We start from the raw sequence: 60,948 nt of genomic DNA, 5'->3' as shown, positions 1-60,948 counted from the left end.
TCTTGGTTTAATGCGAGTAACCGGTAGCTCCTGAGCTGTACGTAGCTAGCCTGGACTAATCTTTCTACTGAGAGAAGCATTTGGATGGCTGTACACTGTAGCTAACTTCCTGTCCTGGGGGTGTTTCTCTCCCACTAAATGTTGCCCTGAGTGCCACTGTCTGCTCCCAGATGTTTTGCCTTTCCACCTTTTGGCTGATAGTAACCCTGCCCATTCTGTCTCTTTCCCCAGTAACGTTTGCTCCATTTTCCGGACGCCAGCCTGCCCCCGGCACTGGGGTCGCCCCTCCACCCTTCTGCCCCTCCCCCAGCTGGCCGTGCGTGGCCCCGCCCATGGCACGTGGCGCTCGCCTGTGAAAAGCAGCCAAGCTGGACCCCGCGGCTTCCCTCCATAGCGCCTCGGCCTCCGTCCTGCCCCCTCCTGAGCCTCGCCGCCTGCAGCCAGATTCTGCCGTCGCCCCCGGCGTCTGCGAGGAGCAGTACGTGACCGAGGATGTCACCCCGGATGACGTGCCCCCTGTCATCATCTGCAGGGATGCTGGGACCATCACTGGTATGCAGAACTCCACCCCCCCCCCCCCCAGCTCTGTGCGTCTCCTGATTGGTGGCTGCAGGTGCCTTGTGACGCCTGATTGGCTGTCCTCAGGTCTTCCACCTAATCGCTGTGAGAAAAGCACAGCCTCCCTGGGGATTGCACAGAAAAGCACAGCCTCCCTGGGGATTGCACAGAAAAGCACAGCCTCCCTGGGGTAATTGTGGGGAAGGTGGGATCCTTAGACCAGGTTCTCAAGGTGCAAGGCTGTGCACGGCCCTTGGAAATGTTAAACTCCCCGATGAAACCTTGACATTTATTGAGCATAGTCCAAATGAAGAAGAATTGCATCAAAGTACACCAGCAAGTTTTCCGTTTTTCAAAACTGGACAGCTGTTTATCCTCAGTGGCTTGCCTGTTGGTGTGTAGGGGGGGGGGGGATCGGTATGTGAAATATTCACTTAGACTTTAATCAAACTGTTGCCTGTTTTAAAGACTGTCAGCTGACTTCCCAATATATACACAGATATAAAAATCACCGGCATGTAATAGTTCTGCAGTTATCCAGCAGTTAACTCCGTTGAGAAAAGCCCTTTTTATTTTGCCTGAAATGGACATTTATGTAGCAGAAAGCACCGTCTGGAGGTCGTTCAGAGGTTTCAGGGCGTGAATACGACCCCCCCCCCACACACACCCCGCGCCTGTTGCAGGGTGACTCAGAAAAGGCCGGCCAGTATTTTTACTCTCCATATCACAAGTTTTTCCGAGGAGTGGCTTAAAAATAGACCGCGGCTGTAATGCCGCTGAAATAAATCTGCGGATGTTGGGACTCAGCTGTGCGGCTATACAAGGTGAACGCTCTGATTTATATACGCTACTTATAAATAAATACTTTACCAAAGCGTCACGTGCAAAGATCTGAGACAGTTGGGACAATAATCAGTGACTGTCTCGATTAATTTGTCGACATGGTTTGATAACTGCCATCCCCTACATGCCTTTTAACTGTTTATGCAAAACCCCAAGCGAATGTTATAATGGCCATTGCTGAACCACTGCCGGGACGCTGCACAAACCGCGTCGGTATCTGATGAGGCGGGTCGCCAACTCTCACGCATCTGATGTAACACTCAGGCTTTCTTTCGGCAAATCTATATTATTCCATTATAAACCTAAAATTAGCTACATTAGGGCAATTTGTAAACACTACAGACTATTTACAAGGTAATAAAAACTGTTACATAGATGTAAATGCGTGTGCATATGTGTGCAGACTTGTCCCGAATTGAAAATCTCACTCCAGCCCGCTAACCGAAGTTGGCAGCCCCGGGATGTGAGTACCGGCTTGCGGGCAGGGCGGACCCCCCTCCCTGCTGTGTGAACGGAGCGGCGACAATAATGCATGATGAAATATGACTGGGGCGGGGGGTGTTTCCTTCGCGGAAGAAGAAGTACCGCTTACGGAAAAGCGAGGAGAGATAATCACCGTTTTACAGCCAGAAGGACAACGGCTTCCCATAAAATAGCGCAGTAAACGACACCGGCCACTTCCGTATACGGGTCTGTATGAATGGAGATTAATACAGCGGCGATTTGCAATTGGCGTGTGAAAATTACGTGAAATCGTATAGAGCGCAATGATGTGGGCGGGACCGAAAATAAATAAAATATAGGATGTCTAACTCACACAAAAGCGAGCTTAACACTAATTAGAAAATTTTAAATTTCAGCATCGATAATGGTGAAAGGATGGTATATTCTTACAGCCATTTAATTTCTGCAGGGGTTAGCCTATAGCTGTAAAAGGCAAAAAATAAATAAATGCGGCACTCGATCTTTTGGGTTGTAGTTACTTTCCTCTCCTCATCACCGATCCGTATTTTAAAAGTAAACTTCGCACAAGGATGTTTCGGCTGGATGTGGATGGCTGCTCTGTCTTTCGTTCGCGTGACGACTAAGGAAATGGAAACGTTCAAAGTGTCCGGTTTTCCTGATGTTCCCATGCAGGATGTTATCCAACTGCAAATACAACTGAGAAAGACTATGTTTGATTGAATAAGGGGGGTGGTGGAACAGTGGGTAGCGTTCTGGTTTTCCGCTTACAACGTCATGGGTCCAAAGCTGGATAGCACATTCACAATATTCAATGTAGCTCTATCATACAGTATTTTATTATAAACAGTGTTGGGGAAGTTACTCGCAAAGTAATCCATTAAAGACAAGTGGAAAGTTCAGGTCCTGAAAGTACAAATCCAGACCAAGGTTATGTTTCAACCATCTAGTGGAGTATAAAGAGTTACAGTCAAAGAGTACTTAACTGGATGACTGAAACAAAACCTTGGTCTGGATTTATACTTTCTGGACCCGAACTGCCCACCACAGTCTGTAATGGATTACTTTTGCGTGTAACTTCCCCAACACTGAATATAAAATTCTATATTTCAACATCAATAACGTTCTCTGCTGTCTTTGAGAAGACCTTTACATAAGTTGACTAAAGTTTTGCGGGATGCTGTCTATTAGCTGGCTTACCACTGTTGGTAACCAGAAACCCCAAACTTATGCCACCATATGAAAACGGATGGAAACAGAAAAGACTGTAATAACAAAATGATATACATTGTATATATAATGTTTGAATTCAGGAAGCCTCGCTTGAATTTGTTTGACTGTGTGTATAGGGCCGTTATCATGAGGGAACAGTATTTGCACAATAGGGTGCGTCTGGCCCCATAAAATGGCCTCATATTCTTTGGCCATTAAAAAGACGATGCAAAGCAGTCACCCGTGATAATGACTCCCCTGAGGCGTGGTTTACAGGGTGAAAGGTGCCTGTCGGTGCCTGAAAAGCAGCCCTGCCGTAAATGCCGGCTTTGCGAGACTCGCCGTGTGCTGGGTAGCAGTGGGTACCACTCTCTGCATTTTTGCGGCCTTTAGAGACTGTGCCCTGTAGTGTCTGTCTGGCTCTTTGGGCAGACTTCAGTTTGCCAGCACTGGTCCAAAGCCGATGCGGTGTGTGTATGTTTGGTGTACGCTATCATGATTTTTGTTCCCCCTGACAGATTGTCATTTTACCATTTATGTAACCTGTGCACCAACTATTTGGCCAAACCTACTCGGAAGATCACGCCTGTGTCCGTGTGTTTGTGTGCGAATCCTGCAATCCTGAAGTCCGTAGATGTGGTGGGAATCTGACCTGTGGCTGGCTGGATTTGCTGACATCTTGGGGGGGGGGGGGCGGGGTGTGGGGGTGCTCAAACAGCTGGAGGTTGCCTTGTGGCAGTAACACATGGCACCCCAGGGCTGAATAACAGAGGCTCTGGGTGTTCATGCAGTCAAGGCCACACAAGGATGCACTAAGATCTGATATAAGATCTGCTCATAACTGCCCCCTGGTGCCCACTACTGCCCACCGCTGCCTGCTGCTACCCCCCTACTGCCCCCTGCTGGTCGCTTCTTCATTTTGGTGATGTGCCTTATGTTCTAAATATAGCTTGAGGCAGCACATAAAAGCCAGGGACACTGTGCCTTTGTAAATCAGATCTGCTTTGCTCCAAACAAGCCGTGTATATATATATAAAAAAAAATCACACACACGAAGTACAAACAGGCTGATCACATGAGCCAGATTGTAAGCCTGGTATGCTGTTCCAGATTTACATTTTACTAGTTCCAGTTGAATTTTCCTTCTCAGGTTGCATAAATTATGTATAAATAGCTATTATATATTTCAAAGACGATGAGAGATGCAAAAATCTCACAGCAGCATATTCTGAAGCATGTTTCTATTGAGTTATTTGCTTGTGAATGTTCTGTAACAGGGCTGTGTCGTGCTCTCTGTGCTCGGTAGTGATTCTGCTGCTTTCTTTAAGTGACTGAAATGCCTTGTTGAAATCGGGGTCATTGTGAAATCAGCTGCTGAATCGTTCCGCTCTGCACGTATCAGAGGTGGAGTTTCTCCCTTCTTTGCCTTAATTGCTTGGCAATCGGTGCAGGTCGGCATGTTTACCCTTTTGACGTCATCAGATACCAGCCTTTAGTATCTGGAGCGAACAGAAGGGTCAGCATGTCCGTGGTATATCTGTCACGAGGTGCACTTTGCCGCGTCTTGTGTAATCGTCAGCAGAACTTTCATTAGTTAAAATAAACGCTTCTTTGCAATTCCTTGTGCCTTCCTGTGTAAGATGGGCTGCTTTATTAGTTGCTGTCTTGTTGTCTTTGCTCTCTTCCGGTCATTTGGACGGCTGCCTTGTACAGTTTAATCCTCTCACTAATCCATTAATCTGTCTGTGGCGTCCCTCCTTGCTCTGCGTATCAGGAAAGGCGTAACTGGCGCAGGGTTTAGTGTGATCGCTCTCCGCTGTGTAGCAGTGGGTAGTGTGCAGATGAGCTGGCAGTGACCTTTCGGGTGACAGCAGGCGCTGAATTTCACACTCTTGGCGGGACAGCATGTTCATGTCGGAGACACACATGTGCGTTAGTGTTAGTGTGGCAGTTTATATGTTCATAGTTATTTTTAGGGGTTTGCCTGAATTTGAACCAAATTAATTAAAAATATAATTCTGTACCAAATGTCCAATTTAATGACAGTGAACCCTGCTTTCTGTGAGGTGCTGTGGGAGCTGGAATGTACTGGAATGTACTTAACTTCACACATTTTGCAATGTAAGTAAAGTAACGTTCAGGGATCCAATGATTTTGGCCTAAATTTATATAGTAAATGTGTATTTTTTTTCTGTTTTGATCAAGATATATCTCAGATATATCTTAGTCACTCACAGACCCTGTGTTTGCGTAACTTTGACAGTTTGACAGCTCCCCCTGCCTGTGCCTGATTTTAGGTGTGTGTGTGTGTGTGTGTGTGTGTGTGTGTGTGTGCCCGCCCCGTGTATAATTCCCTCCGCGTTTCCCATGCCCGTCCTCAGTATTTGTTGCATAAGGCCGTCTCCTTGGATATATCACACTGCATGGCCCAGCAATGGCTGACCGTCACCATGGGAACAGTTTGCTTTAAGAAAACAGTGGCTGCGCTCAGTGCTCTCCTCGTGAGGTCCCATTTGCGGCGGTGCCGCGCTGGCCTGAATAGGCCTGACTCACATCCTGCCCCCCACCCCCAGGCAGGACAGGATGGGTGCTGAATCCTAGGGCTTTGTTGTGCTTGGTGCCACTTTATGCCTCTCAGGGTTTGCAGTTAGGCAGCTGCTCGCGTGATGGAAGATCATGAACCGGAACTTTGGTGAACTGGATTACATTGCATGAATTGTAATGCTTTATCTGGGTGGCTGGATTGATTGTCATAGTTATAAAATGCAAAACACATTTCATCTCTGCACCTCGAGTCTGTGTGCGCGCCGGTCTTTCAGTAACAGAGCAGATTGATGGCATGAGATGGGAAGTCTGCTGAAGAGCATCCTAAACTGGGGGGGCATACAAGGGCACAGGGCACAGGGACCCCGGTCAGCCCCGCACTTCCAGCTCATTTGGCATCAGCTGGAATTAGACACAGCCCCCCCCCGCCCACTGCAGCAGACCTACAGAAACCTGGCTGCCTTTGGCCATCCATCTCTGCACTACCACGGCCCCCCCACCCCAAGTCACTTTCCACTTGTTAAACAGGCCAGTTTGTCCCACTGTCACTGTGACACAGAGCCGTGCCATAAGGTGCATGTTGGACACCCCCGGCCGTTCCATGTTTGCTATGGAGGGTATCTGTCTCTCCCAAAAGGTCACAGATAACAAGGGAGGCTGAGTAATTTTTAACAGCCCCCAAAGTGAGCATTTCCACTCAGCTGAGCTGTGATTTACACTGATGGTGTGATCACCCACCTGCAAGCCTCTGTTTGCTGTATGTCTCTGTCTGACTGTGTCTGCGCAGTGCAGAGCATATAGTGCCGTGCATGGTTGCCGTGGCGATGTCCCTGCTGACGTAAAGCGATACCAGCACGTACGTCGCGCTGCTGTAATATACGTTTGCCATGGCAGACGTTGGAACTAAATCAGAGCACTGAGGCACCTGTTAACGCGCTGGACAGTGAAACTAAAGTTTATGATTTATGGTGTTTAGGGTTTATTTATTTATTTTTTGACCCACAGTTCAGCATATAAATCGAATTTCCCTCTTAGAACCGGACACCCTTGCAATGCAGGGACCTCAGGCATGCAGAAGAGGTCGTCTGGTTAAGAAAAATCCCAGCAGCCCCTGGGGTCTGTGCATGGCCACGTCACGGTGAGGGGGGTGAACTTGGCCTCGCAGTGACTGGTCTATGTTTGGCTGGGGGGGGGGGGGGGCTGTACCATGTGACCGGTGGCGTCACAACTGGACAGCGAGGCAGCGAGCGCCTTCCCTCACCCTTACCCCCATCTGCGGCCGGCAAAGCAGAAAATGTAACTCCGCGTGTGCCGAGGCAGTGTGAGGCTACCAGAAGCATGAGTGAGTACCGGGCTCCCTTCGGGTCCCGTCGCGGCAGAGTCGCGGGGTTAACACGTGTGATACTCCGTGACTTTGTGTGACCCATGCAAGCTCGTTTGCTTTTTAAAAAAGCCACTTGGAAACTTTTTAAGAACTTTCAGGCTGACCTTTTCTTAAGCTGTTGAAATGTTGGGTTTTGTTATGGAAACACTTTATGACAGCAATAAATAGCCTGTTTATTATTCAGAAATAATATTCATCAGAAGTGTAAACATTTTTTTGATTCGCTTTCAGTCTCGCAGACACACATTCGGTATATAATGAAATATGTCTGATTTCATGTGGCAAGCAGCTTGGGCATGAATGAGCCTTGTGTCTGGATTCCTTTGTGACTTATTCAGTTTAGATTTGGCTCTTTGTGATTGGGGATCTTGGCCGGCGTGGGGGCTGTCGAGGGGAGGGAAGGACAGTGGGGAAAAACCAGCTGCCCAAAACATGCCTATAAATACAGTGTGTGAATGACCAGCAGGTCACTTGCAACATCAAGAGCCCCTGTCAGCTCTCTTCATGAAGTACTTATATGAGTACGTTGCTAGGAGACAAAGAAGAGGCTGGACCGATTCCAGAGTTTGATTATAACGATATGCGGCGCGTCCGCCATGTTTTGGACATATGTGTGTGTGATCCTGTAATCCGTGTCTGCTCTGATGCCTGCTGCTCATTCATACTATTCTAACCTACATTCAGCATGATCCCGGAAAGTTCCAGCAATGATATTGGTATAAAAGAAGGCATTGTTACTTTGCTCATGCAGTTGTCTTGAATGATCCGAGGTTTTCACGCGCTCAGCCAGAAGGTGGCCAGCAGCACCTGCAATTCGGGCCTGAAAACCTCCCAACATCCTCGGAGTCCCTCTGAGTTACTGCTGAGCAGAGATTGTGCCTGAATGGGTAAAGGGTTAGTAGATAAATAGTATTGTCCCCCATGAGTAACTGGGCCAAAGAAGGACATCCAGCTGCAGGAAGAGCGAAATCATCTTGGGGAGGAGCTCATGGGAGATATATCTTACAAGAAAATGTTCTGAGAGCAGTAGGAAAAATTATTGGTTCAGAAAGTCAACCAATCAAATTGTAGAGGGGCCAATCATTCTTTTTCCTTCTGCCCTCAGAACATTTTTCTGTAAGTAAAACTTCCATGAGCTGAGGGGGGGAGGGATCACAGTGCAGCTCAGTCACACGGCGTTTGCTCTCCTCATGAGGTCACATGCAGGCCCCAGGGGATTCTGGAATTTTCTATGTATCCACATGTTCCAGTGACTGACCCTCCCTAATAAGAGGTTGCTCAGTACGGATAACTGATAACCAGGCAGCAGGCCTTGATCTTTGGCCGCAGACTTCTGGTCTCTACGTCTCCTCCTGTAATCTCATGTTTTCGCCAGTAAATCCAACCCTCGCCGCCTGCCGTGATTCTACCAGCAGGGTCCTGGGCTCCACCCCATTGGCCCCCGGCATCATGGCTGTCCTCGTTTGCTGATGGTCCCTCCTGGCCTGTTTCGCCCATGTCAGTGGCAGGGATGGGAAGAGTCATTCCTTGGCGAGTCCGAGTCAAGTTTCGAGTCAAAACATCATTTGCCTTCTAGTCTAAGTTGAGTACAAGTCTTTCCAAAATTTTTGCTGTCAGAAGTCATCAGATTTGTAACTCAAGTCCAAGTTCAGTTGTGAATCATGTAATTTGAGTTCCTACCTATGTCAGTTTTTACCTTTAGTGATTAAAACCCACCACAGTACATCATAGGATCTGTTTTTTATTGGCAGAGATACGTTGAAAAGAGAGTGTCCACTCACAGTTGTCTTCACATAGTTTTTATGTCTATGTATATGCAGCTAGTGATGCATCTTTTCAACAAACTATTCCAGGAGATCTGGCATTCAGCCAGTTGAAAATGACAACACAGAATTAATTTACACAGAAATGATAAAATTAATATTATGATATCCAGAGGGGGGAGTATAACCTCAAGACTTTTGGAGTCGTCGGGTCCAATCATTGCCCTCAAGTCCAAATCTTTCCATCAGTTTTGCCGAATCGAGTCACAAGTCATGAAATTTGTGATTTGAGTCCAAGTCGAGTTGCAAGTCAGTGACTGGAGTCTCCACCTCTGGTCAGCGGCTTGGTCTGTCTGGAACTGAGGAGGTGTTTTGTCTGCCCAGAGGCAGCCAGCTTCCATGCACGTTAATGTTATTTTTAACTGCTGCCCTTAACGGGGATGAAATGCAGTAAGAATAATAGCAGTAAGACTGCTCTGTGGCTTTGCGTTTCCTTGGCGATGGGGACCGGGGTGGGTTTATCAGGACACGGTCACAGTCTGTGAGGTATTGGTTAGACGACCCTAATTAAACCTCTGAGGCTGCGTGTGCACACAGACAGACAGGCACACAGACAAACACACACGCACTCACATGCACACACAGACAGACACAGACTAACAGACACACACACAGACTCTCACACATACGCATAAATATCTCACACAGACCCATACACGCACACGCTAACTCACACGGACACACACACACATTCACACACACAGCCATATACACACACAGACATGCTGTGACCTTTCAATGACCTGTAAAGCTAAACATGCTTGACCGGGAACAAGCCTCAAATGACTTTGGGTGACAGTTGATTTATGCTGTATTCATGCAGGTGGACTGATATGTTAATGGTGAGCAGTAGTGAGTAAGAAGGGATAAATGTAGCGCAGGCAGACTTGCTTGCTCCTTGTGTTGCGGCTCCTCCACTCTCTCTGAAGGGGGGCAGTAACCCTCAGACAGATCACAGCCGAGGCAGAATAAAGGCCAGTGGCCCCCCTTCAGGGAGCTGGTGTTGCCTTTCCTAGCACAGCGAGACTTTTTTTAACATGACCTTGATATCTGAACAATTGGAGACCTATGCTATGACATTTTCCCCATTAAGCCAAGATATGAATAGTTTCTCTTAATAATTGAACTGACTTTATTAGACTTCATGTGAGTTTGCATAATGTATCAAAAAGGTGCAATACCTCAGCTTTCCACTAGAGGTCAGGACATACCACCAGAATGAGTCCACAGTCTTTGCATATCTCATGTGATTAGATCCCATGGCCCAATGGGACTGTAGGTAATGGAAATTGGACGCGGTCAGACAAAACTTCTGTGCGCTAATGGAAAAAAAAATAGAAAAAGATAAGGGAAGTAGGTGAGTATCTAGGTACTTGTGCAAAGGTTGGCCACCATTAGTGACCCTATAACTCATTGGCTGTTACCGTGTTTAGAAGACTTTCTGAACCAATCATTTTTCCTACTGCTCTCAGAACATTTTCTTGTAAGACCTCTCCACTTTGTCAGTCCAATTCTCTGCCGTGGTCTTGTCTTAACGCCCCCCCCCCCGCCCTGTTTCCCTTCCTCCACAGACGTGTGTAACAGCACGGATCTCCCAGAGGTCGAGATCATCAGTCTGCTGGAGGAGCAGCTGCCTCACTACAGGCTGCGGGCGGACACCATCTACGGCTACGACCACGACGATTGGCTGCACACGCCGCTCGTCCCGCCGGACGCCGGCCTCAACCTCACCACCGAGCAGATCGAGGAGACCCTCAAGTACTTCCGTAAGAGCCTCCCCGCGTCCTGACCGGTCTGCTGACACACACCTCCGTACCACACGGGGAAACATCTGCCTTTTACACCATTGTTTCCTAATCTGGACCCCAGGGACTCCCACACAGTCCAAATTTTTGCTCCCTCCCAGCTTCCTACTGGGGGAGCAGAAATGTGGACTGTTTTTGGGTCCCCGAGGACCAGATTGGGAAACACTGATTCAGTGAAATGGAAATAACATTGAAAACAGTCTCCTGTTTGTTTATATAATGTAATCGTTATTTATATTGCAGGTATATATTCTGTTTTTACTATTAGAGCTAAAAGCATGCCTCATGTCTGTAATTAGTATAAAGACTTTGACTGTGACACAGGTAAATAGTCTCAGCATATACAGTTACTGTTTAAGCTCTTATCCAAAGTGATGTATGGGTGAGAAAGCAGGGCCAGTCAGTCTCGGGAGCAATTGGGGTTAAAGACCTTTCTCAGGGTCCCAACAGTGACATCACTCTGCCATGAGATGTGAACCCCCAACCTTCCGATTTCACGCAAAGAGCCATATAGAGCTTCAGCGTACAGTCTGGGTTGACTGTGCGGTGAATATCGTGTGCTGCCGGCTTTGCTCTCCTACCCGTTATACAGGCATCTGACTCGGACAGACTTTCCACGCGCCCCTCTCTGCCAGCCTGGGATTGCTGTGGTCAGACACACACCACGGTTGCTACAACAAAGCTGTGCCATGAGCTGGCACCCTTGGTGTGCTCAGATGGCCCCGGCCACCCTCCACCCTCCACCCTCCACCCTCCACCCTCCACCCTAATCCCCACTCTTCCTGCTTATGTCAGACTGCTGGAGGAGGAAACATCTCACTCGCCTGTGTGGCTGCAGATGCTTGCCCAGGTTGGCCTGGAGGCTCCAGCTCCATCCCGTTTCATACTTAAAGGGGAATTTCCCCCAAAATGCTGTATGCTCTCTTCTGTTTGCTGCTGCAGGAACTTATACTCAAGGCACTAGACTCAAGGACCTTTACTCACTGAGCTATGCTCAAGGCCCTATACTCAGTGACCTATATTTAAGGACCTATACTCGCTGATCTGTACTCAAGGGCCTATACTTACTAACCTATTCTCAAGGACCTTTACTCACTGGCCTATACTCAAGGCACTAAATACCCACTAACCTATACTCCAGACCCTGTACTCATTGACCTGTACTCAAGGCCCTATATACCCACTGACCTAAATTCCAAGCCCTATACTCACTGACCTGTACCTGACCTGTACCCAAGGCCCTATATACTCATTGGCCTATACATAAGGACCTATACTCACTGAACTACACTCAAGGGCCTATACTTACTGCTCTATGCTCACACTGACATTCTTAAAGCCCTATACTCACTGAACTACACTCAAGGACCTTTATTCACTGACCTGTACTCACTGACCAATACTCAAGGCCATATAAGGACCTATAATCAAGCACCTATGCACAATGGCCTATGTTTAAGGACCTATACTCACTGATCCATACTCAAGGACTTATACAAAAGTACTGTATACTTTGGTTTCAGTTAACCTGGCTTCCTGGCATGCGGAAACAGCACTCAGTCTCAAATTATTCCGTTTTTGGATAGTATTTGGATATAATCTGGACTACATTTGACTTTCTGATAGTATCATGGATTCTTGTGTAATCGAGAATTGACCAGGATTCGTAGTTAGAAGATGGATGGATGGATGGATGGATAGACAGACAGACGGATGGATGGACAGAGTACTGTCAGTGCTGATTCTGTTGTAGGAAAGACGTAAGCTGGGCGTTGTTAATGTGTTAATCATCTGTACATGTTTCTGCAGTTTGGCATTCAGTATTAACAATTGTCATCAAACACCAGGAATTTATACTGATCCTATGTGACCAAATCTGTTTCCTAGCTGTAAGATGCCAGGATCTATGGATTATTTTTAGCTTTAGGAACAGGTGCCGATGATTAGAGGGCGTTTGTGTCTGGATGGTCTGGGCAGCTTTGGCTGCAGTCGATGGTGAGTCAGTGTCCTGCGGCCATGACAGCGAGTGTCGTCAGGACTGGAGTCACTGATTCCTCATACGCTCACGTGGGGAAACACTGCATCAATCTCCTTTCAGTCTGAAGCGAATCCCTCGTGCCACATCCATCTAAACGACGTGGAACTAGAGCGCAGAGATTCGCCACGGGCAGACGATGGAGCCTGCCTGTGGTTCGTGTCGGACCTGATCTTTGTGACACACCACGTGTCGTGTTCTGTAGACCATCATGAATGTATGCAGATGAGAGCAGAAGCCCCAGCCCCACTCTGGGTGGAGCTCGACGTCAGCAAGGCGGGGGTGAGCATGCCAGGGACTGCGTCCGGAACTGTAGCATTTGTGGAATGAGTCTGTATGAGCTTTTATACACAACTGGCAGTCTGGGGTATTTTTGATATTTTGCCTATGGGGATACTCAAGCCTGAACACCCTAAGGCTGTCTGCTCAGTCCCCGCCCTGTCAGCCTTGTTGAGCCGCTTTCCTGGAGCCTGAACACCGGTGTGCCTGTATTGCTGTCTGCCCAGAGTCCCCACTCAGCCACTATTTCCCGGTGGCGATGGCTCCAGTCACGTGACCTCCGAGTCAGTGGGAGGGGCAGCTGGGCAATCTGTCACGTTGCCACCTAGCAGGGCGTCCCTCTGGGCAGACGGCCGACAGAGACGCATATAAGGGGAACTGTATCACCACACCGGACACGTCTTTAATGTAGACCCAGACGTGATACACAGTATGATTACATTTTCACAGTCCGTCCTGTTTGTGTGGCTTCACTGTGTTCACATTTTTAGAGATTCCTAATAAGATTGTCTCCTTTTAAAATTGAATTTGATCTTGCTGATTATTTCCAGTAAGCAACAGCATATGACGGCACATCCAGACCCCTGCCTGTACCCCCCCCCCCCATCCTTCTGTGGCCCTGGTTGGCAGAGAGGACTGAAATCCCAGCCTCTGTGTTAAATTAGCTGCCGTTCTGCATGTGCTGCTGTCAGGCCCTCGGCTTTGCATCATTTCAGGGTGCGGATGATGATGCGTTTATTTCTTAAAGGGACCTTAAAGGGAGGGAGGGCCAGGCATTCATGTGGAATCTTGCCCTGTGCCAGTCGCCATGGCAACCGCCCCTGGAAGACGATGTAGGCTGCATCTGCAGAGATGTGGGCGAGAGAGCCAGAGAGAGAGAGAGATGGGGGGGATGGGCGTGACGGACGGCCCCGTCGGGGGTGTGTCTCTGATGTAGCCTGCTGCTATTGGCTGCCTTCTTATCCGGCCTTCGCTCCTCCCCCGCCTGTCAGGATCCGGCACTGACTCGGCCGCTCAGAGCCTTGGAGCACGAAATTGGACACGCCCCTTTCCCAATAACGGGGCTTTCTGGCAGCCTGCCCCCTCCCCCACCCCCCCGTGCTCCCATTCGGGTAGCAGATCGCGTGTGTGGACGGGAGCTGGCCCCTGCTGGACCGCGGGCGGCGTGGAGGACGGCCTGCGATTCTCCTGACTGGGCAGCATGGAAGAAGGACGCTGATTATGCAGAGATTCGTCGAGGCGGATTACTTCGAGCTGGACTGGTACTATGAAGAGTGCACTGATGGTACGGCGACAGCCTCAGCGGCTGCTCCTCTCGCTCCTGCGATCGATGCGGCCGGCAGCTGTGGGGGGGGGGTTACGCCGAGTGTCTGTCCGACCTCCTGAGTGCGTGTCTACGTCTGTGTTTGCGGCTGCATCTGTCCTGCCTGCTCGCCCCCTGTGTCTCGCGTATGACCTCCACGGCGTTCGGTGTGGCATCAGCATCGCATCATTTGGGGGGGGGGCAGAGAGTCACATTCTCATCATGACGAACCCAGACGCGCCCCTCCCCATGTCATCACGCGCTAAAGCGGGTCCCAGCGCGCTGTCCGCATGTGTGTTTCTGATGCAGCACCACGTGTCTACACCCCCCGGCACAGCTGTTGGATAGGAGTGGGGGGGGGGCGCAGCAGCAGCAGGTCCCGGAGCAGGTTTGCACATGCAAATTGGCTGACAGGGATGTGGCTTGGCGGTCACATCACGGCGGGCGCTGGGGGTACAGCTCAGACGTGCTGCCACTGTTTGCTGAGACTCTATGGCAGAGACGCGGAACAGTCTGTTGCACTCGGGGCTCCATTTGATCTCTAGCTGCTGGATTTCAATATTCTCAAGCTGTTTATCCTGCCTCACATTTTAATGTGAATGTATACGAGGTGATTTCATGCTGTCACATAATACTGCAAACAGAACGGCAGGTGTAGTCTAGGTCCTATCTGCACCAGGGTGACATTAACTCCAGGCAGATTTTGTTGATGCTGGGGGGGGGGGGGGGATATGGGAGGGGATCCACCAGCATACCCATTCTCTGAGGAGGGTGGGTCATTTGTCTCCATCGTGGAAGTGGACCAGAAGGCTGATGTGGCTTTTGTTTGTTTTGTTTTTTTGGGAGCTTATAACCCAGTGATGGGCGGAGCTTTCCACCCTCTGGCACGTCCGTGGCGCATTCCAGCTTCGCGCTTGTGGTTACTGTGGTGTCTCCATAGCGATACTTCATTGTGTGCGCAAAAATACTCTGTAGTGTAACAGCACTAAACATCTCAGCAATCACTGGACTTTCGGTATCTTTCTGTTTCTGTTGATTTCAAAACGCAGAGTTGCTGGTGTTGCATAACCAGGCAGAGTAAGAATGAGCCATTATCTCCTGTTTGACCCTTACTTTGCATAAATATGTGTGATAAGAGCAAACTGAGTCACCTGTGGCTCCACCCCCAGGAACAGGTGTGCCTGTTTTGTAGTTTGAGCTACCTAGTTAAGTTTCCATGGCACTTCCTCAGAGCGTACCATTTTCCCTATATGGAGAGGGGAGGCCAGATAGATGTAAGTGTGAATGCATATATGTGTGAGTAAAAAACACAACTTAGCTCTCAACTTTCCTCTATATTTGCAAAACCATCTAGGTGTTTTTTGTAATTTTCAGTGAATCCGTCGTCATGCTTTGCCCGGGTTACGGACCGAGCCAATGAGGCACCCCTTCAGTTAGCCTGATCCCTCCCTGCTGTGGTGGTTGAACACAAACAAAGCGCATGGGACAGAGTAACCGTGAGGGTGTGCCCGTCCGGGCTGGGAGCTCAGCTTGTCCTGGGTGTCTTCTAACCAATAGAAGCAAAAGCCATAATGGCGGTTCTGAAGGATCCTTCCTCCGTCACGGACCGCTAACACGCTAATGTGTGCGGATCATGTCCTCCTCGCCCCTGAACTTTCCCGAGGAGGAGATCTTTGAGCGGAGCTGTTCTCCGGAACCCCCTGACACGTCTGGTTCCCAGTGCGAATACGATGCCGATGTGGAGGACCCGCTGTCCCTGCATGAAGGTAGCCTCTGTTTCCGGTTCCTCCATTTGTGGGTCTCGTTCCCCGGTGGGTGCTGTGACGCTGTAGGAGCCCCTGGCTGACGTGTTTTTCTCCTCTCTGCTGGTCTGTCTAACTTAATCAATCGCTTCAGTTATGGTTTTTCCAGCATGTCGACACAAAGTCTGAGCTTGGGGGTGATAATCTGCGTGGTGCAGGGAGAGATGTTGGGCACTTATCTGGTATCTGATGTCCTAACCTGAGGCCAGAAGCAGTGACTGGTTTGTGATTATTACTGCTCAGTGGCTGTATTGGCGTTTGGTTTTATCTGTGTGGTGTAATAATGGCCGTGTCATCAGCCGAGAATGCAGTCTCTCCCCGCTTCAGTGCTTTCGCTCTCTGTGGTGTCCCTGCACGACGACACGGCTGCCACTCTCCCGCTGTCATGACTCTGTGCCCTTCTCCTCCTCCTCCTCCTCGATCCCCCGTGCCGTTCTTCAAACAGACGCACTGCACAGCAGTGTCACAATTGCACACGGCCTGCTGTTGTGCTGACTTGTCTGAGAGTCACAGACACAAAGGGTTAATCTACACCACCTAGCCAAGAAGCGAGTGTTTCTGCGATGAATCGTCCAGTAAAGTTCAATATGTTAATGATCTACTTATTAATGGTGTGTTTGCTAGTCATGGTAAAAACGGCGTCCTCCCTCTGAACCTAAGCGGCTTCTCTCCTGATATCAGTGTGCTTATTTATATTTAATAAGGGCTCGCCTCGGCTTCTGGCAGCAGACTCCTTGCTGTGGCTGGCACGGGTTCGACTGTGCACTGTTTGCTGTGTAGTGCAATGTAGTTCTATTGTAAATGTTAATCCGTGCCTTTAAGATCCGTGTTGGGTGTCATTGAATTGAGCTTAATTACAGTGATGGCACATCCTCCAAATTTGTCCTTTCAGTGAGCCCTGTGTGTTTGTGTCGTTACTGAGTTACGGGGTGAGATACGGCCCCAGCAAACACACCCTGTGATTACAGCATTCCTTCTGACCCTGAGTATAGCGAAGTGGACTGTGACCCCCGCTCTTCTGCGGGGCGGTGACCTTCTGGCTGGTCCTGTGGGCACACGCCCTCCTCAGTGTTTATGGGAAAACTGGAATGACGAATTGATGCTCGGCGGGGTCTGTTTTGGACGTGTGATGTTCTCCTGGGGAGGCTGTAGGGTGTCTTGTGTTGGAGGGATGCAGCAGTGAAAGGGGGGGGGGGGGTGAGCAGGCTTAGGGGTGTTTGTGTTCAGTGTCGGAGCGGCTGTGCACCTGGGTGTGAGGACGCCCCCTTGTGGCCAGACACCGCAAGCACCGCTACAGTTTCACAGTGAGCCGATCTCATCACCGGCTTAGCTTATCGGTGGTAGGTGTCCAGTTAATGTCTGCTTAGCTGGTCATCTGTTATGATCACATGCTGCAGAAGGTTGACGTTTCATCTTCCTGGGAGGAGATGTTGGACCTGCGCCTCAACAGAGTTAAAGGGAGGTCTTGCAGTTAATGTTATTTGTATTTAATGGGTGAAATTCCCTAAGTAAGCTGACAGCATGAAGGTAATGGGGGCGGCGCGCTGATCAGCAGGTTAGGATACTGTAAGGGGAGAGACCCTGGTTCTAATCCCAGTGTCAGCAGAGTGATAACACCATTGGGCCCGTGAGCAAGACTCAAAATCCCAGCTGCCACAGAGACTGGCGGATCCTGCTTTCTTAGCTTTGGATGATGTGGACGATGCCGCAGAACTGGCAGCTGGCTGATTTTACTATGCGGCGGAGCAGCCGCGCAGCATGTCATGCGAAAGCCGCAGTCTGACCTTCCTCACATGAGTGATTTTTCCCACTGGCAATGTCACCCGGACGAGAGCATGTCACCTGCCGGTGTCCCTGTCTCATTCAGTGCCTTTACCTCTGAGGCACCTCTGTGGTTTAGTATTTTTTTTTAGTCATTTCTGAGATGCATTATGTAACACGTGAAGAAAACACTGTCGTCATGACTCCCGGAAACGGGGCATCTAGCCAGGTGGGGGCACTGACTGTACAGGGTGTGTGTGTGGTGGGGGGTCAAGCTGTCTGCCCTGTCACATGTATGGCTTCCATCTGCTTTCTGTGTTCCTAACCCCCCTCCCCCCCTCCCACAGTCCTCTGTGCTGAACGTGTGGGCCAGATGACCAAGACATACAATGACATCGACGCCGTGACCCGATTGCTTGAGGAGGTGAGGCACTTCACCGTCATGCACTTTAATTTGGGGCCAAGAAGGGGGCTAAGAAATCCCATTAACGGCTTCAGTAGCCGGGGTGAGGAACTTGTTGCACCTGAGGTTTGGGACAGGAGGCTGGTCGCCGAACGCGATGACGTGCCTAACAAGCCATGTTCTTACCCATCCAGCTGTCCATCTTTCAGGGCCCTGGACACACAGACGCACACATGTTGTGGGCAGCTTAGAAACACATCTCTGAAATGCAAGAGAGAACCAGTTCAATGCAAATCAGAACAGTAGAGCATTGTGGGTAATCTCATAACTGCTCATGCTGCTGTACCCCAGATAAAAGTACTTGGCGGCCTAAAGTCTACTGGTTACTGTAGATTACTGCCCTGTTGTAGGAAGGCAAGAGGCTGTGGGTTAAGCTTAAAAAGCTTAAATTTTCTACTTCTGAAGGCGTGACCGCGAATGACGTGGGGGAGCGGACACTGGGTCAGGTCCTCGGTGTACACGCTTTCGCAGACTCGAACTTTGACCCTCCCCCGCAGAAAGAACGTGATCTGGAGCTGGCGGCCCGCATCGGCCAGTCTCTGCTGAAGAAGAACAAGACCCTGAGTGAGCGAAATGAATCCTTGGAGGAGCAGGTGGAGATCATCCGTGAGGAGGTGAGGACGCCTGAGGTGTGCAGTTACCCAGAGTGTGTGGTTACCCAAGAGGGTGTCCCCCCCCCCCCCCAACTAACGCCCCCGTTCCTGTGACCTGCCCCGCAGGTATCGCAGCTGCGACACGAGCTCTCCATGAAGGACGAACTGCTACAGTTCTACACCAGCGCAGCAGAAGAGAGCGAGGGGGAATCCATCACCTCCACACCGTGAGTCTGACACCCTCCTGCTGGTACCTGCCACATTTGCCCCCGGGACACCTTCTCCCACTATCGGCCAGCAGGTGGCACTGTGGTTAAGGAACTGTCTGGTTCAAATAAACATAAAACATAAAATGGACTTGCTTCAGCACAGTCAGCCATGAAGAGCCTGTCAGTGTGAGCGGGGGAATTCCCCCGGGGCACAGCCTCCGTCATCTACCATCCTGTTTGTTCCTTCCAGTGATTGTCCTCCTGGGATCATCACTCGCTTCCTGCTTGACGGGGTTATTGTCTTTAATGGCGCTTTTCCATTGGCAGATAGGAACCAGTCGTACCCAAACCGTACCACAGAGAACCCAGTCACTGCGCAGTTCCAACTCACTTCAGTTTTCCAAAGCAGAAGGGTCGGCTCGATTTAAGGTGCTGGGTTTGGAGAGCGACAGCGACGAACAAACCGAAGAGATGCTTATTTACAGTTCTCACGGTGTATACATCATGATATACCGCAGTAGACCCCACCACCAGCGTGTGTTCGTGCAATTTAAATTTTTTTATTGTGTGCTAATTTCCGCTAGCATGTCTGTGAGAATCGCCGTGTTATGCAAGTATCAAACGCTAGAGGAATTGGCATTTGCTTGTGTAAATTTGCATTGTGAATCCATTCTGTTCAGCTATTCAATAGTACTTTTTTAAGCAGGAGGTTCAAATTTTAAGTTCCGATTTATCGGGAATGCATCAATACACCGCGATGTGCGATACTACTAATAATGAATAATATATAGAAAATCCCTTTTTTCCTTCAGATAATCCATGCATATTAACGCAGGACACCAGTATCTCCATCCATTTAGACCAGTCAGAGGTGGTGACGCAGATGACTCTGTTTGGTCACACTTTCTGTGTGCCGGACCACGCTAGTGCGGTTTCCAGCTAGCATACTTTACGATGGGAAACAGCCATTTTGTGGTTCTTGGTGGTTCTTGGTGGTTCTTGGTAATCCTGTACTGGATTAACTCCCTAGACTGAACACTCCAGTGTGTCGTGTGTGACGCCCCCCCACTTCCCGGCTCTGACTCTGTGCCGCAGTATATTAGGCTTCCATCCTCCGTAAACACTTGATCAAAGCTCTGTCATGTTGTTTGTTTTCTGCTGTCTGTGGTCTGCTCTGTGTAACTTAATACAGATACAAAGAGCCGGGCGGGTCCCGTCCCCCCCCCCGTCATGTGACAGACAGCAGGCGTGATTCTCGCTCGTTACTGTGAAGCTGCTTCCTTAAGCCAGTTATGTGTCCAGCTGTGACGCGTCCGTCACCTGACACCCTGGGGGTCGGTACTAATCGGCAGGCAGTCTGCGTCCATGTACGTGCACACGTGGTCACTGCTGCTCTCTCTCTCCCCCCCCCCCCCCCCCCCCCCACTGCTAGGCTACGCCGTAATGACTCGTCATCCTCTGTGCCAAGCTACTTTCCACTTGACTCGCTGCAAAAGAAGCTGAAGGAGCTCGAGGAGGAGAACATCGTGCTGCGGTCGGAGGTAAGGTGGCCGGGGAGCGAGGGAGGGGTCCGGCTGCCGTGGCGACTGGGATGTAACTCCGCCCACCGTCTCACTGCCAGGCGTGCCACCTGGAGACGGAGACCATCTCGTACGAGGAGAAGGAGCAGCAGCTCGTGAATGACTGTGTTAAAGAGCTGCGTAAGTACACAGGGTTTTGGGGCGCATTAGAGAGCCGTGTGAGTACGCCGGGTTTTGGGGCGCATTAGAGAGCCGTGTGAGTACGCAGGGTTTTGGGGCGCATTAGAGGGCCTTGTGAGTACGCAGGGTTTTGGGGCGCATTAGAGAGCCGTGTGAGTATGCAGGGTTTTGGGGTGCATTAGAGAGCCGTGTGAGTACGCAGAGTTCTGGGGTGCATTAGAGGGCCGTGTGAGTACGCAGGGTTCTGGGGCGCATTAGAGAGCCGTGTGAGTACGCAGGGTTTTGGAGCGCATTAGAGAGCCGTGTGAGTACGCAGGGTTTTGGGGCGCATTAGAGAGCCGTGTGAGTACGCAGGGTTTTGGGCCGCATTAGAGAGCCGTGTGAGTACGCAGGGTTTTGGGCTATAAGGACAAAGTGCATGAAGGTCCACTTTCCCTCTGTCTGTGCTGATTACATACCTTAATGTGCATTATGAGCCTGTCTGCATAATGAGACACCAGCTGCTACAACCCCCCCCCCCCCCCCCCCCCACTATGTGAGGGCTGGTATTTATATACGGTTACGGTAATATGGTTGCCACTTAACTAGTCATGTTGCTGTTGCCTCAGCCTGACAGACCATTTAAAGGGCAGTCGTGCTTTGGGAGTTACTCCTTAATCCCGGAGACTTGCGATGTTACTGTTGATCCCATCATGGCCTCCATGACCTCCTTCCCCCTCCCCGTAGGAGATGCCAACCTCCAGATCACATCCATCGCGGAGGAGCTGGCAAAAAAGACGGAGGATGCCTCCCGCCAGCAGGAGGAGATCACGCATCTCCTGTCCCAGATCGTGGACCTGCAGAAGAAGTCCAAATCCGTGAGTTCCAGCCGGCGTACATATCCCAGAGGTCCATTTAGGCATCCTGGGGCACGTCCATAACTCCATCGTCTGCTCCCGTTTCCCATAGTACGCCATCGAGAACGAGGAGCTCAACCAGCATTTGGCGGCAGCGAAGGACGCCCAGCGGCAGCTGACCGCGGAGGTAAGTGGAGCATGGAGCCCCGCCTCCAGCCACACCATCCAATGACAGAGCCTGCTGTCTGACCTTCGCTCCCTCACTGGCCAATGACACGGCCCGCCGTCTCTCTCTCCCTCCCAACCTCTGGGCAGCTGCGCGAACTGGAGGACAAGTATGCTGAGTGCATGGAGATGCTACGGGAGGCGCAGGAGGAGCTGAAGAACCTGAGGAATCGGGCGCTTCCCCTGAGCACGCCCCGGAGGTTCCACTCCCTGGGCCTCTTCCCCATGGTCAGTGGGCTGGGGGCCCTGATGAGCTCTATCTCGGGGTGTAGCGGAGGTGCCCGTGTTGGGGCTTTGCTGAGACGTGACCTCTGACCCCCGCAGGACTCTCTGGCAGCGGAGATAGAGGGGACCATGAGGAAAGAGCTGCAGATGGACGACCCGGAAACGGAGGAGCAGAAGTGGGTGTGTCGTACGCTTTGGAGGGCAGCTCAGTGGCCAGTGTGATTGTTCCGGCATCACTGCTAAGTCCATGTAGATTCCGGTGGATTCACCGCGACCCTCCTGTATGCGAACAGATCCCACCCTCGGCGCGTGTTCGAGACGGTGAAGAACGTCAACCAGACGGTCCGCCAGCGCTCCTGGGGCCCCTCCCCCATGAACATCCCGGGGTCCAACCAGTCGTCGGTGCTCAATTCGGCCCGGTCCAGCTGCAGGAGCACGCCGCGCTCCAGCCTGTACGCCGGTGATGTCAGCAACGTTGTCATAGACAACCGCACCAACAGCATCATCCTGGAGACGGGGTCGTCGTCGGGGGGCAGGTGGGTGGGATCACAGTATCAGCATCATGCTGTTACCCCTCCCCTTCCCCATTAATTACCCTTAGAGCACATTTTTGTCCTTCATTCGTGTTCCCACCCTTCTGTAAAATTACAAACCCCTCCCCCCCCGGCCAAAACTCTTATAGCTGGATCACAGGGTGGGTTCTTAGATTAAATCTCAGGAGTGTTAGAGTCTGCTGCTGTCCTGGGACTGGACCCAGCGACCTTCCTTCCGTTCTCCAGAACCAGCAGCCTATTGGAATCCTGCTATGCATTTCCACTGACGGTCCCGAGCTGCTTTGGGCCCATAAACATACAGGCTCATCCTTTGTCTCTCTCCATCATCTGTATGTTCTAGAAGCTTCCACTAGGTCCACATGCCAGCTGTCCAAATTTGACGTTCATTTTCGTCTTTCCCTCTTTCTTCCTCTCCAACCCCCCCTGGCTTCTGGGCCGCAGCCCCGTCGACTCCAACAAGAAGCTGGGCACCCCCGGCACACCGGGCTCGCGTGACCTGGAGGTGGCGCTACGGCGCCTGTCCCTGCGGCGAGAAAACTACCTAAGTGAGCGGCGCTTCTTCGAGGAGGAGCGGGAGCGGAAGCTGCAGGCGCTGGCGGAGCGGGGCGAGCTGGGCAGCGGCGGCCTGACGCCCACCGACAGCCTGGCCTCGCTGGGCACGCAGCACTCAGGCCTGTCGCTCTACTCCGTCTACAGCCGCTCCTACCTGCCCGAGAAGCTGCAGATCGTCAAGCCGCTGGAAGGTGACCGCGCCGGGCCCCCGCCCCTGCCGCTGCTCGTCCGCGACGCCCTCTGGGCCCTCCTCAACCACGAGGCTGCTGGCCTCTCCACACTGCAACACTCCTTCTACTTCCGGCACACGCAGCCACGCTGCTGGTTCGAGATCCCCTAGTGAGCGAGAGGGACTCGAACCCCCACAGTGGCTGGGCTCACACTCGCGTGGCATTTGCACTGCATATAAGTTGTTGTTTTTATTTTTGTTGTTCATGTTATTATTTATAGTGATTATTATTATTATTATTGTTGTTGTTGTTGTTGTTGTTGTTTATAGTATTGTATCATGTACATACAGTGAAACCAGAAGTATATCTACAGTATCAGGAAAGGCGACCCTGGCTAATAGGCCCCGGTTATAACGCCCAAATCATAGTGATGCAGAGAGCAGAGCCACCCGGCACCTTGGGAGACCAGCTTGACGTCACCCGAGGTCTCTAAGCTTGCAAATAATTGAAGTTCCTGCGTAAATGGAGGACTGAAGCCCTAGAGCCTTAAAGGGCCAGTATGCTCATCATATTGGCGCTGAGGCGTCTGCTCTGAAGGTTGGGTACAGGATGGACGGACGTTTTCCGTTCCTGATGTTGTCCTCCTCGTGTGCCGTTTCTATCCCCCTGCTTGTTTCCACTCCTTTTCTTTCTCATTCTGTGTTTCATTCAGTCTTTGTTTTTATGACCCTTCAATAAAATCCACTGCTCATTCTGGCCCTCCTCTCTTTCTTTGTGCCGTCGGTCGTGTACCTAACCTTTCGAGAGCAGGATGTCCCGCCGTGGGTCTGCCTCTGTGACTAACCCTGTAAGAGGTGCCGGTCTGAACCCTTTGCTCTGAACCGAGGAAAGGTGCAGTGGTAATACAGTCATGCTATTGGCTGTTGTCAGTGATAGGTTCACGCCGAATTCAAGGGCAGGTTTGCACCAGGATGGTGGTGATGTAATATGTTACGAGCCACAATACACGGTGCGTCTGTGGGCCAGTGTGGCTGTGAGCAAGTCTCCTAACTGCTGTTGTCTATACCAGTATAAATCCCGCCTTTTCTCCAACATGATTGGCTACGCTCCCAGGGTGGGCGGGACTCCGGCCTAAACCTGCACTCTGCTCTCCTATTCTGTCCCCTGCTGCCTCAGGCTCCGTGACCCTGCATCACTGGCAGCAGCTGGCACAGCCTCACCTGGGGGGCATCCTGGACTCGCGGCCGGGCGTGCTAACCAAGGGCTTCCGGCCGCTGGAGGTCGACGCAGAGGAGGAGGTCTACCAGTTCACGGACTTTGAGGAGGACGAGTCAGCTGACCGCCCTTTTGTGAGCCTCTCTACCTCAGCCCCCACGCGCCCGCCGTGTTCCTCGCGGCCTGGCTCCGCCTCCTCCCACGGGCACAACGCTGGCGACCCCCAGGCCTCAGGTGAGAGGCCCACCCCCGGGAGACCAGCTTCCCCCCCGCACAGCACCCAGGATCCTACGGAGCCACCAGCCACCAGTGCTAAGGCGTCTGGTGAGGGAGCCCCCTAGAGGACATCCAGCGGCACGCCGGGCACTGCCCCCCCCGCCCCCACGCGCACACACCTGCACCCCCCTCCATCCCAGACGCGTGCGCCTGTGCCATTGAGTATACCCCATTTTTAATTTCACTACAAAAATTCTTCGTCTTACGAGAATCTTCAGTTTCCCTCGGTACCATCCGTGTGCTGATGATGAGCATTTCTCTGCAGCCGTGTTGGGCGCCTGCAGCCGTGTTAAGTACTGTAATCGGTGCTGAACATACCTGCCCGATGAACCAGTCACGTTACTGTCCAGGAGAACCCCAGTGTAAACGTTTGTTTGGGGGTCTTGAGGCAGTTTAGATTAGACTGCCCCCTGCCTCCCATAACAACCATGTTTAACTAACTGCCTAACAGAAGCGAGATGTTTCATCACAGGGTGTAGAGAAGCAGGTTATGGTTGGGGTTCAGGTTCAGGGTTAGGGTTTGACATGACTAGTCCTGCTTAAACTTAACATTACTCCACTTTACTAAAGAGGGGGCCTGTCACTGTCTCCCCGGCCCATGGGGAGCGACGTCCCTGTATCGGTGCTGATGGGGCTGTTCTCGTTGTCAGCACATGGTGGTCCGGCTTCTTCTCCAATCCGTTTTGACCTGCAGATTTAGTTTCCCCATCCTGTCCTGCTCCCTCCTCCTGTCATTTTTTTTTACTATAATCAGTTTCTATAAACAGTCATGCCTCTTTCCCATATCGACATCCAATCAGGGGCTTTGATTACAGCTGCGTTTGGGGGGGAGGGGGTAATTCAGGGCCATGAAATTCCAGATCCGAAAGGCCCGGTGGGACGTGCGGCCTGGTCGGGCCGTTGCTTCTGCAGATGCACTGTGGAATTATTCATGTGACAGTGTGGTGATACTGTCCCGAAGGTCGTTTGCACGTCTGCGTGAGCGATGGTGTCCCATGCAGCTGCGGTTTCACATACGCAGCAGCGTGCAGCGGCGCCCCCCAGTGGATAGCATGAGTGTGTGTGACCCGCACGGCACCTGGCAGCAGGTCTCGCCAGGATCTAATGACCTAGTCTATTTTTAAAGCGGCCCCATTCAGAAAGGGGTGCTCTAACCGCACAGCCGGTGCCTTCCTCACGAGCCTCATACCTCCATTCTCTAATCTTTCATGCTTTTATCTGGCTGCCTGTCTCTTTAATGACAAATTCTTCTTGTAAATCTGCATCAAGTCAAAGGCCATAATTACCTGTATTCAGAGCAAGTTAAATCATGCCAAGGGCTCTGGGGAGCATGATCCACAGGAATAAATTATACAGGTGCTTATTTACTATGTTATACGGCTATGGTAATGTAATGAAATGGCTCTCTGTGCCCTGTGAATGGGATTCCATTGTTCATAACCGCATGCTGCTGTGAATACAGGCTTGATGCAGCTTTAAAATTTTCTCTTGGTTTCTTGGGCTTGTTCTGATCTATACCATGTCTTCTGTGCTAAATGCTGACTTGGCGCCCCCTCTCGCCCGTATTCTGCAGTACATTTCCCCGGCAAATGCATGTCCCACACGAGCTCCACCTACACCTTCACCACCTGCCGCATCCTGCACCCCTCTGATGAGCTGACGCAGGTCACGCCCAGGTGAGCATTCAACCTCGTGGGCCTAGGGGGCGGCCATACTCACTGCTTCCACCAGGTGGCGACAAACCAGCCTTCTTTCCGCTCCTATCCTTTAAATGGTGATGAGAATGGCGTATTTACATTTGATCTATGGATCTCAAGTACTTTTTCTCTTCGAAGCACCTGAAAACATGGCTTCGTTGGCAAAAGAAGGTCTGAAAGAGAGATGTGCTTTTAAAAGCGTGTACAATTGTACTGTAGTGCGTGTACAATTGTTCTCAAACCAGTGGCTCACGTCTACAAATCAGGACTTCATAATACAGTGGTACCTCAGTTCTCGAACTCATTAGAACTCGAATTTCGAAAGTTGAACCAACCAGTTCGAAAAAAAATTACCTGGAATTCTATCTGAATCTCAGAAGTCAAACCGTGAATGCTGACCTAAGATAACTTGTACGTGCGGGGAAATGAGTCACGCGGCACGTCTCTCAGCGGAAACAAAGCGTAAAGCTTCAGTCTCAGCCTCGCATTCGCTGTGATAGCATCGTGCATGTTTACAGTAGCTGAATACATATATTTAGACAGTAAAAATACATTTAGACAATGATACATTAACAGTAATTATTATTATATAATAAAATACATTTCTTATGAATTATTTTAATAATAATAATAAACCATTAATAAATTTAATTATAATGATATTGTTGTGCCCAGCGGGGACGGACCGGAGACAAAGGCACAGACGTCAGGGTATCGGGGAATACGGGGTTTAATTACAGGTAAGGCAGGCAAAACGCAGGCGGACAGTACAAAGACCGGACTGGGGAAACAAACTGAAACACGGACGAAATACAGAGGACTAATGACAACAACCAGAAACAGCTGATCACACGGAGATTCCACACGGGGTTAAGGACACATTGTTTTTTTTTTACTTAACAAATTGTTTGGATACTTTTATTTTCTTACTTTAATTATTACTGTTTTGATAAATGTGCTTAGATGTGTTTAGTACAGTATATGCTTTTCTTGTTTTGTCCGGTACATTTTGTGTTTAAATGCTAAAAAAAAAACACATTTCGGTGTAATTTTTTGGGGCCGGGAACCAATTAATTTCTAACCAAGAAATAAATTATTTCTTATGGAGAAAATTCGATCAGAACTGGACCTTTTCAGGATTTGATCCAGAGTTCTGAACGGATTAAGTTTGAGTTCTGAGGTACCACTGTATTAATGTTCACTGCCTGGCTACATTAGTCGCATTTTAATGTAATTCTTATTTTATAATTGTAAATACAGGGGGAAAATGATGGGCTGTCCTGCCTGACAGTTCCACCACAAGCTCTATGGCAGGATTATTCAAATCGCGGTCCTCGAGGTCCGAGCACTGCTAGTTTTCCAGTCTTCCTTTACCTGTCAGTCAGATGTGAAGCCTCTGACCAACCAGAATCAGTAATTATTAAACTAACTACCTGGGAGAACTGAAAACAAGGCCTGGATTTGGAATCGAGGTCCAGATTTGAAGAACCTTGCTCTATGGAGTGTTTCCGTCTTGCTGGGGCGTAGGGGGCACCGTAGGGACTGTCTGAATGCTCTGGGGATCTTTCCAGGTCATGTGACGAGGAGGAGGAGTCTACACAGTATCACGTTGTTCTGAGGGCGGGCTTAGAGCACGCCCACTGACCCTGCTGGGGGTGAGCCTCTGTGTCATGTGACCTCCGCCTCCCCTTTAATGCTATGCTGTGTGCTGAGATAACAGTCTGTCTGTGCCCTAACAGTGCACTGATGCTCAGTCTGACCCCGAGTCCAGACCCCCCTGACTCTGGGGAATAATGACTAAGGAGAAACCTGAGTTTGAGAGAGTTTGCCTGTGACGGCCCGTCAGTCAGCCGGGGGTGTGGAACATGGGGCCTGTATGCATTTTACATTTACCCCCCGTGCTTTTAAAATGGGATGCACTGAGTTTGCCGAAACAGGGGAGGTGCGCATTACTCTCTAAATGGACAGACGTTTGTTTGCTTAATATTGACACTACCTGCGTACGCGTAACCAATCTGTTGTTGTTCAGCTTTTTTCAAAGGCGTTTTCTTAGTGAGTGGGATTCGGTACTAACCTGTAAAACGGCATGTGATTGGTCTCAAAATTTGCGACTTGCAAGTCACATGATCAGCCTGACAGTAGGCGGTCGATGGCTGATCATATCTTAATTGTGCATTGCGACGTGTACGCTTATATTAATACATGGCAGCATTTGTGTGCACTTGGATTTTTTTTTTTATTATTTTGAACATGCAACAAGGTGTAAGATTTACAATAGGTATGAGATTTGGACATTTGATGTGATGGGTTGGTGCCTCAGTCTGGGTTGTTCCCTGTCTTGTGGCTGTAGCTTCTGGGATTTACAGAAAAAGGATGGATGGATGGATGGATGGATGGATGGATTGGGCATTTTCTTATCTAGATCAAATAAACAGGAGTGAGATGGTATTGCCTGAGAGAGAGAGAGAGAGAGAGAGAGTACTTGTACTCAAGGCTGTCACAGGTAGTTCCCTGTTCAGGTAGCTGGATATCTCACTGGAGAAGGTGAACTTTGGTAGAAGTGAAACTTCCTTCCTGGGTTTGCCTGCCTCCGGTTGTAATGCGCGTGTCACTTCCTGTCCCTGCAGCCTTAACACTGGCCCTGCGGCTGCGTGCATCATTACCAGCAGTATCAAATCCACGCCGGCCTCCACACCGTGTACCCCGCGTCGGCTCAGCCTGGCAGAGTCCTTCACCAACCTGCGGGACTCCACTAAGACCATGAGTACCTCGCTTGGGCTGGTGCGCCTCCTACAGGAGAGGGGCATCTCTGCGGCTGTCTACAACCCGCAGAGCTGGAACCGGGCAGACGCTGGTGCCGTGGCCGCCTCCGCCAGTACCCCCCGCGTTCTACCTTCCACACCCCCCAACTCGCCCACCAGCCAGACTCAGCCCACCCTCCCCTCGCCCCCCTCGCCCCCCTTCGAGTTCAGCGCCCCCCGCACCCCCTATGACAATTTCCTGGCCTCGCGTCCCGCCAGCTCCATCCTGAAGGAGGTGCAAGCGGACGCTCAGAGCCGCTCGGATGACGAGAGCCAGACGGACGTCAGCATCCACAACCTGAAGCTCGTGGACAAACTTCGACACTTTGGCGTGGCCCATCCGGACAGCCCCGGGGCCATGGCCCCCGCTCCGCTGCTGACGCCACTCGGGGGGCTGCACCAGCATGGGGCCCCCTTCGGGCCACCGGTGGTAACCAGCGCCATCGGCGGCCTTCCCGCCCTCAACGCCGGCATCCGGCGCAACCGCAGCTACCCGGCCATGGTTGGGGCCAGTATGGCGATGAAGGGCCCGGGGCCACAGAGCCCCGAGATGCTGCTGGACTCCCAGCTGCCCAAACAGACCAGCCTCAAGTGACGGACGGATGGATGGATGGATGGATGGATGGATGGAGAGATTGGTGGCTGCTTTTCCCTGGTGACCCTTTATCTCACCATGTGTACAGACTGCTCTAGTGACAGATCAACCATATGCCTGTAAGAACTTTGTACAGCCTTTTCATTTGTAATTGTAAATATGAAATAATCTTCCATGCTCGTACAGTGTATAGCAACATAATGTGTTCTTAGGTGTCGATGAACTCGCTGTGACTGTAAAGGGGCTCGCTGGCGCCCCCCCCCCAGGCTCATACTGTAAGTAGCACAGTTCCGTTAGGGACGTCCTCGCTGGCTGCTGAGTGTTGAGGAAAACGCCGGCCCAGCAGAAGCACTTTTTTGTTGAATCCCCGGGCTTGTTTGGGGGTTTTGCTGTCATTTCTCCTCCATCACTGTGCACTGCACCCCTTCCTCCGTTAATGCACCTTAAAGCCCCTCCCCCCCGTTCCGTAAGCAGTGATGGTCAGTGCAGTGTCCTGTTACTCAAGTGAATGTATGCTGCCCACTCTGTGTGTGAGTGCGATAGTCGTGGCCAACGACTTACGACTTGATAAACAGACTTGAATTTCTTGAGAAGTGGCAGCCAAAGAGCATTGATTTCATATCGTATTTTCCCTCCCTGTGTGACCTCCCAGAGATCGGAGACCAGGCAGGTTAGCGAGAATCCGACTGCATATGCATTGAAACCATTTATAAGTTGAATTATTATGAGAACGGTGCCTGACTTGGGTGCGACTCCCCTGGTTCAGGATGCAGTGCCAACCCCAGTGTAACATTAGTGTTGTTTTTACCTGAGTGTGACTGCAGGGGGCGCTCACCGATCACGCTGATGTCCATGCAGAGAAGCATATTTATTCACCGCCTTTGTGCGGCTTAAACTCATCATTTATGTGCGCACTTGTGTTTTTGTAACTTGAACTTCTCCTCTTGGATGTATTTAATGAGAGCAGCCGTGTGTCTAACCCTGCACCGTTGCTTTAAATGGCGCTTTTTACCATGGTTCTCCACAAAGGGAAGTACGATATCTGTACATTGTAAACAGTGACTATGCCATATGTTTAGCTGATTTAACTTTTTAGTAGAAAAAAAAAAAAAGGTCAAACACACTGGTACCAAACTTTGAGTTGTACTATCGGGAGTTTGAAATGCTTTCCTTTGCAAAAAAATAAAAAATAAAAAAAGGTTATTAATAAAGAGATTGATATGACCTGGTTCTGTTTTGATAAATTTTCCGGATTTTTATACTTGAGCAGCGTCTCTGTGTGTGAGCAGAGTGGTTTCCGACTGACAGAGGGATCCCGCAGCCTAGTGGACGGGCGGCACGGTGGTGCAGTGGTTAGTGCTGCTGCCTCGCAGTGCAAAGGTCCCGGGTCTAAATTGGCCCTGTAGTGGTGTGTGTGTGTGTGTGTGTGTGTGTGTGTGTGTGTGTGTGTGTGTGTGTGTGTGTGTGTGTGTGTGTGTGTGTGTGTGTGTGTGTGCGCCCGCCCTGTAGTGTGTTTGTGACTTCCCAGGGTTGGTTCCTGCCTGTGCCCCTTGTTCCCGGTCCCGTGACCCCAGTTGGGTTTAAGCGATAATGGTGATGGAATTTAGTGGATGAACTTGCAATGATGAGTGTTCACCACCAGGTGGCAGAAGATCATTTCTGAGCCCCGAGTTAGTGGTTTGGAGTAAGTGCCTTTTTAGGCATTTAAGGAAGATGATTCAATGCATTTTTTGTTTGCTTATTTTTTTTTTGTTACATCAAATTACAGCCTACTGGGATGTGCAATAGCATTCAAATAAAATGTCCTTTACATTTCTAATGCAATAAAAGGTTGTGTTGTCAAAAACTGCTTTGGGGGAATTTTGAAGTGCTTGTGGCTGTGAGAACGAACGACTTGATTTACAGCTGTCTCAGTCTTTAAGTAATTGGCTTTATTTAGCAGTAAGCTACCAAAAAGTAATTTTGAGTTAAAATGGTCTATAAAAATGTTGATACAACATAATTATTAAGAATTAACCATGACCCAGTCATCTATAGCTCATGCAGTTGTAGTGTAGCAAAGAATATGTCTGGCTCTGTTGCGTCTCTTGTATGCGTGTTAGCCTTTCTTGTACCTGTGTGTGTGCGCGTGTGAACTGCGGTTACGTCATTGGACCTTAACACTGTGGGTCACATGGCGACTGGAGGAATCCACACAGACTGAATTACCTTTCCTACCAGACGATCTCCTTTCCATCCTGCTTTTACTGCTGCTAAGTATCTCGCCAGGATCCCATTGGTCGGGTACCAGTCCATCTGGCTCGGAGATCAGACTCCAATGTTAGTTCTGCTGGTCTCCTGAGAAGCCACCGGCACTTTTTCCATCAACGTTCTTATTATATGACGGAGTCTTGTTGGTTTTTTCGAGCACAGGTGAGTGTCATTTTATCAGAATGAATGCTGCCCCCTAATGGTACTTGAGGGAACAGCGGCAAGCCGCACCACCGTCAGCCATGGATGTCTGAGTCGTGTCTCTAATCCCAGGCCCAATACGTTCTCCCTGAAGTCAATCACATCTCACCACATTTCCCACATTTGCCGATCTGTATGAGCACAGCTTTGTAATGTTTCTCGGAAGTTATGTTTAAATAATGAGCGTGTGTGGTCCCCATTGTGGCTCTTCAGCACAAATATTACTCACTAATATGTGTCTGCCAGACAGCGATGTGCCCAGGGCAGACGTGCGCTTCTCTGGGAGGGTGGCTTTCATCACTGGAAATGAAGTCTGCACATGTCCAAGGCCATCAGACAACACTGCGTGGACGCAAACATTAACACCAAACACTAGTGAATGCATAGTGCATTTGTGGTTAATGCCAGACTGACACGCTGGACTCATTTATTCTCATACACACAACACTCTCTGATCACAGCACAATATTTGATATCATATGTGTCCAATATCAGTAGAATGGTATCTCTATGTAGAATTAACAATGTGGAAAAACTCAAGGAAAACAAAAAAAGCCTTATTTTTTTCTGTTGTGTTTGTATATCTTAGTACTACAAACAGATCATCGGACGGGTTGATGATAGATGTGTCGTGGATTCCAACGTTGGGGACGTGGGATGAAAGTGATCTCCGTTTCTCCGAGTACTCTGAGTACTCTGAGTACCAATACACTCATGACGAGTACTCATACTCCTCAGCGCTCCGACGCCCAAAGTCCATCCAGCCCAGGTAGTCTCTGTCTTGTATTCTGTGGCCGACCCTTGGGCCGGTGGTTCTGCTGAATGCTTTGGAGCTTCTGCGGCTGGGGCCTGGAGGACAGAGACACAGTATCAGAAAAGCTGATGAAGCAGTTCTGAGGCTCCCTGCTGGTGGCCATTGCTGCCTACCGTCCCCAGGACATGACTCTGTAAGCCTGTGCTCCTCAGCCACCGGACCACCTACTGACAGAGGAAAGTTTAGATTTTTCGCTCTGTGACTCATCTCTGTTGACTACCTGGCTTTTGACCAATTCTAAAGATGTTCCTAGCAATAAAAGGCCCTTAACCTTCTCAACCTGCTCACACAAGAGTCAAAACGGCGAGAGTCACGCTGATCTGCTGCTTTAAAATAAAGGCGATGTGTCTATCCTTCTTTTTCCTTTTGTTTTTTAGTAGTTTTATCGATCCTGGGAAAGGACCACAGACGAAACAAAACAACTACTCATCGCTCTTATATACCGTTATAGGAAACCTCAAGCGTGTGAGTGCCATTTAATGATGCCTCAGAGTTAGGAAGAAGAGGACGATGGAGATGGTCTCGGTCTGAGACAAACCCACAAGCAGAGGAGTGCAGGTGGGCGTGGGAGGTTGCCAGCACCCATCTTTGAAATCAGAGGGATTGTGTTGTGCTAAAGTGGTGTTTTAACAACCTGGACTGCGGGGGCTGTGGTACCCGCCTCCGTGGAACACCTCCCACACGGGCCCTGGCAGGTAGAGCTGCCATAATATCCACAAGCTTTCTGCTATTAACGGAGAACGCTGCTCAGCCCAGTCTCAGGCCGGGAGTCTGAGGACAGGAGATGCTGTGAAATCCTCCTGTCCACAACCAGGCTGTCTCAAGGCTAATTGTCACCCCCTCCTGCTTCAGTAGCAGAGCACAGCAGTCCATCTGCGAGGAGGAGAAGTGGCTGGCAGACCCACCCCAGCTGCAATTTCTCGTGAATAATTCACAAAGTGCTCCAGAGTCTAGATCCTGTAAAGGCGAGTTGGCGTCTCCAGTGAGTGTATTATCTTCTGGCAAGCGGCCATGGTCTTCTCGCCACGCCTCCGGGCTCTGGATTTCTGAGCAGCCGTTACCACATGACGAGCTCCCTCGTCTCATTCTTCAGCCTTCTGATTTTCTCCTTAATTGACAGCCCTCACATCTCCCCCTGCCGACTCGGGTCAGATTCTGAATTTTAAAATCCCCTTGTTAGCGGTGAGTCCTTATCCGGCAGGGAGACTGGAGGCCTTATTAGAGTCTCGGCGTTTCACATCAATCGGGGCGTCGTAAGGGGACGCATCGCTGCGCGCGCACAGTCACGGTCCGAACAGCACATTAGGCCAAGAGTAAAGGAAAGGATTTTAATTTGCTAATTAGCCTGGGGGTTAATTATACGGTCAGAGGAAGACTGAGAATTTGTGCAAAGTAGCTGGCGTAATCTTTAGTGCTTCTTAGTACTGAAACTAAATCTCTGGGACACAAATAACTCCTGTAAGACATTGTGCTACACCATATACCATACATACTGTATCACTTCTGCACCATATCACTTATACACTGTATCACTTGTATATACTAGCCCTAATATACCATATTGATTATATACCATATCAATTACACCAATATAACATATAACATATTGCCTATATGTTGTATGGATTATATACTGTATCAATTATTATACACCATATCACTTATAAACTATTTCAATTATACACTGTATTGCTTATATACCATATCGGTTATACACTGTATCACTTATATACCATATACTATATGACCTCTGTACCCTAACCTTTCTATACCTTGTTGGTTATGCCCTAATCCTTATACATTGTATCGTTGAATACAGCCAATCCTTCAAACACTCCTCTACCAGCAACACTCGATCTAAGACACTTGTAAGATCAAATCAGGCAGAAGCTGGACACTGGGTCACATGATCATATTTTTTGCATATGTGCCTTCTGGCTCTGCTGTGGTTCCAGAATCCAGCTGACAAAGTAGATTTCAGAGATCTCATTTTCAGCTGTTAGAGAAGTAATTCATAAACATTTCTCAATAAGAAATGCATAAACATTTAGTTTAAGCTGATAATGTCTAGTAGGATTGCTGTGTGAATATAAGAGCATGCGAAAATGAACGCGTGTGAAACAGCCATGGAACATCAGCAGGTGCCACATCGCCATGCTGGAAAAAAGGCCCCCGCCAGCCCCGGTCTGTTCCTGCACATCAAGGAGTGATGTGGCTCATTCACACAGAGAGCCTCACGTTGTGGGATAGACGTGATCAGCAGAAGAATGGCCTCCTTTGGGCGTGAAAAGGCCATCGTGCGCGCGGCATGCTTGGAGAGGCTGCAGATGGTTCCCTGTGAGTGACGGCCGAGTGGCACCAAACACACGCATCCCACCACTTATAGCCCTGACATTCTCAGCATCACCGTCCATGCAATGTCTGAAGCTGTATTAACTGCTTAACAGATAGTAGACAATATATAGTAGTTTGATGCATGATTTTGATTAGTAAATATATTAATAAACTGCCACAACCCTGTCCTGGAGAAGTGGTTCCGGAAGAAGAACTGATGGATAAATTAAATTAATTAAGTTTCAAAACTTTCCTTTTCAGTATTTTAGCAGCAATAAGTCAGACACTCAGATGGAAAATCAGTGAGTTTTCAGTCTGGTGGGGTAAATATCAGCACTGCCGCTCTTTTACGTGGTTCCTGTGAGATTAAATCGGGCTCAGAGAAAGGCTCCATTTCACCAGCTCGCCTAGAATCCCCTACACTTGCTTATGCGATATTATTTTTGTCCATTTGCAAACTCGCTTTCAGCACCCAATCAGAGGATTGGTGGACAAGAAATGTAGGATAATATGTTTATCTGTACATCTTTGCTGCTTTAATCGTTTTTTTCTATATTCTAATACAAACCGGTGATCTGTCTTGAAAATTAACCTCAGTACCAATGTCCTTTTAGTCATATGGAAGTTTTCTTTTTTCTACTTAAGTACTTAATTGAATAACGTGCGGAGGTCGATGGCAGTTGAAACGGATCTGGGATTCGTGAACACCCTCTTCATCTATTATTAAAGATGCTCTCCACTTTGGCGGAGTTGTTAATAAAAACGGATAACGATGGGCTATAACTATGCCTATATATAACAATGTCCAAAAGACTTTACCACAAAGCGGAGGTTCCTCACCTTTCCTTGAGAGATACTGGGCTAGCAGCTGACCCAGGCTGGGCTCATCCAACGCCTTCAGCGAGTCGCCCAGCGGCGTCGAGCGCACCTGGCGGCCGCGCCCCGCCACAGAGGGCTCGCTTCGCGCAGCGGGTCCGAACACGGTCCCGGCCTGGGCGGGGAGTCCGGCGGGTAGTCCGACCCCGGCGCTGGACAAGGCGGCCAGCAGCATGCACACGCAGATGCCGCTGTTCATGGCTGCGGGGGCGCACAGGGGCTGTCACTGTCATCGTGTCACCGCGGGGTGACAAGAGGCGCAGAGCCGTTATAAAAGGCAGTATTATAGAAAATCGGTCCCTGTCTGCTCCTAATGGCTGATTACGTTGAAATGGGTGACAGATCAGTTACTCGGATGTCTGTTAATGAAAATCAGCAAACACAGAAGATTTAAACAATAGCACGAATTGCTTTGATATAATCTCTGTCTGTACAAAGAGATGAATGAGTACCAAAGTATAAAAATGATCAAATATTATTATATCACACTATATGATTACAACACTGTTAACAGCAGTCGAAGCACGAGGATCAACCACGGGCGTCGTTAGGTCTGATCATCTATAGCCCTGAGTAAACTTGACTTAACTCCTGATCTTTTCCATAGCAGAAACTCCCCTGTCATCAACTAAACATAACTAATATAGTAAAACGTAATTAACACTGAACGCGGTGTGTTATTAAATTCACTCATCGGACAAATCAGTAATCAGATATCAGTAACACGATAATACGATACAGAGCATCAGCATACGGAGAACAGAAACTAAATCTTTTTTATGATCTTGTTTGCATAGGGAAAAATATTCTATCCTACTTTAGTAGCCTACCTAATGAAACTATACTATTTGTTTCACATGCTATGTATAAGTCAGCTACAGGATTTGCTAATGCGAATTTATGATTATTGTTAATTATTAAAAAATGAAAACTTAACAGAGATTACCACCAACCCCAGACACACCAAATACCGTCTTAAGTTCCGTTAAATCATTTGCACGTGGTCGGTGAATACAGGCTAATACAGAAAAACAGTAAAACAACTCTCCGAAAGTTAATTTCTTAAAAATTCATAGTTTAAACTTTCATTTGCGGACACGGTAATTATATCATCAATACCGTATATTTACGTGTGCCGGTGCTTAATGCCATGCTTGATTAGATCTTAAATGTACAAAGTTGTCTGATTACAGTGGTCATTGTCCAGATAAAGGGTATTTGGAAAAAAGACATATGTAGCTACATTTAGGTCCTTACCTCCAGGACTGAACTTGATGCCCACAGTCAGGGAAGTTGCGTTTTTAAGAACTGAATGAGGACGACTTGTTGAAGCTGGCAGAAGCCCTTATATACCGGTGAATCCTACTCTTTGCACAGGGCTAACGCTGGAGAGGGAGGTGCCGATAAAAGAAGACCGTGCCGGCAGCCCCCTCCCTCATCATCCCAAAGCGACCCCCACCGCAGCATCCGAGAAGCGGGGCACGCAGCACCCTCCCTCATCATCCCAGAGCGAAACTGTCGTTTTAAGTGTTTTTCTGGATTTTCTGAGTAGTTCATAAAAGAGCATTTTTAATACGAATAATAATGAAAAATAGATTACACTCAGATACGTTATTTCTGAGGACAGCTTAGCACACTGGGCGCTTATGGGGTGTTAAGGCTCAGTGAAGGTTTTATACAGTACTGGGGACTTCGGACCTGGGCTTCCTCTTGACTAAGGAGCGGCAGCTTCGTAGCAGCTCAGTCTCTTTCCCAGTATCTTAGGTCAGACTGCTGTGTTGCCGGTTTAAATCCGAGGTGACGTTTGACTCCAAGATCTTTCTGGCTCCCTCTCTGCTCCACGAGACTCGCAGCGTGATACGTGGGCAAATTCCAGAAGCGCACCCTGCCTCATTGTCAGACATGCAAATGTCTGATACACAATTAAACTAGGAGCTGGATGGTTATCAGGGAACAGAACAAACAAAGCATGAGGTGCACCTGCGGTTTTGTATTCTGTTTTAGTATGTTCTGCATTTTTAATGACTTTTTTGTGCGCATTTTTTTAAACGTTGCATTACATTTAAATAAATTTCAAACCAAAGCCTTAACAAGCAGAGAATCAACATTCAGTTTTCAGTGACACGAAAAGGCGGTGAGGTAAAAAGGGGCAGCTGTGAGCGTGGTGGTGAGGGCAGGAGCTCTTAACCAGAGTGATTCTCCTGCATGAGGGGCCGTAATCCCCTTAGCTCAGGCTGGATCGATGAGCTGAACAGACCTATAATACTTTAGAACATTTAAATGCTTGTACTTGCGATTACAAACCTAGGACAGGTACTTAAAACAGTGTGGTGATGCTTTATCGGTGATAAATTATTAAAAGTGACATTTGGGGAACACTTTATTTCTAGTGCTATTTTTATGGTCCACTGGGGATCTGAGGAATTAAATATATCTGAAATCCTAATGTGCAGGAACAAAATAAGTCCAAAACAATGCATAGATTGCGTAGGACAGTAAAATGTTTTGCCGAATTAGGGAGACGAATTATTACTGATCTCTCAGAACTTGCTCTGGAGGTTGTTATTATTATTGTTAATTTTTTTAAGACGGCAAGGTCAGAAAGCCATGAAAAGCCATTCACTGTTTTCCTCGGCTCTCAATAATTGCTTGTTAATGAGAACGACCTTCTGTGAGAACGAATAAAGAGCTGTTCAGTGAATCATTACAACACCTCATCAAACTATCTCAACAACGATCATTTGCATGGTGATGATGTCAGCGTGTGACGGCACGATAAAAAGGCTAGAGATTTGATGCAATCACTTGATTGCTGATTTTTTGAAAAGTGATCAAGCAGTTCAGCACTGCTTGACAAAAACACAACGTCAATAGTGTATCTGAAGTACATAAGAGGGACATTTGTACGCTGTATTTTGCACTTTAGAGCTTTTGTCTGCAGACATGATTAGCACTGCTAGATTCATATATGATATGGAGCTTATGAAGCTGCCATGAAGGTTTTGTAATGTTTGTTTTTTTTTGTGTTATGTAAATGGCTGGTATTTATAGGTACATACTGAGAAATGGACAGCCCTACAATTCTGCATACGTATTAATTAAGCAAACAGGGGTACAACTTCACAAAAGTCTCAGTCATTGATGTGAAAAAATACAAGTCGACGTGACGGTCCCCAAGGCGTCCTGAACCGGCAGACAGAGCCAGCGAGCCACCTGCAATGAAGATGCACACGATAATCGATGCAAGACATATAATTGATGTCCTTCTTCTCTTGCTAGGAACTGTCTTTTGGTCCATAGCGGTGGCAGAAATCATTCTGCTAATTTAGTATAAAAATGAAAGTAAATATAAAGCTTCGGAGCCCCCCCACCCAGGAGGAAACAGGATGGATTACTATAGACATAAAACATAATGAAAGCCCTGGAGCATGTTCCGGATCGCCCCTTAGCTGAGCAGCGCGTTTTCCTTCCCAACGTATTTAGGCTTTATACAGGGAGCTGAGGCCAGAGATCACAGCCGACATAATTCATTACCTCACTTATCTGTCCGGTTATGTTACCATGTAATACATCTTAAGATATGTACACATGCATCTTTACTTCACCACTATTACTCTTATAAGTAGTTAGAGTAAATTAGGTGCTGTGCAGGGTACAAAAACTCAGAGCATTATTTAATTAATATGTTTGTTTGTATATTTATTTATGTTACCAAAGAATGGCCAGCTTTCTTATATGTTTCATGTGTATTCATACATATTTACCCTTTGAGTTCCACTGCAGCGTTAATAGGAAAATGTCTCAAATAGGCCTATCTGTTCCCCATCTCTAGTATACTCATTTTCTTCTGTACATTAGTGCAAAAATTGGGAGAAAGTAATCCCCCCCCCCTTAAATTGGTTTCAAATGTCAAACAGGATCAGCTTGAACTCTGATCCATTAAACCGTCATGCTTGTTATGTTCAGAGAAAAAGAAGTTTAATCAGGCAACTTGTCTGACAGAAGAAAGAGATGCAGATTTATTTTCCCAGCTATTTGTGAGTGTGCTTAAGGCTAATGAATATTTCATATTTGGCTCTCCTGTAAGTGAGGAGCAGATGCCCCCTCGTCTGGCTACGCTTCTCCTGGACCACAGCTCCATCACCCGTTTGTCCGCGGTTTTCTGAGCTTCGTTTTCCTTCTTGTCATGAAATCGCATTCTTTCTCCTGTCTGCTGTGTTTAATACTGACTTTGTGTGGGCTGTAGTCCCCTTTCCTCCAAGAATATACCATTTTAGGTATTTAGAACATACCAGGTGATGTGGGGTATGTACACCACGTTCAGTAGGTGACGTGGGGTATGTACACCATGTTCAGTAAGAGATTTGGGGAACGTAGACCACGATCAGGTACTGATGAGGCGGTGTGTATACCATGTTCAGTAGGTGCTGTGGGGTATGTACACCATGTGCAGTAGGTGATGTGGAGAATGTACACCATGCTCAGTAGGTTATGTGGGGTGTATACACCATGTTCTGTAGGGAATTTGGGGTATGTAGACCGTGTTCAATAGGTGATGGGGCAGTATGTACACTGCGTTTAGTAGGTGATGTGGGGCATGTACACTGTGTTCAGTAGGTGACATTGGGCATGGACACTATGTTCAGTTGGGGTTTGGGGAATGTAGGCCATGTTCAGTTGGTGATGAGGCAGTATGTACACCACGTTCAGTAGGTGAGGTGGAGTATGTACACCACGTTCAGTAGGTTAGGTGGGGTATGTACACCACGTTCAGTAGGTGAGGTAGAGTATGTACACCACGTTCAGTAGGTTAGGTGGGGTATGTACACCACATTGAGTAGGTGAGGTGGGGTATGTACACCACGTTCAGTAGGTGAGGTGGGGTATGTACACCACGTTCAGTAGGTGAGGTGGGGTATGTACACCACGTTCAGTAGGTGAGGTGGGGTATGTACACCACGTTCAGTAGGTGAGGTGGGGTATGTACACCACATTGAGTAGGTGAGATGGGGTATGTACACCACGTTCAGTAGGTGAGGTGGAGTATGTACACCACGTTCAGTAGGTGAGGTGGGGTATGTATACCACGTTGAGTAGGTGAGGTGGGGTATGTACACCACGTTGATTGGTGAGGTGGGGTATGTACACCACGTTCAGTAGGTGACGTTGGGCAAGTACATCATGTTCAGTAAGTGACGTTGATCATGTACACCATGTTCAGTAAGAGATTTGGGGCATGTAGGCCACGTTCAGTTATTGATGAGGCGACGTGTACACCATGTTCAGGAGGTGATGTTGGGTATGTATACCACATTCTGTAGGTGATGTTAGGCATGTACACTTTGTTCAGTAGGGGATTGGGTAAATTTAGGCCATGTTCATTTGGTAAATTGGGGTATGTACATTGCACTTAGTAAGTCATATGTGGTATGCACATCACATTTATTAGGTGATGTGGGGTATGTGTACCATTCTCTGTCACTTTGTTACATCACTCTTCTTTTATTGTTCTCCTAGCAGAAAGTGCGTCACCCTTTTGTTTACTGTTGTGTTTGACTCAAGTCATCGTTTCTGATGGATTTTCTCAAAGCTGTTAAGCTACAGAGCAGATTCCCTGCTCTTGTCTCTCTGGTTTAAAATAACCTTGCTATGATGCTGTCATGGTAAATCCTTAAAGAAAGTCCCCAGAGACATATTTTTTTATCCAAGCATGTTTTATTCAATATGTATAAGACACACCCTTATTTCACTAAGGACATATTGCCTGCTGAACGCACACGGTGAGCCATCGCTGTGGTGCCCTGCGGCTGTGTTTATATTGCATGTCATTTGAAACCTGGAGGATAATCCTAGCAGTGACATGAAAGCGTATGCGGTTTCCGGATGCGTAAGGAGATTAATGGAGTTTGTGAAACAAGGGCGTGCATCAGCGCCTCTCTAAAAGCCGGCTCAGGAATCCAGAAGCACAAATTATGCAAGTTTCTGTGAAACGTGGGGTTTTCTGAGGTTGGCTGGAATCACATTGCTTCGTATATTGCATGCCCTTCAAACAGAAAAAACGCACTTGTTCTCCAGCACACTCTGCATGGTCTCTCTGCTTTTTCTTTTAGTAATAGTGACTGTGTGTATAAGGGTGTTGGCATCCTCGGATGGACGGGGGTACCATTCAGGGCATCTGCTGTTCTCTGTCTGTACTGGAGCAAATCTGAGATTCATCACAGCCCTGCATTACATCCCTGTCCACAGTCATGACGAAGTTCTTCTCCAGTTATATGGTATAATTCAGGGGAGACTCGGTAAGACAGGGGTAAACTTCAGGACAGGCACAGGTCAAAACAACAAAGAACACAGATGAGGTAAGTGAGTGAGAGTGTATCACGACGATACCTACCCTAAGCCAAAAGAAAACGGAAACAAAAAAGCTAAATGCTACCCCACCTCCCTAAATAAAAAACAGAGACAAAACAACATACATGCAAATTAAGTGGCATCACGGATGGAATATTTTTATAATATATATTGATTAAGCACCCTATCCAAATCAGAATCCAAAAGAGGTGGTCAATAGCCAAATTGGGGTCACAATACAAATACATATTAAACACATGGAACAACTAAGCCAAACGGAAATACAAAAGAAGTAGTCAATAGCCAAATATTGAGGTCACAATACACAGAATAACCAATCCAATCGCAATCAAACACTAACAGAGACTAGAGCACAAAAAGTTCTCTAAAGGGGCTTTATGGTTCCCTTTTATTCTGTAGGAGAACAAAGAGTGGGAATCAGCAACAAGATGGTAAATTAAAAAAAAAAAAACAATTTTGGTACAGTGTACACATGGAAAACGTGGAACTGGAACCGCTGGAACACGGATCCTCAAATGCCAGACGGACACAGACACATAGAGCGTGAATGGTACTGGATAATTGCCTATGTAAGATAGATAGATGATGTGTACATAAATATTTGCACTAAATGGCTTTTGGTGAAATCTTACAATTTAATAAATGAAGTCAACTGCAGTGTTGAAAGGCAAAGGAAATAAATAGAAAGTTTAGCTGCCTCTAATATATGTATGTAATATAATACAGTGAATTTCACACTATATATCACACCGTTAAGATCTACAAGTATCATATATGAATATTTACATTACATAAATAAAATTAAAGCTTATATAATCGCACAAGTTTCTCTTCCCTCATGTGCACATACTGAGCTGCATGTATGGTTTATTTGTTTAGTCAGACAGCAGTTCCCAAAATGGATGGAAAATTTCACTTTAAACAGAATTTCGAACGATCTTTGGATGAAACCAAATTACATGTACTGCAGTGATGAGCTATTCCCTCCACAGAATACTTAGTGTTCGGCATTCTGATTGTGTACACTTTGAAATAGTGAATTACTTACACCCTCAGGAGTCTCACCTTGGTGTGAACTCCCCTCCCCGTTTATCAGGTGATGGTCTGAGCGGTTGGTTTGATTTTGGATTCTCTAGTTTCATGTTTCTCAGCTCAGACCTTAGGGACCACCACACAGACCACAATTTTCCTCCGTCTCAGTCCCCTGCATACCTGAATTAGACAATGAAGCAACCAAGACCAAAATAACCCGGAACAGGTGTGTTGGGTGCTGAGAGACAGCAAAAATGTGAATGGTGGGGGTCCCAAGCACTGGGTCGAGAAACACTGCTCTAGTGTGTGATAGCCTAATTCACTTTATTCCCCCAATACTATGTTTGCTGGATCTGCTTTGTCCAGCATTAGATTCTGATCTAGCAGTTTGGCTTTTTGAATTAAACTTTGCTACTGGAGTCTAACTTGCAAGTTTATCATTATTGCGACATTAGCTAACCTGACAGATATTGCCGCTACATGGATTTCCATAGAGTGTGATGAAGCTCTATGTAAATCCCTCCTGGCATTTCAAATGTTTGCAGAAATATGTATGATGTTGAACAAAGTTTCTGGCAAGAGTATTTAAACTGGTACTGTTTACTCAGATCAATCCATCAGTCGGTTTTGACCTTAAAAACATAAATGAGGTCATAATTAATAACAGTTGTAAACAACAACAAAACAAAACAACAACGGCATTAATAATTATTAATTCATTTTCCATATCCATGCATGGGACTCAAGATCACATGGGTGGGATGCCAGCCAATCACAGGGGGCTCTGTTACACACACACAAACACAACGGCCAGTTTAGAGAGAGCGATGCACATGTGCACAGGACTGTGGGGGTAAATCAGGAAGCACAGTGGAAGCCCACAGAGCCGGGGGTGGGAGTCAAGCTCACTAAGCTGGAGGTGTGAAGGCCTGCCCACCTCCGCCTCCATGCTGCGGCTTACTGGGATATTTTTAAGGCTGTATATATCGAAGCTATTGAAATTCCATAAAACTGACTTCAAACTGAAATGACGTAGCATCATTGGAGGATTTTATTCTTTCATGTTCTGCAATGCCTACGTACACTACAGACAAAAGTATTGGGACACCTGACCAACACTTTTACAACATCCCATTATAAATCATTAGCATCAATATGGAGTTGGTTCCCCCTTTGCAGCTAAAGATGTGGATCCATTTGCAGCTTAGCATTCTGCTTGGTGATGTGAGGGTTGCATGCAGCTGCAGACCATTGCATGAAGCTCCCTGGGCAGTTTTTGTGCTGGGGTTAATGCCAGAGGAAGTTTGAAACTCTGCATTTATTGAGTCAACAGAGCTTTGGCGACTTTTACTCACTATTCACCTCAGAACTCGGTGACCCCACTCTGTTAGTTTACACGGTCAGTGAGTCCTGAGTTCCTGTTATTCTTAAACACTTCCACTTTGCAGTAATACCACTTACAGTTGACCATGGAATATCTAGGAGGGATGGCATTTCACAAGCTGACTTATTGCAAAGGTGGCTTCCTATGACAGTACCACACTTGAATTCACTCAGCTCTTCGGGATGACCCATTTTTTGACAAATATCTAAACCTGCCTGCATGGCTAGGTACTTTATTTTATATACCTGTGGCAAAAGATCTGAATGAAACAACTGAATTCAATGATTAAGTTGAATATTTTTGTTCATATGGTGTATCTGTCACAGGGTGACTGCAATAAGAGTTTTCTGGATGTGGATGCATGCCTGGAGAATCACATCTCTGGTTTCTCCAAAGTCGGTCACAGCTGGGAGTCCTGCGTTGTTCAGGCCTGCCGCAAACGGCCCCAAATTTTTCATTTGTGCTTCTTGTTCCCTTAACCCTTTAAAAAAGTACCATTTTGATTGCCTAGCAACTCTGATAGAGTGGAGGCTCTGTGGACAAGTTTTACCAGCTTACTGCTGAACACAACTGCTTGGTACAACAGTGCTGAGAAAAGAGCTTTATTCTAAAACAACAGGCAGTTCCCAGGTGTCCTTTTATATATAAATGAGGAAATGTTATTCCTTAAAGCACCAAAAATGCAATCATTTTACTTTCTCCCTCGAAATTAGAAATGAAACACTTAAGATATTTTTCTGTTGTAGCATCAAGTATTACGAGTACACCTGTACTTAGTGTGAGTTTATATATATTCACCCATTGCAGCGTGTGCCCCAACCGGGGGTCCTGTACCCCCCCCCCCCCCCCCCCCCCCCCCCACTGTGGCCCTGACTAGGATAAGCGCTTAGTAGATGGATGCCTGGACTTTCAGTATATTTTGGGAGGCATTTTTAGTGATAATGTGCAGTTTGCACTATATCCTCCTCAGATCTAGAAGTTCATTTTTGATTTCATAATGCTTTTGCTAGTATCTCTCATACTATGCATGCTCTATTAAGTCCTGTCTTTATTTAAAAGAGGGCAGTTTGGGCTTTAAGATGACGTCACATGTGTGGGGGTGTGACCTGGACGACTTCCTCTTCCTGTCAAATCAACATTTTAATCAATATTTAAAAAAAAAAAAAACATTTCCCCCCTGGATCTCAGAATGATATATCTAGTGCAATATTTTCACATTTCTCTAAGCTTTTAAGTTATATATCTTCATCGTTTAGGTAATGTTTGGAGATATACGTGTACTTCAAAGTGTCTTTTTGAAAAGCGTAGACAAAGGAATTATAATGGGATGTAGTAACAGTATCAACATTTTCATTTGAAAATATAAAAAAAATATCTGAAGTTAGCATTTGCTAAATTGGCACCTATAGTTGCATGGACCTAGAACAATATACAATGTCCCCCTTTGAAACACAGTTGCTGTGGAAACTTGACCAAAAACAGCCAACCTAAACAGGCATGTAAAAATAGTTTCCCCGATAGCACCTTCTGGGGACAGGAATGACACATATATCGTTCCGGGGAGGCTTCCTGTCTAGCACTACTGCACCACCACATCGAGGTAGCTGTGTTTATTTGTTTGGAACATTCATACGGGAGATTTCAACAATGCATAATCGTGTTAATTCAATGCAGCTATAGAAAACAATTCAGATTGAACTGTATATCCTGCAGAAATTAACACATATCCTGCTGTCCTTCCCTTCGCAGGCAACTCATATCCTTTAAGCTCACAAAGACCTATCATGCTCCAGGGATCAACAGGACGTCTTGCACTCAGAGAGATTGATGATAGAAATTATCCACCTTGCTGATTCGGGCCTAGTGACTCTGTGCCACTGATTTACCACCTATTATCATCTTGTGGCTGCAGTTGCCCTGTGGGAGTTTGGGAAGTGCTCGGTGTTCGATACTGTGCCGCGTGATAGGAGAGGCGACTATTGAATGTCGTCTCCTCTGGCGAAGGCCGAACAGGAGACTGACAAGTGGCGCCTAGTGTGATGGTGGACGGTGTCACGGAGCACGAGCCAATAGCGGATCAACAAACACACACCAAATGGGCGCACTGCACATCACTGCACTTAGCTGAAAGTCCTCAAATTATGTGTCCTCAAATTAGTGACTCACTTCTATTGTGTATGAATTCTCTATTATGACAAGGGCAAGTTTAAGATTGCCTATGTTTACAAATAAGTCCGTCCATCCATCCATCCATCTATCCATCCATCCATTTTCGATACCCACTTGTCCTAAACCAAATAATCTCTCTATATAAAAATTTATATGACATATGGCTATAGAATAGTTAATTTGAAGTGATTTTGAACCGAGCATGTACCCAAAGTCTAAAGGCTTTAGGACCAGCTAAGATAGTCTAATGTTGTTCATATCATAGTCCCCATGCTGTACTTAACATAGATGCTTACAGCACTTAAGATGAACACTTCTTATGGGTTAAACAGGAGTATATCTCACTGGACAAAGTAGAGATTTGAAGTGCTACTGAATACCACATGGTCTCCTGGAGCGCTCCGGAGGCAATTCCACAGAATGCTGTTTCGCAGAAGTTAAAACACCTTATTCCTTCTCAGAAATCAAAATCAAACATGTAACTCGGGAATGCAGAATCATTGTCAGCCCAAAGCTGGCAGCTTTGGGGCAGGTTTCTTACTCATGTGATGGCTGTGTATTCAGTCTGCAGCAGAACCACACGGTATTGGAAATCTGCTTCACTGAGAGACTGTGAAAGAGCTCAAAGGCTCAAATGCTCAATATCCTCAGTCACTAAGTGCAGATTTGAAGTTCACAGAATGTATGCACTATACGGGCACTGCATGGGCACTGCATGGGCACTGCATGGATGTTGCACGGACACTGTATGCATAGTACACAGACACTACATGTACGAAGGGACCCCAGTTTAACAGCTATTATTACTGACCATTATAGACACAATTTAAATTGCAATTCAGTTTGACAAGTGAAAAGAATTTACAAATGACAAACACAGAAACATTAAAATGTAAAATGTTTACCAGCAACACTATAATTTCAATGCATAATTTCTGCATTTGCTTTTAGATTGTAACAGTTTTATCTTGAATCGTATCCATGGGAACAGATCCTTCATCCAACACATTCCCATTCTGTAATTTTGTCTCTTTTGGCCCTATTGACTTGGCTGAATTTGAAGCTGCAGAATTACATTGCAGACTTTGATCTTCTGAGCTTATTAGACAGCTTTGAAAAAGAGGTTTTGATTCCAGCATGAGCCTTTTGCAATTGAGTATGTATGTTTGTCGAAACTATGGAATGAAAACTGAAGTTTCCAGAAGAACTAAATAAATCCTTACAAGCTATCATAAATCAGTCTTTCCAGAAATATTGGAAAATCAATAAAATAAATGAAGGTTTCTGTGCATTTAGGTTACTTGCATGTTCTAACCATGGAATGTAAATTCAAATGAATGAATGTAGCTTTAACTACCTTTACTGATTCCAGTGAAGAATATGCCTGGTACTACTTGTGGTCAACCTAAACAAGACATCTGACACAACACTGTCTACTTATATACTTACAGTCCTTGGCTCTGACTCTCTCTAAGTTGTGTCAGAAAGTAGTATCATATAGAGATTCATGTTCTGTCAGGGGTTTTGGTTGAGTATGAACTGAAAGGGTAACAATCAAAGAGCCATTGATTTACACAAAGAGCTGAGCTTCAAAAAGTCCATCCCAGTAGCAAACAACGGTACACACTGAGGTCTACACAATCTGGCTGTGTTAGCTCTCCTCTTTATAATCACCTGAAATGTTATAAATGTCATTTTCATGGATGTTTTTTTATTGACTATTCGTTGGCTCTTTATTTGTAACAACAGATATAGACTATTCTGAGTTATTTTTCTAGTTAGTCTAAATAGTTATCAGAGGTTAACTAGGTATATTGTTGTCCATTGATATCAATATTTCTATGGGATCTGTCCATTGACCTAATCCCATTTTTATTCATTAGATTTGGGATATTTGAAAGAATTTCTGAAGATCTGTATCTGTAAGTCAGTGATGTCACTGCAGATTTTCCATTGTGTGCTGTTGCTACAAGCTATAGTGTTTTATTGCATGCAATACAAAGTGTGCAGTGTGGTCACTTTGCTGCCCATTGTATAGTTTGCTATATTCTTTTCACTGTAGATATTCTGCTAGTATCTAGTTTTATGTAAGGTAGCGCTCTGTATTCTAAGCATGAATGCACGCTTTTGCAGTGTTTGCCAGTAGAAAGTACTTTACTGGACGGTAACCCAGTTTGAATGTTTTGTGTTCAAGCAGGACAATTGCATTCATTTTCAGACAAAGGGACCTTATGTTTATTGAAAATGCTAACAGGAGGGTCAATGATATTACAGTAGTTCAACAGATGCATCACAATAGCCTTCAGAAAGTTGTTGACGCTGTTTTGACTATCAAGCAGCAATGAGAGAGGTGTGGATGAAACAGAATTTGGATGAGTCTGCTGGTTCCATCTGGAATCAGAAGGTCCAGTCTTGGTGCTTCAGGTGTCGGAAGCGTAGCGTTGGATCGGCGTGGAGGCCTCCGTTTTCACAGTAAACGAGACAGATGGAGAAGTGGGTGGCGGCAGGTTCTTTGTACATGCTAAGATGGTTCTGGAAGAGATGCTGGCAGACACAGAGAGGGTCTCTTCTAAAACCCAGGTGCCGTTTGCACATTTTTAAAATTAGAGAACTGACACTACATTATTTATCAAACCTGGTCCATGGTTCAGAACCAGGGTTATAAAACATTATCAGACTAGACAGATTTATACTCTGACTATATATGATGATATGTTCTTATGTTCTTATGTTCTTATGACTATATCATCAATATCATTACTAGAAAATACAAAATTTCTAAAAGGAAAGACACAAAGACTGTTGTTTAATTTTTTCTTGTCGGAACTAAATGTTTCTAATTTTTTCTTCTACTAAGATTCTGTAGTAACCGTTCACATTAATGAGATGCATTCACACACATCTAGTTGGGGATTAGTGTTCAAGACTAGTAGTATATTCCTACAGGTACAATTTGCTTATATGAGCTGCAGCCTCGTTAGTGTAGTAGGTAGTGTGTCAATCTCATAATCTGAAGGTTGTGAGTTTGATCCTCACACGGGGCACTACCGTACTTTTACACTTACAACTGTGTAGCCACACTCAGCTCAAATTCTTTCGTGAAATGTGCTGATGACACAGTAGTGCTCGACCTTATCTCCAACAATGATGAGTCGGTCTACTTGAAGGAAGTGGAGAACCTGGAAAAGTGGTGCCAGGATAACAGCCTCCAACTGAACGACATCAAAACGAAGGAGCTGATTGTGGACTATAGGAGGCAGCGGGGCTCATACCCACCTGTCGACATCAACGATGCTACAGTGGAGTGGGTGAATACTTTCAGATACCTTGGCGTCCATCTACTGGACGACCTCACCTGGTCCACACACACACGTGCTCTGGTCAGCAAGGCAAGGCAGCGGCTCTACCATCTGAGGCAGCTGAGGAGGTTAAAGGTCTCTCCTGCTGTCCTAAACGCTTTCTACTCGGCTGCTGTAGAGAGCATACTGACCATGAGCATTACATCATGGTTCGGGAACTGCTCTGCCCAGGACCGGAAAGCCCTGCAGAGGGTGGTTAGAGCAGCTGAGCGCTGCACCAGGTCTGCCTTGCCCTCCCTACAAGACATTTACACCAGCCGCTGTAGGATCAGAGCAACAAAAATCTTCAAGGTCCCATCCCACCCCAATAACTCTCTGTTCCACAGCCTTATGACCAGAACTGAAAGGTCAAAGAGGAGCTTTTTTCCCCAGGTCATAAGGCTCCTAAACCAGGACAGTTCTCAGTGCCCCTAGGTCTCCCACCGGACTCTGCAGTGACTCTTCAGTCACTGTAACACTGACACTGTGTGCGAGTACCCATAACCCCATGAGCACTGTTTACAGTGCTCAGTTCATACTGTCTAACTGTCGATAAATTTCTCGGGTCTCTTGCACATTGTACTTATACTGCACAGCACAATCACTTTTACCTTATCACTTATGTATAGATTATGTACAGCTGAATATATTTCATATATTTTTTATTGTTATTTTTATATATTTTATTATTCTCTTATTATGCACAACTGCTCGGAGTGACCAGGGTTACATTTCACTACATGTTGTATGCGTACAACTGTGTACGTGATGAATAAACCTCTTGAATCTTGGATCCTGATTTGATTGGCCATGATCAAATGGGGGTAAAACTGGTTTATGGTCAGTGTTTATGACATAGCTTATCCTGTAATGGTTTAATTGTTGCTGTATAGAATAGAACCACAGCTTGCCCCTTGTTTGTATGCATCTTCAGGCATGAGAAGTTACATTTTATAGGGTGATCTGGACACTTCTGGGGTAAGTGGCACTTTCAGTGGCCTGACCCCTGAATAAAACAATGCAGAAAGTAAACATTTCTGACATTGTGGAGGTTATATAAGCTTTTGTGCGCTTGTTCCTCTGCAGAATAGCCCTCATTAGAGGATCAGGCAGTTTTCCAGCCTGCAGAGCTGTGAAATGTCAGAATGGTGAGTCCAAGTGTTGCATGAATTTCACCTGAGCAGGTTGCTACCTCTATGCGCAGCAGTGGGTTGAAGTACAGATGATTCTGTGGTGCCAAATAGATGGTGCACTTCTGTGTTTATTACTGACCTTCAGATAACCTGTTTTTAGAGCTTGCTTTTAGGAAGTTACTAAAGTAATATAATACTTTACATAATAAATCAATTGATAATCAGTCCTTCCACGCATCCATCAACCTTCTGCCCAAGAAGGTAGTCAGCCGAATGCTTATATTGAGGGTGGACACACTTCACATAAGCTGCCGGTGATTTAGAGACACTAATTTGCCTTCCCTTATGTGTTATAGACTTTGGTGGAAACCAGTGTACCCATGAGAAACCCACACAAGCAGGGGCAGAACTTGCAAAACCTGGGGGGGCTGCTTCACCCCCAATTCCAACGGTGTTACGCCATCCACTGAATCACCCGCACGAACTACACGGCAAAACATCTTTCAAAGATCGCTCATCTGACTGCTTGGCTGTTCTTGGTGTTTGGGTGTATCTTAAAAGCATGTAACTTTTCAGTTATATGTACCAACAGGACGATGCCCCCCACCCCCGCCCCCAGGGGATCCACAGCAGGGCCAGAGCCAGGGTTTAGATGACTATTGGCTCAGAGTCACCCCAGGGAGATATTACTGTGACATGTATGGTACTGCACAATGTTGCCACAATCGGGCGAGAGTCCCGTTCTGCTGTATGACACACTGAGCCAGGGAAGAACAACCCTTCCACTTTGCAGGCCTCAGAGATGGCAGATTTCTCAGGGACACAACCACCACAATAAATGATATTACAATAAATTTGCTACAGTTTCATTCATGTGCTCTTCATTGCCTGCAAATAAAAATGACACTTCTCAGTCATCTCACAGCAATTAAGAATCATCCATCTTTTGACAACCACAAAAATCACCCCTAACTCTTTTTCCAGCAGTTCAATTTCTAAACTAGTTTTTCTTTTTAAAAGACTAATACACTCCAATCTGGAGATCATACTTTTTCATTTTCTTCTCCTGATGAACCTTAGCAGATAGTTTCATTCTTTCACTTATACAAAGTTCATAATGGCTTTAGCAGGGCTGTGCTTACAGTAGCTGTCAAGATGGGTGGGCCTTCATTACATTGTAATGGGTCAACCAAACTCTATCAGAGGACAATAAACAAATGCATATAATTAGTGTGAACTTGTATTTCTTTGAAATCTTGAAAGCTCTGAAAACCTTTATTGTCATTGCATGTTTGTACAACGTAATTTAGTGTGCAAGAACCCTCCATGATTTGACAACATACAAAGAATGCAAGAAATAGATATATGTAAACAATAACATAATCAATAAAAACTTTACCAACACATCGCTTACAAATTATCCCAGATCGTAGTCCAAAATGCACTGTAACAGGATTAGAGTAATTAAGATAAATAGCAATCATCCAAAGTCAGAATGTCAGTCTTAGGGAAACTGTAATAGATAGGGACAGGCTTAGTGTTCAGTTCAAGTATTGCTCTTGGGCAAAAACTGTTCTGTTCTCCTCCCTTTATGTTCCATCATTGAACAGGCTCATACGGAGTCTCATTTTCTTCCTTTAATAAGTGCTTTAATTTATGTAACATATTCTGCACTATCAGGCAAAATGTGCAGGATATTCAATCACCTACAAAAGCAAGAGGATCCACTCGACCAATAACACCATTACACACTGGGAAGAGACTGATGATTACTTTTAAAAGCCATTGTCAATCGTTAAAAGTACTAGGGAACGAAGATTGGCAACCCCCACCCCACTGCAAAAAGGAAAACTTCAATCTGAAGAGTTAGCACTGACAGAACTTCTGATGGGGGGAGAGGAAGTGGCCCTCCGCCTGTTAAAAAGACCACAACTGTATTCCTCTTGGCTACAGAATGAAAGTTACCCATTAGCCTACATTAATCTACATTAGATTCAAAATTAATTAAAAATAAGCAGTAATATTTTTAAGCAGTAACATTTCTACCGTTTTGAACTATATTTTCATATGGCAGGTGCTATTGGCACCTAGGTCTCAGTAACCAATAATGCTATTTGTACCCGGGGTGGGTAGCCAGCAGTCAGGGACTGAGGAGGCCAGGTGTAAATACCTTGACAAATTAGCAGATGCTATTTGCACCCGGGTGCAAATAGATACTCCATTTATATCTTTCATTGCAACTTGCTGCCACATTCTTTCGGCCCCAAGTGGAATGCAGCAACATTCAATGACAGTACTGTGCAAAAGTCTTAGGCAGGTGGTATTAAGCGCATATTTGCTCAGAAAAACACAATTTAACATTACAATGCATGCAAATGAACAGTAAGACAGTAAAAAGTAAGAAGGATTTCTTCTGTTCTCCAAAAAGTTAATGATAGCTCGTTGGACGGCTAGAAGAACATTGTTTCAATTCCAAAATCTCTCCTCAGGGGCACCCAGTCCGTTCAGTCATCAATATCTCCATTTGCAAAGCACTGGGCTCCGCACTTTTTTAGCATCCGTTTCCATGGCAAATCTTTTTTTCAGCGATCCACTGGTGATGGCATTTTGTTGTTCAGCAAGACCGCACTTCAGTTAGCATTCACATAATGTGACTCAATCCGCAGAGCTGCAATCAGTATTTCTGGAATCAATAATTATGTTTCAGACTCATCCAAGTCGGAGTCAAGGTTGAAACCTGAACCTGCTTTTTCCAATACCTCCCTGGTTTCATGCATCCTTCACTGTGTAAATAATGATCTACATTGGTATATTTTAAGGTTCAACAGTTATGGGTGACCGTAGTTTTTGTTTAGTATTTTATTTTTTCTGGAAACATTTATGAATATGATATTGCCGCCTGGTTGTGTCTCTTGTAAATGTAAATAAATGAACTATGGCCAGAACTGCACAGCTGTGATTTGAATTAAGGTATGGCATAATCCTATAATCTGTATCATTAATGTGTCTAATCAGTTTGCTAAAAGTTTGTTTTGTTTTTTCTTATCTCATCTCATCTGATCTTATCTTACCTTATATGGAACTGTTAGTGATCTTAAGAGAGATGCTTATGAGAGATTAAGACGTCACTTGCTGTGTCATTCACAATTCCTGTAAAGGTTTATGCTGGTACATATTTATCTGCATGCTAGTCAGGTATTTCAGTGATTCCAGGTCAAAGTGTAACACTCTTTGGCTTTGTGTGGGATTTTGAATTTAATTGTCCACACTGTACCTCCTGGATACCAAAGTGCTTGGAGAACATTAGGGATCTAATGTCCATGAAATTACTTGCAAATCTGTTGAAATTTCTGGATTGTTTGTTGACTCAATTAAATGATAGCAGAACCCTATAATTTCCAGAAGAATATTTGTGGTTTTGATCCTCATTTTTCACATCTGTCACTGTCCATTATGAGTGATAACAGTGCACAGTGCTTTGGATGTCTGTCTTTGTAAAATACAACAAAGAATCCTGGACTGCCTCAATCTGTTCTAAAACCTAGAGAAGACCCCAGATCTTTGACCTATGGACAATTTTGAATGATCCATTTCTTGACATAGGATATAAAGGATCCAAAGGGACATTTGAGAATAATGTTAAGAAACTGAAAATAGTTAGGTGAGGGGACATGTAATCATTCCAGACCATAGAGTTGATATTTGCACTTTCCAGGGTGACCCCATATTGATCACCAGGGACAGCGAAGGGCAGGTGAGGAAGCGGAATTCCTTCTTCAAACATTAAATGAAATGCTGGGTGAATGTTACACATACAGTACTGTGTTAGTCAATGAAAACGTTTAAGGATATTTATCTTGGTAACAAGTATATATTTTCTCACAGAACAGAATACGCAATTTAACAGACTACATGCAATTTAACAGTAACACAATAAAAACTAACAAGAATTTCCTCTGTTCTGTTACGGATAACTTGTTGGATGGCTAGGTGAACACCGCTTCAGTTCCCAAACCTCTCCTCAGGGGCCATTCCATGTATTCGTTTAATTTCACCACCAACTGAACTAATTAACTCAATTAGTTAAATAACTCAATGAGGTATTGATTAGCCATACGAGGTTGTGTATACATGGGTATATTAGATGGTTGCTGCAAATACTGGGGTGACTTTAGGAGAGCTTTTGAAATGGCTAAGCTGACACACTTAGACAGACATAATATAATTTTACACCAACATGTAGATAAACATCAGAACAAAAGAAATTCTTGTTAGTTTTTATTGTGTTACTGCTAATCTGCGTATACACTATATGAACAAAAGTATTGGGACACCTGCCCATTACACCTACAGGAACTTTTATGGCATCCCATTCTAAACCCATAGGCACCAATATGGAGTTGGTCCCCCTTTGCAGCTATAACAGCTGCCACTCTTCTGGGAAGGTTTTCCACAAGATTATGGAGTTGGATGTGTCTGTGGGAAGTTTTGGCCATTCTTCCAGAAGAGCATTTGTGAGGTCAGGCACTGATGTTGGATGTGAAGGCCTGGCTCGCAATCTCCGTTCTAGTTCCTCCCAAAAGTGTTTGATGGGTTTGAGATCGGGGCTCTGTGCGGGCCAATCAAGTTCCACACCAAACTTACTTCTTGGCATTGGCCAAACCCAGACTCATCCATCAGACTGCCAGACAGAGAAGTGTGACTCATCACTCCACAGAACATGTTTCTACTGCTCCAGAGTCCAGTGGCAGCGTGCTTTACACCACTCCATCCAACGCCATCCATTGCGCTTGCCGATGTGAGGCTTGCATGCAGCTGCTTGGCCATGGAAGCCCATTCCATGAAGCTCCCAGTGCACAGTTTTTGTGCTGGAGTTAATGCCAGAGGAAGTTTGGAACTTTCACTCAATAACTGCAACAGAGTATTGGTGACTTTTATGCACTATGCACCTCAGCACTTGGCAACCCTGCTCTGTTACTTTACCTGGTCTGTCACTTTGTGGCCGAGTTTCTGCTATTCTGAATGCTTCCATTTTGCAATCATACCAATTACAGTTGAATATTTAGCAGGGAAGAAATTTCATGAGCTGACTTACTGCAATGCTGACATTCTATTACTGTATCACAAGCTCTTCAGAATAATCCATTCATTCACAAATATTTGTAAGTCTGACTTCTTAGCCAGGTGCTTGATTTGATACACCTGTGGCAATGGGTCAATTGAATGAATTCAATGATTAAGAGGTGTGTCCCAATATTTTTGTCCATATAGTGAATTCTAATGTTAAATTGTGTATTTTGTTCTGAGTACTACACTTAAAATATTGTGTATTTTTTCTCATGCTGTACCTTAAATTTTCTTTGACTGAGCAAGATTTTTTGCACAATACTGTATGAATGAATGTCACAAAAATGTAACACAGCACTTTACCAAACCAATGGGGAGCCACTCTAACCAGTCAGTATGCTCACCACACAGTAGTTAAGGTGTTGAAGAGAATTCACCAGTTAGACATAGGGGATGATTAGGAGGCCAGATTTGAAAGAGCCACAGTGGGCAATTTTAGCCTGGGCATCAGGGTACCACCCCTACTCTTTCAAAGGATGCCCAGTGATATTTTATGACCTCAGAGAGTCAGGACCTCAGTTTTATATGTCATCTGAAGGACGGCACCATTTATACAGCACAGTGTCCCCATCACTCCACTGGGGCTTTGGCATTGGGGGTCCCCTGTTGGCCACACCAGCACCTCCTGCAGTGGCAACCCAGCTTCCCTAGTAGGTCTCCCACCCAAGTACTGGCCAGGCCCAAACCCGCTTAACCTCAGAGGAATTACTTGGCCTGAACTGCAGGTGATATGGCTGGTGACAATACATCATCTCCATGTTTCTGTTAGAAACCAATCAGCTAAGTCCAAGTAATTGCAGATAGTTGACTTATGTCACTGATACAGTATGTAAGTATTACACAGTATGTTGACAGTAATAAGCTTTATATTATAAAATGTGCTCTTATGTCTGCTGTCCAGAACAAGAACCAGCTTCTTGGTTTAGGGAGGTAAGCTGTGACTCTCCTGCTGGGCTCACTGCCCCTTCGCTACACCTCTACATCTCTTTGCTTTGACAGGGAAGTGGGTTTGTATCCTTTTAATGTCTGGTTTACATATTGGTGGCTTTTCATTGGGTGCACTTGGTGGCAAATGGCAGCTGTCAGTCTGGAGGCTCACTTAATGCATATTTCAATGTTACATTTTTGTTTTACTTTGCCAGCCATATGGAGTTGGAAGCACCAAACTGTTGTGCTCATAAATCATAAAAAAGATGCAGAATCATGGGCTCATGAGACTTGCTTTTCATGTATGCCGGTCTCTTAAGAGTTCCTTGTTAGGACTATTAGACGAGTTTCTAAGAATGCTTAATCTGGCACATAACATATGGCTGAAGAGCAACTAAATAATTGAAAATAAAACAGAAGCAAATGATCTTCTTCAAGCTCTTTAATCTTGGAATCCGAACTAGTTTATCATACGCAATTATGTAGGTTATTGTTGAAGATTCAGGCCCATTCATTTGTCAGAAATGGGAGATATAGACCTCACTGCAGGAAAACCATATCGTTACTGAAAAGCAAAATACATTTTCAACATGTGCAGTTTAAATGTGAAAAGCTATAAAATACAATATTTAGTCCTGTGCTGAGATAAACATTTTGTGAAAAAGAGTTTTATACTTCAGATTCTGTAAAACAGTCTTTTATAAACCAGCAGTCAAGAGTCAAAGCAAAAAAAACCATGTGCGAGGAAGATCAGAATATGAACCCTTTCAGAGAAGCACTGAATGTATTGTATACTTCCAGAATTTTTAAAATGAATACAGGCTGCTATTTACAAGCACAGGGCATTTTCACAGCATTTTAATGCTAAGTCTGTTCTTGTAAACCCATTTCAAATTGGTCATGCTGGCCTATTTGTAAGGTATTTTCCAGACCTTATGCAAATATCATAAAGTAAGCATCAGATGTTGCACAATAAACATTTAATTTACTACAACCAAAAGCACTGGTATCAAATTTCTTGTATTTTAGGATTATGTGCCTACCAGTTTTGTATTTTTTTTTTAATAATCCATATCACTTTTACATTGACTGAATTTTATATTGTGATGTAATTGTCTATATCGTGCTATTTCAAAGAATATATTGGAGCTGCCCCAGGGAACAAGGTGATTGATCGAACAGTCAGTCCTGGAGCCGTTTTTAATCCAGTCCTGTCACACACCCTTCTGCATCAGCTCCTCCCTCAGTGTGATGTCCAGACTTTGCTCCAACCATCTTCAATTTTCACGTTTGACTCCCATTTCTTCTTACCGAGAGTGTGAGGATTTTAACGCTTCATGGTCAGGGCTGTCTTTATCCCTGCTCCCTCCTTTCCCTCCTGAAACAAGAAACGAGAGCCTTGAAGAGCCAAAATATAATTTATTGAATAATTCATTGAATGATAATTGTGTAAATGGCGTCAAAACTATGAATAGTCACAAGTATGGGCATAAACTATGGGGCGAGATGGGAGAGGTTGTAACCCCCCCAATAAAGAAAACCAGTCAATAAAACCCCCTAGACTGCCTTAAATGAGTGGAGACTTCAATCCCTCAAAGCTTAACCCAAAGTCATGCCCTTAGTCATAAGAATGGTAATTAAGGTTTTTAACTGACACTGGGGCAAAAATCTCTGAATTAGAAACAGCCTTGTAATGTACAATATCAATATTCAGCAAGATGTGTTAATTACATGATATAAATAAGGAACATCACAATTATTTATTAAGGTCATTGAATTAATCAATTACTTAAGGTTATCACTAGGCTATATTATGAACATCTACAAAAGCATTTATGTTTTAATTAGTGATATCAAACTTTTTTACAATTACATATGAACATTGAGTAATGTTATAATTAGATGAATGCCATTATTGTCATCATACAATGCAGAAAAAAAAGAAAATACTTCATAAAAATAGGTTGTTCATACGTTACAACAATAAATATTTACAAGGATAAAAAGACTAGATGAGAAGTAAAGAGGCATGACCATGAAGTCAGCAGTAACAACAGGTGTGAGAACATGACAGTGCAAAAAGACAGTGGGACAAAAAGACATGGCAGAATGATTTGGACGGTATAGTAGACGAGATTGATTATTGCTGGTTCAGCAGGGCAATAAGTAGAAACTGTTCCTCATTCTCATTCCTTATTCAGGTATGGACCTGGGTGGTTCTGTATCATCTGTCTTACAATACTGGTTGCTCTGCAAAGGCAATGGGTAAAGTAGGTGCTGATTTTTTGTGCAGTGCTGAAGACTCGCCTTAGTGATTTCTTGTCAGCAGCAGAGGGATGCAGAGTGTGGTGATTGTCACGCCCCGCTCCGTCCGCTCCCGATGTGTGCCACGCCCACCTCATTACCTCCTGTTTCGCCCTAATTGTTCCCACCTGTAGCTCGTTCTCTGTTACCTAGTCTTGTGTATATAGTCCGAGTCTCAGTCTGTATTCCCCAGATCTGTCATCGTTGTATGGTCCGTCGTTGTCTGCACCTGTCCTTTTGCCTTTAATAAACCCTTCACCGGACCTTTTGGCTTCGTTCGCCTGCTTCCGTGCTCGCGTTCACCTCCGAAGCTGACAGTGATGCTGCCAGTGTTGCTGCAATGAAAGGTCACCAATAGCTGATTAGTGCCTGATAAGGATGATACAGACTGTAATGATATTCTTGCGATTTAATAATATATCTTAGCCTCTTTCAAACACTCATGGTAATTCAAAAATGAGTCCTTGAGTGCTTTATAATCTCTTATCCTCGATGCAACTTCAAGACGGTATAAAGGCCTAGTCTGAAATATGCCAGCCACATATATTTATTTCTCATGGTACCATAAACTATCAGAGATAATCAGTGCCATAAAACAAATCCATTAAAAGATATAAAATAATTGTACAAGCAACAGTAAATTCTTAATCTTTTGAAGACACAGGTTGATGCTTATATCTAACAAGGTCATTTGAAGCCATTATGAATGCTAAAAGCCTGCTGTGACTGTTAGCTTGGGTTTCTGCAAACAGAGTGAGACATGCTCCA

General features: G+C 46.2%; 2 protein-coding genes across 14 annotated transcripts; one reads left to right on the top strand and one right to left on the bottom strand.

Moving 5' to 3' along the window:
* The first annotated feature begins 363 nt into the window (after positions 1–363).
* On the top strand, positions 364–31,146 carry trak1a (trafficking protein, kinesin binding 1a). Of its 12 annotated transcripts, none has more exons than XM_023806226.2 (18): positions 6,887–6,961; positions 8,416–8,584; positions 10,398–10,592; positions 18,159–18,235; positions 18,772–18,888; positions 18,994–19,094; positions 20,509–20,617; positions 20,698–20,776; positions 21,503–21,633; positions 21,725–21,799; positions 21,928–22,065; positions 22,162–22,238; positions 22,356–22,598; positions 23,058–23,359; positions 24,515–24,877; positions 26,403–26,505; positions 28,098–28,181; positions 29,154–29,291. In XM_023806226.2, exons 2-17 carry the CDS (start codon positions 8,473–8,475, stop codon positions 28,168–28,170), a joined length of 2,295 nt encoding a protein of 764 aa, XP_023661994.1. In that variant the 5' UTR covers positions 6,887–6,961; positions 8,416–8,472; the 3' UTR covers positions 28,171–28,181; positions 29,154–29,291. The 12 variants fall into 12 exon arrangements, with proteins under 12 accessions (XP_023661993.1, XP_023661992.1, XP_023661988.1 ...); XM_023806227.2 differs by having other exon boundaries at positions 6,889–6,961; positions 24,515–24,787; XM_072716725.1 differs by lacking the exon at positions 28,098–28,181 and having other exon boundaries at positions 6,865–6,961; positions 8,419–8,584; positions 29,154–31,146.
* A 1,618-nt stretch (positions 31,147–32,764) lies between these two features.
* Positions 32,765–37,782, bottom strand: ccka (cholecystokinin a). Of its 2 annotated transcripts, none has more exons than XM_023806198.2 (3): positions 37,655–37,782; positions 36,362–36,598; positions 32,765–33,222 (listed from the first exon to the last, which is right to left on the bottom strand). In XM_023806198.2, exons 2-3 carry the CDS (start codon positions 36,594–36,596, stop codon positions 33,086–33,088), a joined length of 372 nt encoding a protein of 123 aa, XP_023661966.1. In that variant the 5' UTR covers positions 36,597–36,598; positions 37,655–37,782; the 3' UTR covers positions 32,765–33,085. The 2 variants fall into 2 exon arrangements, with proteins under 2 accessions (XP_023661966.1, XP_023661967.1); XM_023806199.2 differs by having other exon boundaries at positions 36,362–36,623; positions 37,655–37,781.
* Positions 37,783–60,948: the final 23,166 nt, after the last annotated feature.

The sequence above is a fragment of the Paramormyrops kingsleyae genome, chromosome 9 (genome assembly GCF_048594095.1).
Source record: "Paramormyrops kingsleyae isolate MSU_618 chromosome 9, PKINGS_0.4, whole genome shotgun sequence".
NCBI classification, from domain to species: Eukaryota; Metazoa; Chordata; class Actinopteri; order Osteoglossiformes; family Mormyridae; genus Paramormyrops; species Paramormyrops kingsleyae.
This window is presented reverse-complemented; position numbering and strand designations above follow the sequence as displayed.

What these genes read in the sequence shown, in the direction of transcription:
- trak1a (XM_072716725.1), top strand. Translation starts at nt 8,473, where the DNA reads ATGGTCCCTCCTGGCCTGTTTCGCCCATGTCAGTGGCAGGGATGGGAA. An exon ending in AGCGGCAGCTGACCGCGGAG is followed by an intron (nt 21,800 to 21,927) that starts GTAAGTGGAGCA and finishes ACCTCTGGGCAG; the next exon opens with CTGCGCGAACTGGAGGACAA. An exon ending in CACCAGTGCTAAGGCGTCTG is followed by an intron (nt 24,878 to 26,402) that starts GTGAGGGAGCCC and finishes CGTATTCTGCAG; the next exon opens with TACATTTCCCCGGCAAATGC.
- ccka (XM_023806198.2), bottom strand. Translation starts at nt 36,596, where the DNA reads ATGAACAGCGGCATCTGCGTGTGCATGCTGCTGGCCGCCTTGTCCAGC. An exon ending in CCAGTATCTCTCAAGGAAAG is followed by an intron (nt 33,223 to 36,361) that starts GTGAGGAACCTC and finishes TCTGTCCTCCAG; the next exon opens with GCCCCAGCCGCAGAAGCTCC.